General features: G+C 36.0%; 14 protein-coding genes and 4 non-coding genes across 18 annotated transcripts in view; 12 read left to right on the top strand and 6 right to left on the bottom strand.

Moving 5' to 3' along the window:
- The window catches only part of FLN1 (fructokinase-like 1), a 2,050-nt gene extending 1,558 nt beyond the window's left edge, over positions 1-492 (bottom strand). Inside the window, exon 1 of the mRNA XM_059571843.2 lies at positions 1-492. This exon is cut by the window's left edge and continues 391 nt beyond it. Within this exon, the coding sequence (XP_059427826.2) occupies positions 1-392 (392 nt within the window). The 5' untranslated portion in view covers positions 393-492.
- Positions 493-668: 176 nt separating this feature from the next.
- LOC148583491 (Yos1-like protein) lies at positions 669-2,633 on the top strand. Its single transcript, XM_088511319.1, has 2 exons — positions 669-806; positions 2,218-2,633. The coding sequence occupies exon 2, from the start codon at positions 2,221-2,223 to the stop codon at positions 2,452-2,454; it is 234 nt and encodes a 77-aa protein (XP_088367445.1). The 5' UTR covers positions 669-806; positions 2,218-2,220; the 3' UTR covers positions 2,455-2,633.
- Positions 2,634-4,429: 1,796 nt separating this feature from the next.
- SOUL-1 (SOUL heme-binding family protein) lies at positions 4,430-5,407 on the bottom strand. Its single transcript, XM_059607335.2, has one exon. The coding sequence runs from the start codon at positions 5,200-5,202 to the stop codon at positions 4,585-4,587; it is 618 nt and encodes a 205-aa protein (XP_059463318.2). The 5' UTR covers positions 5,203-5,407; the 3' UTR covers positions 4,430-4,584.
- Positions 5,408-6,468: 1,061 nt separating this feature from the next.
- LOC132162664 (small nucleolar RNA snoR26) lies at positions 6,469-6,559 on the top strand. The gene has a single exon (XR_009438244.1). It is a non-coding gene; the product is annotated as a small nucleolar RNA snoR26 (small nucleolar RNA).
- Positions 6,560-6,667: 108 nt separating this feature from the next.
- Positions 6,668-6,762, top strand: LOC132162666 (small nucleolar RNA snoR27). Its single transcript, XR_009438246.1, has one exon. It is a non-coding gene; the product is annotated as a small nucleolar RNA snoR27 (small nucleolar RNA).
- A 799-nt stretch (positions 6,763-7,561) lies between these two features.
- LOC132162665 (small nucleolar RNA snoR27) lies at positions 7,562-7,652 on the top strand. Its single transcript, XR_009438245.1, has one exon. It is a non-coding gene; the product is annotated as a small nucleolar RNA snoR27 (small nucleolar RNA).
- Positions 7,653-10,015: 2,363 nt separating this feature from the next.
- On the top strand, positions 10,016-11,916 carry LOC132162031 (tubulin beta-6 chain). The gene is made up of 3 exons (XM_059572277.2): positions 10,016-10,503; positions 10,594-10,863; positions 11,152-11,916. Exons 1-3 carry the CDS (start codon positions 10,110-10,112, stop codon positions 11,826-11,828), a joined length of 1,341 nt encoding a protein of 446 aa, XP_059428260.1. The 5' UTR covers positions 10,016-10,109; the 3' UTR covers positions 11,829-11,916.
- Positions 11,917-14,360: 2,444 nt separating this feature from the next.
- On the bottom strand, positions 14,361-15,821 carry LOC132191778 (L-type lectin-domain containing receptor kinase VIII.1). The gene has a single exon (XM_059606874.2). It carries the CDS (start codon positions 15,600-15,602, stop codon positions 14,550-14,552), a length of 1,053 nt encoding a protein of 350 aa, XP_059462857.2. The 5' UTR covers positions 15,603-15,821; the 3' UTR covers positions 14,361-14,549.
- A 6,656-nt stretch (positions 15,822-22,477) lies between these two features.
- On the bottom strand, positions 22,478-25,369 carry PTAC13 (plastid transcriptionally active 13). Its single transcript, XM_059607536.2, has 4 exons — positions 24,953-25,369; positions 23,957-24,135; positions 22,948-23,308; positions 22,478-22,764 (listed from the first exon to the last, which is right to left on the bottom strand). The coding sequence occupies exons 1-4, from the start codon at positions 25,364-25,366 to the stop codon at positions 22,684-22,686; spliced, it is 1,035 nt and encodes a 344-aa protein (XP_059463519.2). The 5' UTR covers positions 25,367-25,369; the 3' UTR covers positions 22,478-22,683.
- Positions 25,370-27,009: 1,640 nt separating this feature from the next.
- LOC132161732 (uncharacterized) lies at positions 27,010-29,989 on the top strand. Its single transcript, XM_059571915.2, has 7 exons — positions 27,010-27,327; positions 27,443-27,707; positions 28,322-28,519; positions 28,613-29,294; positions 29,387-29,496; positions 29,580-29,639; positions 29,733-29,989. The coding sequence occupies exons 1-7, from the start codon at positions 27,154-27,156 to the stop codon at positions 29,795-29,797; spliced, it is 1,554 nt and encodes a 517-aa protein (XP_059427898.2). The 5' UTR covers positions 27,010-27,153; the 3' UTR covers positions 29,798-29,989.
- A 94-nt stretch (positions 29,990-30,083) lies between these two features.
- On the bottom strand, positions 30,084-32,648 carry LOC132161733 (fructose-1,6-bisphosphatase, chloroplastic-like). Its single transcript, XM_088510968.1, has 4 exons — positions 32,161-32,648; positions 31,097-31,321; positions 30,524-31,030; positions 30,084-30,287 (listed from the first exon to the last, which is right to left on the bottom strand). The coding sequence occupies exons 1-4, from the start codon at positions 32,581-32,583 to the stop codon at positions 30,216-30,218; spliced, it is 1,227 nt and encodes a 408-aa protein (XP_088367094.1). The 5' UTR covers positions 32,584-32,648; the 3' UTR covers positions 30,084-30,215.
- A 1,451-nt stretch (positions 32,649-34,099) lies between these two features.
- Positions 34,100-36,181, bottom strand: HCEF1 (high cyclic electron flow 1). Its single transcript, XM_059606959.2, has 4 exons — positions 35,607-36,181; positions 34,995-35,219; positions 34,377-34,883; positions 34,100-34,266 (listed from the first exon to the last, which is right to left on the bottom strand). The coding sequence occupies exons 1-4, from the start codon at positions 36,144-36,146 to the stop codon at positions 34,195-34,197; spliced, it is 1,344 nt and encodes a 447-aa protein (XP_059462942.2). The 5' UTR covers positions 36,147-36,181; the 3' UTR covers positions 34,100-34,194.
- On the top strand, positions 35,309-35,381 carry TRNAE-CUC (transfer RNA glutamic acid (anticodon CUC)). Its single transcript has one exon. It is a non-coding gene; the product is annotated as a tRNA-Glu (tRNA).
- Positions 36,182-41,162: 4,981 nt separating the features above from the next.
- Positions 41,163-42,578, top strand: LOC132161806 (uncharacterized). The gene is made up of 3 exons (XM_059572002.2): positions 41,163-41,372; positions 41,472-41,798; positions 42,202-42,578. The coding sequence occupies exons 1-3, from the start codon at positions 41,225-41,227 to the stop codon at positions 42,342-42,344; spliced, it is 618 nt and encodes a 205-aa protein (XP_059427985.2). The 5' UTR covers positions 41,163-41,224; the 3' UTR covers positions 42,345-42,578.
- A 5,308-nt stretch (positions 42,579-47,886) lies between these two features.
- LOC132162522 (uncharacterized) lies at positions 47,887-48,779 on the top strand. The gene is made up of 3 exons (XM_059572755.2): positions 47,887-47,976; positions 48,095-48,421; positions 48,505-48,779. Exons 1-3 carry the CDS (start codon positions 47,907-47,909, stop codon positions 48,645-48,647), a joined length of 540 nt encoding a protein of 179 aa, XP_059428738.2. The 5' UTR covers positions 47,887-47,906; the 3' UTR covers positions 48,648-48,779.
- A 4,318-nt stretch (positions 48,780-53,097) lies between these two features.
- Positions 53,098-54,264, top strand: LOC132162457 (uncharacterized). Its single transcript, XM_088511438.1, has 2 exons — positions 53,098-53,842; positions 53,984-54,264. The coding sequence occupies exons 1-2, from the start codon at positions 53,098-53,100 to the stop codon at positions 54,262-54,264; spliced, it is 1,026 nt and encodes a 341-aa protein (XP_088367564.1).
- Positions 54,265-54,321: 57 nt separating this feature from the next.
- On the top strand, positions 54,322-55,554 carry LOC148583490 (uncharacterized). The gene has a single exon (XM_088511437.1). The coding sequence runs from the start codon at positions 54,322-54,324 to the stop codon at positions 55,552-55,554; it is 1,233 nt and encodes a 410-aa protein (XP_088367563.1).
- A 2,537-nt stretch (positions 55,555-58,091) lies between these two features.
- On the top strand, positions 58,092-59,080 carry LOC132162166 (uncharacterized). The gene is made up of 3 exons (XM_059572429.2): positions 58,092-58,181; positions 58,294-58,620; positions 58,716-59,080. The coding sequence occupies exons 1-3, from the start codon at positions 58,112-58,114 to the stop codon at positions 58,877-58,879; spliced, it is 561 nt and encodes a 186-aa protein (XP_059428412.2). The 5' UTR covers positions 58,092-58,111; the 3' UTR covers positions 58,880-59,080.
- The last annotated feature ends 7,837 nt before the right edge of the window (positions 59,081-66,917 follow it).

The raw sequence follows: 66,917 nt of genomic DNA, 5'->3' as shown, positions 1-66,917 counted from the left end.
CGTGCGGAGCCGAAGCAGCAGATCAGTGGTGGGTCGTCGTACGGGAAGTCGATTCCGTCGTCGTAGTCGTCGAATTCTGGGTCTAGCTTCTCTGATTCGTTGGCTCCGACTGTGCCGTTCTCGGCTTCAGTTTTTCTAGAACCCTTTGTTTTCTTAGGGGGAGAGGTGGCTGAGGACGAAATGGGTCCCTTTTTCCTGCCTCGGCGAGCGGGTTTCGGCGGTTCGACAGCTCCATTTGTGTCGCCGTTGATGGAAGCTCGAGCTACGCTCCGCTTTAGCTTAGAAATTTGCGCGAGTGTATGAGGCTCTGAAGCTCTGTTACCTCTTGGAAGTTTACAGTTCAGAAGGAGTGGAAGCGAAAGAGAAGGTGGGATTAGCTGAAGTGACGACATGGTTAATTGATTGAATGCTACCAAGACTTAAGAGGGTTTATCCATGTTTGACAACTCGGCTATCTTGAAACCGGGTCGCGACAATCCGGGTCGGCCCGGTCATACGGGTGATTGGATAATGAATAGCAAGTATGGGTTAAATCCAACGGATCTTAGCTTCCGCTTACGCCAGCGAGACGTTCCTAGCCGTTGGATGTGAAAAAGTGCGACAGTGATGAACACGCGGAGCTTTCGAAGTTAGAGACTTCCAAGAAGGGCAAGCAATTCCTTCTTACATACTCGTTCCTCTTCGGTTTTCCTGTTTTCTGTTGTTGTAGAAATCAGCACAAGGGGTCAAGCCTCAGCGCCTTTGCCGGAGAGAGTTGTCGTTTTCTGGGTCCAATATATTCATTCGCTGGTTGCTTCTTGTCACCGGTGAGACTTCCTATGATTTTGTGTTCGGAAAGTAACTTATATCTGTATGTTCAAATTTAAGTTGAACCAACACAGCAATATTAGATATGTTTTGATCGGATTTGTTTGCCTGATTAACTGGAGATTCATAATTTTTTTCTGTGATAAGCACCAATTTGTTTGTTAAAAAAGTTGCACATCTGGGGTTCTTGAGCTTTGATGCATTCTGGCTTTTATTTGGTACTAATGGGGTGTACTAGTTTCATGTCGAAACTGAGGTTTGTCATGGATGAATTAGCTGATTTCTGACAAAGTAAAACATGGGGTTGTTTTATATGTAGAGGGTGTTAAGGAATTTGCACAAAAATGGTGGCCTCAACATATTTTTCCATAATGTTTTTTCATGGCTATCGTCTCCACCATAATGATCATAATACATATAGCTATTTCGTTGGTCAGAGTATCATTTTTCTCAAATGGACGGGCATGACATTAATAGGGTGTAAATATTGCTGATCTTAGTTTTGTAAGGCTACAAATTTGGTGCCATAAATGTAGTCTAATCTGAAATTAGTATGCCATTTGGGATTGTTTAAGTATGTTTGATAGAACTTTATCATATGTTTTCAGGAAAAATTGTTAGTAGCGTAGTGTTATGTGTTAGTCTAATGGTTGATAGTTGCAGATGGTGAGAATGAAAAGGTGTTCCTGAGGGATGTGTCTCTGTGAGGTTTGTTTCTATCTGTTGAGGATCTTTTACAAATATCTCTAATTGAGAATTAGAGTTCATTCGTTCACGGGGTTCGGGTTCTTTACCTTGATGCCTACCTAGCTCTGACGGCAGCTTTGATTGGCCAACTTAGATAGTTCTCCATATAGGTTATCAAAACGACTACAAACAGCAAGTTAGAGAGAATGAGGGGGAGTAGCACCCCCATTTGAGTTGGTTGTTTATGTATAGATTCTTTGCATTGAAGCAGACTGCATTTGCCATTTAGCCTACCTGCCTCTGTCAGGTTACCAGCCAGCCACCATTGGTGAACTTGCAATGTCCAGTAGGTCTTTCAAAATGTCTATGCTGCTCCTTTTCTTTCCTTCGTTGCTAGGCGAGATAATAATCTAACACTTCCCAGCCCCATCTCAACACTTCTCTACTTGAGCAAAGGTTAGAGTCTTGTAGAACTCTCAAACTATCACGATAAAGAGAAGTTTGGAAGTATGTTGTTTTTGTGGTATATATATGATGCTTTTCCCTTTTCAATCAAATATGCTTGACTCTTATGGAGTGAAGAAAACCCATATAACCACCCTTTTCCATCCGTTATTTTGTACTACACTTCTTTGCTAACATCTAGATTCTTTATGTATGAGTGAAAAGTATCCTTGAAGTGTTTTATCCTGAAAATGAAATGTTGATTCCTTCCTCATGTAGAAAATGGGTTTCTGGACTTTGCTTGAAGCTTTTCTGCTTTTTGCAAACTCATTTGCAATACTGAACGAGGATCGGTTCCTTGCTCCAAGAGGATGGACCTTGCTAGAGATTCAAAGAGGTGGGAGGAATTCGCTTAAAGGGCAGATCATAGGGCTCATACACGCATTCCACTTCTTGAGACTACCCCTCATAATTTTGAATATCATTACCATTGTTGTAAAGCTCTTCAGTGGGTAAGGTTGATAAGTTTGTGACATGTATAAATATCTCTGTACATTGTGAATTATTGCCTACTCTGGGGGTGTGTTTTGGATATATTGGTCAGAGGCTCCAAAACAAAGTTAAGTCATATCTCTGTAGATTGATGAAATAGAGACAGGCTGACAGGTGTTCTAAATATCATTCTCAATATCTTATGTTTCCCTTTGTTCCTTCTTTTTTGGTTTACTTGACAATTTAGGTTGTCATGAATAATTTCATGGGACTTTTTTGGGGCTAATTGAGCTTTGAGGAAACTAATTTTATACTGATCAAGTGTGACTACAATGGGATAAATTGCAGGCTACAATTGAACAATCAAGATGAACGAAAGCATATCATAAAAATTTGCTTGGTGTTATGGCGAGAACTGGTCATGATAATAATGAAATAATACTTCGAATTTTGCAAACAAAAATTTGCTCTTATTGCCACCTCCTTTTCTCATCTTGCTTCTTCAGGTTCTCAACTTCCCTATCGGCACCAATATTAATTTATGAAGGATTTGGCTTAGGTGCTCTAAAAGAAACTAGGGCACATCTCCGAAAGGTTTTTGTCACGGATTCATTTGGATTTCGTCTAGTTTTAGTTAAAATTAGACCAATTGGAATTGAGTTATATATTCCATAATCGATCACAAGGGATACGTGTTGGACCTCACACGTCCACAGCCAGGCAAGTAAGCATTAGGTCATTGGGGTATGTTAAAAGTCTTTTTTATGTCTTTCTTGCATCTTTTTAAAATTGATGTGACTTTTAAAATCATTATTATATCAAAATTTAATAATTATTTATCACAAATTCAATAATAATTTAAAAGTCAAATCAATTTTAAAGAGACAAAGAGAGAACATAAAGAAACATGGGCAAACAAGCTGAGCCCAAACCGTAGCTATATGGGTCCGAAACATGAGTACGTTCCACTAATACACTTTCCAAACACGCCCCTAGGGTTTTAACTTCAAACCCCTATAAAATACACTTGCTTGGTTTCTCGTTTCTCCTCCTCCTCCTTTTCCTCTGAAAGAATCTCTACTTCTTTGAAATTATGTCTGTCCCACGTTGAAGGAAAAACCAGAGGTATGAATCGTTGAATGTTTTCTGGAGGTAGATGCTCTTCTTCCATGAACTGAAAATAAAAAATAAAAAAAAATTCTCTTTTTCGTTTCTTGTTACAGTTTGTTTGGATTTTGCATAATATGGTTGTTGCACTGGTACTGAGGCTTCCGTGCGAGTATTAATTTGCCGGTTTGCCTACTATTACTGTGCTAAAACAATTGTTGGGATCCGCTTTGCAGCTTAAACCTTGAAACAACATGCTTCTGCTGCCTGTAATGCCCTCACAATGTTTACAGCTTTTTACTTCATCATGAAATTTTTTGCTTTTTCTCATGGCTTTTTTGGCTCAGGGCCCTCAGGGGGTAGAGGATGAAGGGGTAGGACTTTTATTTTTCGATAAAGTTTTCTTGGCTGGAGGAATTCTGTTTAGACCATTTCATGATTAGCAGCACAGAATGTGACATCTCTGAGTCTTAAATGCACATGAAAAAACCTCCCTCTTTGAAGCAAGTCCCACATCGATTACATTTGTGGAAAAACTCCCTCTTGGAGTAAAGAGGAATCATCTTATGATCTATATTAGATTTTAAAGCTTAGTACCAATCATCTTATGATCTAGACAGAATGCAGAAAAACTAGAGCTAAGAAGTTGCCAGACTAGAGTTTATACTTTAGAGAATGCAATTTGTATAAATGGTCAGTGTTTTACTTCAAATTGTGGGGCCAAAAAAACTTCTTTAATTCAATTAATTAAACTTGTATCTGTGTAGTGGGCATAATTTTGACAAAATTAGAATTAACAGAATATGGATGAAGAAAATTCCTCCAATTGATACATGTTCTTCATAGCAATTAGCACATGATTTCAGTGGAATTTACAGAACATGTGAAGTGATTGCACTTTAAACTTTACCCTTTATTCAAAATCCCATAACAGAGACTTGCTTGAACTACACATTTAAGTATCAGCACCTAAAATGGCAGTCTTTGGACACTGATAAACACTAAAGAAAAGAAACAGAAAAGAGTAATAGCTAGAGGCTTCAAAACTCACTCAATCGGGATCATAACCTCATTGGTCCTGAATGGAGGCAAAGTCCATGGTGGGTTATACCTTGCCAGCAAGAACTCCCCTGTTATCTTATACCCATCGCTCTCCAAGCTCTTCTTCAGCTTCTCCACCTTCTCCTCCACCACCGCCTCCGTCGCCACTCCCCCAAACTTAACCACCCCATACTTCCTCTCCCCCTGCTCTCTAATCACCACCCTCTCATCCACCGGCTTAGGCGCCTCCTCCGCCTTCTGATACTTATCCGGCAACAAGAATTGCATAATCACCATGTTCTTCTTCCCCTCTTCCCCGCCAGCCTTTGTCACAACCGGAGCTGTCATGGCAATCTTTTCACCAGGGCTCTCTTGGGTCTTTGTTATTACTGGTGCCGTCATTGCAATCTTCTCCGGCTTGCTGTTCTGTGGGTTGCCTAAGGCGCCAATGTAATTGGCCAACACGGTAAAGCCGCCATCTTTGTTGCCTTTGAATTGTGACGGATCATAGGCGACTTCAGCTATCACCGACGGCGGATATTTGCGGATTTCGTAGTCGGCCAAGGATTTAATCACTTGGTATTTCGGGGTTTCCACGCAGATCTTTCCCAATATCATACCCATCTTGAAGAGTTTGCTTTGGACAAAAGTAATTGCTTTGAGGACTGAATGAATTTGTTGGTGTCTTTTATTAGTTTAGAGAAGAGGGAGTCGAGAATTTTCTCTGGATTGTTCTGGATGTAGGTTGTCGTACTGATCATTACTTGGAGAGGGGGTTTAGATCTTTTGAATTTTGTTATAAACTAGTGGCGAGGAATTTGGTGCAATCTGTGGACTATATTCTTCCACAACTTCAAACGTTGAATTTGGCCCCAAATAAGATAAAATCAAAAAATGATTTTGAATTATAGCTAGTAAAAGGAAGGGATAGAGGTAGGAGAATTTGTGTTCACTTTTATTGAGCTTAAATTGTGTTAATGCACTTTAATATAAGATTAAATAAGTTAATTTTAATTCGACTTATTTAATTAAATGGGCCATACTTCTCAATTTTAACGGTTTATTTTTATATTAAATTTGTGTCAGGTTTGTGTGTCTTGTTAAAAATTTACAGTCATTATGTCATGTATCAGGTTGAAATAGTGTTGAGGCATGATTATAAGGCAATTTTAATATGACTCATTTAATTAATTAAATAGGTTAGATTCCTCAATTCTAACATTTTAATTTTATATTAAGTTTCATTAACTCTAACCCTTTAATTTTATGTTAAGTTTTTTTTTTTTTTTGACATGTCCATACAAGGAAAGATAATTGAAACTAATAATCTCTGCTTCATGAGGCGTGATTCACATCTGATTAAACTACTATTTGGAAACAATTTTATGTTAAATTCATATCATATTTGTAAATTGTGTCAAAAATTACCGGTTGCAAATATCAGTCTGTTTTGGAGGGTTTTTCTTTCTCTTTCTTTAAATTAGGTAAGAGTAAACTTTTTTTGGTGCTTTCCGTGGATAGGATCTAGGGACCCACGTCATATGAGACGAAACGACTTGTAGTAAAAGCTCTCTTCAGCAAACTTGTTGTGACGTGTTGGATATCCTTAGCCAATGACTAGGTTCCATTAAGACACTTTCCAAACACTCCCTAGGGTTAACCCAATCCCGCCGCTAACAAATTTTGAGAAAAAGCTTGGAATACACCATTTTGCAGCTAACAATGTGTTTTCTTCTCTAAACCCCTTTTTGACATTATGTCTGTCTGGGTTGAAGAACAAAATTTCAGGTATATTATGCAATCTGTCTTTCGATTTTCAAGGTTTTTGTTTGCACGTGTTAATGATAATGAACTTGTTGGAGATTTTTTGTTTTTGCACAATAGGACCTATGAGCATCAGTGATGAATAGAATCCATTGTTATCCTTGCACTATGATTGTTTGTGAAGAAACTCATGGGGAAAGTTCTTTCTGAGATGCTCTTCTTTCGTAAACTGAAAGATTTCTTCTTCTTTTTTCTTCCAATTTTATATTTTTCTATGTGCTTATTATCTCAGTTTTTGTGGGCTTTGCATATTATGCTTATCTTTAATGGATCAGTGATGCTCATTTATACAATACTGCGTTATCTTTCTGAAAAATCCTCTAAGGACTTGAAGATAACTGTAATTTACTGAGATCCCCCCTATTTATGAATTGAATGGATTTGGGTCACACAGTTTTATCCATTTAGTGTTTGAATTTGCATCAAATTTGTAAAATTTGTGTAACCCTCTGAAGTTTTCTCACGTTAATCTGTTATATTATTCCTACTGAGTTGCATGTTATTTAGTTGGCATTTCACTGATCGTATGGAGTTATGTTTATTGTGTGTAAGTGTGTTTAACTGATCTTATGAATTTTACCAAGGTATGTTCAAAACCTGCCTGACAAGTCCATAGTGTCTAATTTATTGATTATGAGATTAAACAGATAACTGGAATTGTCTGTGGTTTATCATATATGTTGGTATTGTTCTTATAATAGCAGTAAGAGGATAGTTGTGTTTCCCAGTTTTCCCTATTTTGGTAAAATTATTGAGTGCAACTCCCTCTGTGTTAATTTAATAATGCATTTAGGAGAATGCCTATACTTTTAATTAGTGGAAGTTTCATTCCTCTCTCTTGTTGAACTCTGTTTTCCAGGCTTCATCTTTTTATCCATGATCTACATGAATAGGGATGAAGCCTATTAGTCTTGAACTCTTGATTGCCTTTGGTCCCATCATATATTTCCCTAAAAGATATCTTGCAGTTTCACTAAACTTTTCTCAGTTGCAGCTAATGTTTGTTGGATTGAATGACACATAATCATCTCAAGAATCGTTGCTTGTAAATTTAATCAATGGCTTGGATTTTGAAAGAAGTTTTTGTTGAGAGTGAGGATAGATCCTTAAGTTGACTACCTTTATTTTTGTCGTATATAATCATTTGTCAAGTTTCTCTAATGGATCGATGATGTTTTTTTGAAACTGCGTTATCTATCTGTAACTTCCTAAATGGAATTGAAGATAATGATAAAATTCTGAGATCCAATATTCTGCAAATATCATCTGTTTCAATACTCCTTTTTGTTTTTTTTTTCTTTTTCTTCCTGCAAATTCTGGTTTGGATTGATGTTACAGTTGGAAAGGCACTTGTTAGTTGTCATATGTTGTTAGGGTCGAAATATATCATAATGGAACACGATATCAGTTTAAGCATTTTAACAAATTTAGTGGCTTTTATATGTGTTCCGTACTTGGTGTGAAGTACACAGATCCTTATCACTTATTATAGATTTGGCTTTTGAAGATCCTTCTTTCACTTTTTTATGTGTTCCATACTTGGTGTGAAGTACACAGATCCTTATCACTTATAGATTTGGCTTTTGAAGATCTTTCTTTCTTTCTTTCTTTCTTTCTTTTTTATTAGTGTTTGTAAATTTTCTCTCATTAACTTCTGCTAATGTCAATCTGCTATGGAGGGGGAGAGCCAAGAGCTTAGTTGTTATCTACTGTTGTTGCCTAGTCTGCTTGAGAAACCTTTATTCACTGCATGCACAAGCATGTCCCTTGCGTTGCTCAAGTATTCTTGACTACTGTCTTTTGTTTAGATCATCTATTTTCCTTATTTTTTCCGAATATCATGTGATTCTGGGACAACCTGGAAAGATGAATCGGTTGTATTATTTCCGTTTCTGGTTCCATATTCTGCAGTGTTCCACATGGCTCTGTTGGGGCTGGTGTCACATACTTTACAAAGAGTTCGATGTTGATGTTGGTTTTATCATACTGGCTTTTCCAGGCTGTTCGATGTTGATGTTGTATTTTACTGTTGTACATGTGCCTTATCACATGCAAGCCCATTGTTTATGTTATTCCACGTGCAAGCTCATTTTAATTAATAATAAGAAGAAAAAAAATTCAAATTTAGTCTTTCATGTAAGTTTAATTTAGTATTTAGGTTTTTAATTTCAACAATTCGATCCTTCAAGATTTTATTTGATTTTTTATATATAGATTCTTTTTTAATGTGTCAGATGGCGTAGTTAGGTTAAATTAAAAATGAAATTTATAATTATTTTACTTATGGTCAATTTGTAATTTTAGAGTAACTTGCCAGTAGTTACATGATATGTCAAATGAGATTTTGATGAAAAGAGGGTCCTATTTTAAATTAAGGAAAACTAAGTTGGTTTAATTGTCGAAATTAAAAAGTTAAAAAGAGTATGGTTGTATAATTATTGACATTAACGGACCTCGACATTAACCAAATGCTTTAATGAGTTTTCACCACGTACACAAAAGTGTTTCACTCTTTTAGTTCTTTTCTTTTTTCTTTTTCTATTTTTTCACTTTTTAAAATTATTATTAAATTTGTGTGGTACGCATGGGCCTAACAAATTAAATGGTAATTTTAAAAAGTAAGAAATTTGAAGAAGAATGAAAGAAAGATGTGTGCGTAGAACTTATCTCAAGTAATGGGTATAAAATTAGAGAAGTGCTAAATAGTCAAATAAATGAATTCAAAATTTTTTTTCATACTAATGTGGTAATGGTTTTTAAATTTAAATTTAAATTAAAAAAAAAAAAAAAAATTCTCTTTCTTGTTTATTACTCACGGTCTGTCACATCAGTTTAAATTTTTTTTGAATAAAATTTGACCATAGAAAATTATACTATTTCTTCCGTTGAATATCCTAGCACGTGTCATAAAATTATACTATTTCTTGCATTGAATAACCGTAGACAAATTTTGAGCCAAACATTATCTTTGGATTTATTAAAAAATTAGTGTACTGTTCCCGTAAAGTGTTACATTTTTAATAGGTAATATTTGTTAAGCCACATGCTTTAAAAAAAAAAAGAAAGAAAGGAAAAGTGCTTGAATGTACATAATTTTAAAATGTAGGGATCTTAATCCCATTTGAAGCCATGTACGTGTAGCGACTTGTTTTGTTTTTTGTTGTCTAGTACTAACAATCGTACTAGAATTTTATATTATTGGGTGAAAGTTTTGAATTTCAAAATTCAAAATTCAAAAATTTGAAAGTAGAGTGTGGCTAATTATGGCAGGCTACTCTATCAGATGCCTATTATTGTTATGAGGCTGAGGCTCCTCCCCACTGTCATTTTTACCAAATTTAAAAAAAGCCATTAATGAAGGGGGAGGGGGGGGCTTTTGTTTGTTGGTACCCCAAAAGTCAAAAAAGAAATTAAAAAAAAGAAACAGCTCTGCTCAATCCCGAACGTTACTTTTGTTTTGTGTTTACACCTCATTTCCACTCAATTCAAACCAAACATCCCCAGCTCCCTCCCGCTTCTCATTCAAATACCCTAATTTTAATTTTCATTTTAATTATATTCACCCGTTCCTTCACACTACTCGCTTTCTATAAAAGCAGCCTTCCTCTGTCCCCACATTTTCCCATTCATCATCTCTCTCCTTCTCTCTCTCTCTCTCCCTCTCTCGAAACCACCCTCCGTTCTCGAAACCCTCCGATCTGAGAAAAATGCGTGAGATCCTTCACATCCAGGGGGGGCAATGTGGGAACCAGATCGGGAGCAAGTTCTGGGAGGTGGTGTGCGCGGAGCACGGTATAGACCCAACGGGGATGTACCAGGGTGGATCTGAGCTTCAGCTCGAGAGGATTGATGTATACTACAATGAGGCAAACGGTGGGAGGTACGTGCCTCGCGCTGTTCTCATGGATCTTGAGCCCGGTACCATGGACAGCGTCAGGACCGGACCCTACGGCCAAATCTTCAGGCCGGACAACTTTGTTTTCGGCCAATCTGGCGCCGGGAACAACTGGGCTAAAGGCCATTACACCGAGGGTGCAGAGCTCATCGATTCCGTGCTCGATGTGGTCCGTAAGGAGGCAGAGAATTGCGATTGCTTGCAAGGTGTTTGTTCTTTTTAATTCTTCTATGTCTGCTATTTCTCTGATTTTAGATTTGTTGGCTTACGATTCGTTGTGCTTTTGGGTCTTTCAGGATTTCAGGTGTGTCATTCGTTGGGTGGAGGAACTGGATCTGGGATGGGGACCCTTTTGATTTCGAAGATCAGGGAGGAATACCCAGATCGAATGATGCTCACTTTCTCCGTCTTCCCTTCCCCGAAGGTCTCCGATACCGTCGTTGAGCCGTACAATGCAACCTTGTCGGTCCACCAACTCGTTGAGAATGCCGACGAGTGCATGGTTCTTGATAATGAAGCTCTTTACGACATATGCTTCCGCACCCTCAAGCTCACAACCCCAAGCTGTAAGATCTTCGCCCCACTTATTATAAATAGCCTTTTCCCCTATGCGGTATTGTATGTGTGATCTTTGCAATCTGGATTAAAGTTATATCTCACCGTCTGTTTGGATTTGCGATATTGAAATTTGAGATCTAAAAATAGCGAGCATCTGATGAAATTGTAGTTTGATGCGTATCAGATCTAAAAAACACAAATTATTCAATGTTTTTAAATAGCAATTTAATTTAGAATCGCATTTTTGTCTACAAATTCAATATCCCCCAATATTGATTGGCCTTATGTTGGTGCAGTTGGGGATCTGAACCATTTGATTTCTGCAACAATGTCTGGGGTCACATGCTGTTTGAGGTTCCCTGGCCAGCTTAACTCTGATCTTAGAAAGCTCGCTGTTAATCTAATCCCCTTCCCTAGGCTCCACTTTTTCATGGTGGGTTTCGCTCCTTTGACATCCCGTGGTTCCCAGCAGTACAGAGCCCTGAGCGTGCCAGAGCTCACCCAGCAAATGTGGGATTCAAAGAACATGATGTGCGCAGCCGACCCACGACACGGCCGATATCTCACGGCCTCAGCTATGTTCCGTGGGAAAATGAGCACCAAGGAAGTGGATGAGCAAATGATCAATGTCCAGAACAAGAATTCTTCCTACTTCGTAGAATGGATTCCTAACAACGTGAAGTCCACCGTCTGTGATATTGCACCAACAGGGTTGAAAATGGCATCCACTTTCATCGGTAACTCCACTTCTATCCAGGAGATGTTCCGTCGTGTGAGCGAGCAGTTCACGGCAATGTTCAGGAGAAAGGCCTTCTTGCATTGGTACACAGGGGAAGGTATGGACGAAATGGAGTTCACGGAGGCGGAGAGCAACATGAACGACCTGGTCTCGGAGTATCAACAGTACCAAGATGCGACAGCCGATGAGGATGAGTACGAGGAGGAAGAGGAGGAAGAGATGAATGACATGTGATGTTTGTGAGTGATGTATGGGTGTAAAATGCCGCAACTCCCGGTTGCCGGTCTCTGGCAAAGGGGGTGGAGTATTCCGGTGAGCTGCAGGCCACATATTACTGTCAATTTTATGTTTTGTTTCTGGTTTTGGGTTCTTCCTTGTGAAACAAGTGCCATCATGTATGTTCATATGAGATTTCAAGTGGACGACTTGATTTGTTTTGCTCTTATGTTGTTCAATCTCCAATTAACTGGAAATTTTTTCTTTATTTTAGAAGCACCTATACCCTAATTTCTATTTTAAATGTTTGCTTTTACTATTTCATTTAAGTATTTTTTTTAAAGAATTTATTTATTCTTTTTGTATTTTTAAAATTTTATATTTTCTTAACCGTAATATATTTTTTTAAATGTCTGATTATACTTTTAGAAATTCATGAAGAGGGTATGCTTTAAAGGAGAGCAACATAAAGAAGAAGAAAAAAATAATAATTTGAGAGAAGACAAAAAATAATAGAAATTGAAAAAATTGGGAGGGGGAGCCTGGTGGGTGGGCCTATTATAATGGGCCAATTCTAATATGATCGTGTAATTGACGGTGCCACTTAATCCTTCATCATTTAAAGCAAGAACACATGAATCACCAGCATAAGTAATGTGGCTGTCAACTGAAGACAATTTTGAGGAGGGATTGGGTTTGCTGCGCTAGTTCAAAACTGCACCGTTTTGTGTGATAAAAAGCAGATTAATAGGTGTCCATTCTATGCAGCGGTAGTGCAAACTCCTTCTGTCCTGTGCATCGCTCTTTTCTCTGTTATCATTTAGGTGTGATAAAAAGCAGATAATGTGATTATTTGCTCACCAAAATTAAAAAAAAAAATCTACTCTCATTGTAAAGAACAAATATAGACAGATTTAAAGTTGAAGTAATTGGCAAATATAAAACTTCAAGATCGAGTTTGCAGTAGCCAAAGCAGAAGCCAAGAGTCGCTTTTGCAGTTCTTTAATTCGATTAGAGAACTTATTTGTCATTCTCTTAGAGTATTCTCAGTAGACTCCTTATAAGAGAGTCTGTTCCCTATGTATAAGAAATATGTTCAAAAAATCACAAAAAACATCGCACAGTAAACCCAAAGTGTATTATAGTTCCACTATTACAATCCTTATGATTATTAAAAAAAAAAAAAAAAAAATTCTCTTATCTACTCTCTCCTCTCACGATTCTCTTTCCTCTCATATATATAATATAATTAAAAAAAAAAAAACAAATATTTTATTGATATATGGAATGAGGGAAGCTATTTAAGTGTATTTTGACATAAGAAAGCAAAAAGTAGTTTGAATCTTTAAATGTAAGAAAAATGACGAGAAAGCTGCTGAAAATGTTCTTATACAATTCTTTTAAAAAAATAATAATTAGATCTGTATGACTCACATCTTCACTTATGTAGGTCAGTAGGTCCTATAGATTCAACGTCAGGTTTTAAAAAAGTTGTATGAAAGAAAAATAGGAACAACCATTTAGACATTTTCTTATTTAGATGTAGGATTTACAAAAAATGATTTTCTCCATTTCAAATCTCATCTATTTCCTCCATTTAGTGCATTTTGAAGGGTAGTGTTGTTCAAAAGTTTTAATACACTATCCTCCAAAATGCACTAAATAGAAGAAATTTGAAATGGAGAAGAAATTTTTCCAGGATCTTCGCCTTCACCCAAATGAGTCCTATAAATGCAACTGCAAATTTTTTAAAAAGTTATATGAGAGAAGGCCAGAAGAAAGAAGTTCTGACTTTTCTTATTTTAGTTAGAGAACTGCTGTTTGATAGAAAACGAAAATATACCTAAAGAGATGCGAAATTGAAGCAGTAAAACAAGGTTTTTACAGGCAGCTAGTGCCTCTGTTGGAACTTATTTCTCAAATCTATGCAAACTACGCAGAAAAGCAAGAGATGCACGATCTTGAGAAGAGAACAAATTGGTACAGATTGTAAAGATGTCAAAATAGTATTGACAACGGTTTCAAAGGCTTGCAAACAAAACCCCGTGTCTGAAGAAATCATATGCTTCAACAGCAGGACCTAAATATGGAGAAAACCAACCAAGACCCATCCGTTAATCACACTAGTATTGTCATGAACATGAGCATTAACAATCAAAAGGGTTGGAAGAATGTAGTGCAAGAAATCAGCATAGGGAAGTTTGAGCCATGAAACAGAGGAGTGATGCAAGAGAAAGACCCATGTCTGGCTTTCTTGTGTCTAAATTGATGTGACTCTTAAAATTATCATTGAATTTGTGATAGATTGCTATTGAAATTTGATTCAATGATAATTTTAAAAGTCACAAAGAGGATGTGAGAATGTCATTTAGCATTACTCAAAACAGAGAAAGGTTTTCTAAATAAATCCGGTCACTAATCAGTCTAATATAACACAAGACAAGCTAGTGCAGTGAAGTTTATCACCAGCCATAAAAGCCAAGGTAGTAAAGTAGCTATTCAATCAGGTGTTAAAACAATGCATGCATCTCACAGTATAACAGCAAAGGGTTAAACATGCAATATTTCATTTTATAAGTCCAAAATTAAATCAGTGCTCCCCAGATTGGACAGAATGTTAGAAAAACTACATTTTGACAATTGATCACCAAATTACAGCAATACAACAAAACGTGAAGATACAAACAGACGAGACACTGATTTACAACACAGCATCCAACAGAAAACATCAAACACCTACTACTTCTTGCCATCTTCGATGGCTTTATCTACAACTATTTTAACTTTTTTGTACTCGCAATCCATGGGCTGCATGGAAAACTCCTCCGGCGCCACCGGACGCCTATTACCAAAGATTGTCCACAAATACAACACAGTAAATGCTGCCAATGCTCCACAGGCAGCACCGAAAATCATTGCAGCGAGCACTCTCGAGAGGCAATCACTTCTCTTTGGAACTGCCAAAGTTTTGGTGCTTTTAGCAAAGGCATTAGGATCCAATGGCTCAGAATGCATCCAATTCGGAACATATCTAATCTTGAAACTCCACGAATGCAGAAAACAAGTCTTAGAAGAATTCCCAGCCGAAGATCGAAAGCTCACAAACATTTCCTCTTCCTCCAAGGCTTTGGACAAGTCAATCAGGTACGAGAGCAACGGACTAGAGGGCCTCGAACCACCATGTTCACTCAACCTAATCTCTAACCCTTTTGAAGCAGCTTCATAATCTATCCAAACATGGATTTTTTCACTACGAGGACCCAAATTATAAGCAGAAGCATTGCTCAATCCTGCTGATAAAACATTACCCACACCAATTCCTACATGATTCTTAACCAAACCATCATCACTATCCATTAATGTATTAAATCTAACAGCAACAAACTCAATTTTACTTTTCCCAGATTCTAGAGAAAGCCCAAATGGACTAGTATCATTGAAACCACTTGGAACCATAAGGAAATCTAAACCATCACTATTACCGGTAGTCATTGCGAAGGAGAAGTATGTCGAAAAAGAAACCAAATTTCTAGACTTACCTTCGACAAGTTTAATGGGGTTCTTGTACTTGACTAGCCCAGCAATTGAACTCTCCGGACCAGTTAGTTGAACCGCATACCCGCCATTAACAACCTTTGCATCCCCATACACACCGATCTTGGACTCAATTTTTGGATCGTTGCCGAAACGTGTGAATGAGAAAGAAGAATCCGGGTCTGCAGCTAAGGATTTAAAGAAGAAAACGAAGAAAGTTACGGCAGCGAAGCGCCTGGAAATGGATAATGCGGCCATTGGATGAAGTGGGTATTTGCTGAATCTTTGGTTTTGTGCGGACTTGTTGGTTTCTAGGGTTTGTGGGGTGAACCCATTTGCATCTGAAGGTGAATTTTTCTAGGGTTTGAGAAAGCGGAGGAAGAAAGTAAAGAATATAGTGGGAGTTGGGTTGGAGGTTGTGAAAATTAAATACGTTTACTCGTTTCTGCGACTCTCTGACTCACTTTCACTGAGTGGTTGCTGACTGAGGGAATATCATAAAGGAGATTTTGCACATGTGCACTCAAACTTTATGAAATTTACAAGTGTTAGTCCCTGAGCTTTTGTGTATTCACATCTCCTCCCCCACACCATTGAAATACAAAGACTCGTGCTGGTACCATGATGGCATGATGTTTTTTTTTACTGGCCTTTTTGTTCATGAATAATTGAATATGACCCCTATCAACCTTTACAAAAGATCAACATGATGGAAGATCTTTGAAAGATGAGATGATTTTAGAAGCCTCAAGAAAGTTTTCCTCAAGATTCTTTTCAAAGAGAGTTTTAAATACCCATTATGGTACTGAAAATTAACCATTACATTATCAAATTGTATGACAATTATATAACAATTTACTACTTAAAAATATAAAAAGAAAGATATAGGGTGGTCAGTATTAAAGTAATGATTAAGAAATTCAAATTTATATCTTATTTTGAGCTTAAACTTTTAAGACAAATAATAATTTAACGTAGTATTATAACCAAAGGTCCTCTAATTAAGGGAGTTTGAACCTACACATGAAAGAGAATATTAAAGTAATAATTAAATAATTAAATTTACCTCTTTTTATAAACTTAAACTTTTAAAATAAATAGTAATTTAACAGCCGGTTGAGTTGTTCGGCCACAAAACACTCACTTTTTTTTTATTTTTTTTTATTTGTTGTTACCAATTAAAATGAACTATTCAAACAAAAAGTATTGCATACAGGGGCAATAAAATTGTGACTGTATGGTAGGCTTTTTTGCATGCCTTGCAAAACTCATGGTCTCCATTAAACTGAAAGAAAAGAGACAGGAAGATAAATACAAATAAACAAAAATCACAAGTGAAAAGTGGAAAACCTAGTCAAAATTTTACAGAGTTATCCAAACAAAGCGCATGGTCCAATCCTAAATCAAAGGGAGACACTTAAACAGGTGTGCAGAGACACGCCCTTGAGAGTTGAGAATGACCTTACAAATGGGACAGCTGTAGAATTCAGGCCGCGAGTCTCCGGTCCCTAGGCGAGTCCCCCACCCTCACCCCCGCCCTGTTTTTTTTTTTTTTTTTCTTCTAATATTCTTGTTGCCCAATTGAAAAAAAAGGTGTTGTGGAGAAGGGATTCCCTAGGAGGGAGCCAGGGAGGGACCATTATGTAAAGCTTGTGCAGCAAGCGTTGACACACCCACGACCCAAGAGAAGAGAGACGCACACTAGTGTTGGGGGGTGGTTGTGTAGCGTGCCAACTTTTTCTGTTAGAAAACAAAAACAAATGTGGGCGTGCTTTTGTCTTCGTAAAACACAACTAGGTTGGTCTCTTTTAATGAAATTAATTTCTCCGTCTTTTCCCCCAAATAATTGAAGACACTTGGCAGCCACCAAACACAAGCGGTCGGTTTGGCCAATCTCCTCCTAGATTTGGCACTTTGGCTATTCCTAGTTATTTTTAAGGAGTTTTTTCAACCTCATTTATCACATATATTTCATACCCATTAACGTAGAGTAATTTTAGGTGGCTTATTTATGTCTTACTTGTGTTCTATTAAAAATAATGCAGCTATTAAAATTATTTTTTGTTCAAAATTTAATAATGATCAATTGCAAAACCAATGATGATTTTAATAGTCACATCATTCTTAGTAGGACACAAATAAGACACAAGTAAACCACATAGAATTACTCCATTAACATGACGTGTTTTTAAGTGATTTTTTATTTCAGATACTTAAACAAACATAAAAAATTACTTAAAACATATCATGTCAATCGGTATAAAATGAGTCTGTAAAGTAGCATTATTGTATTTTTGATTGATATGAATATGGTTTTGATTTGGCTTACATTTGAGTTTGAACTTGGGCTTGTAATTTTTGAAATAGCTTGCAAACTCAACATAAAATTAGTGTGTTAGTGTTGAGGGGTCTTGATTTGTTTAATTTAATGAGTCAAGTTAGGAATATTTATATGGTCTTATAATCATATATCGACACAACCTGAATTCAAAATGCGATATTTATAACTAACAAACTCGTGAACTCAACACAAAATTAGTGAATTATAGTTAAAAAAAAAAAAAAAAAAAAAAAAAATTGAATGGTTTAGTTAAATAGATCAAGTTATAAAAAACCTATATAATTTTATACTTATATCTCAACATGCAAATACGAATTATCGCATTTAACTAGAATTAGGTTTTTGGAATTTAACAAAAACCCTTTTTCTATGTGTTTTTATTTTTATTTTTACTTTTTTCATTTTTCTAAGGCCTTGTTTGGTAAAAGGGTTAGAGTTGGCCTAAATACTATTCATCACCATTTTTCAAAAAAATTAATATCTAAACATTTTCACTTTTTCACTTTTTATATCACATCATTCCCTTTTTATTATTATTCAAATAAAAAAATTACTAAAAAACAAAACTTTTTAACTTTTTTATATAAAATATTTTTATTTTTTTTTACATTAATCTACATCAACTACAGTGTCTAGGCCAACCCATTTACCAAACACCACCTAAGTGCTTGGTGCCATGCATGTGTTATGTGTACGTGTCCACGAGGAACATTTAAACCTCGATGTTGACGTGAGCGTAAGAAAAAAGGAAACATGGACGGCTGATAAATGCCACTGAAGGATGGGTCAAATACTCAATGAAATCACCATTTTGTTCTGAAGCGGGGGCCCATCTCTGAATTTCGATCCAGCCCGTCTGTTTCGCATTGATCAATCATTTATCAACGTGGCAGCACTGATCAATCACTCTGATGCCGCGTGATTCGATGTGGTCCCTGTTTCATCCTTCTTTGGTTTTTAATTTATTCCGACATTTTTATTCTTTTCGCAACATTGATAATTTATCTCAAAAGTTTAAATTCATCACATTCTTCCTTATGTGTGTGGGCTTGATGAATGAAAAATATGAGAATCGAATTAAGATTTTTGTTCTAATAATTAAACTATCACTTATTTAAAAAATTTAAGCTCATAAAAAATTGTTAATCTAATTATTTAATGAATATTTGAACACCAATAACTTGGGCCACGAGAGAAGGAGGGGAGATTGGTATTGGCCATGGCCTCTCTAATTCCTAACAACAAAATTTTAAGGTAAAAACAAACAAAAATTCGGCCAACCGGCTCTTAGCAGCAAATTTTTTTGACTCTTGGCCTCTACCCATAATAGTTTCTAGATCCGTCCCCGCCGGTCGTGATCTTTTTATTTTTATTTTTTATTTCTCTCTCTCTTCACATTATAATCTTCGTTTCGATAAGATCTGAATCTCCAACTATTATTACCTATCTGCATAAAAAATATAAGAGAACTTTTATAGAGTTTACCTAATCAAACTGTTCAAGTATATGGACTTCATAAAAACTCTCACATTTATTATCCGAATAGATAGTAATCCGAAGAGCAGAATTTTTGAGATCTCAACCATCCCAATAAGCTTATTTATGGTTGGAATATTAATGCTATTGGAAGTTGCAAAGTGCACGAGAAAAGCACAAATTGGATCCCCAAAACATGTAATGGCATTTACACAAAAATGAGAACAGGGACTTGGGCAGTGGTACTTGTTTGAGCATTTAAGTTGACACATGGACCACTAACCTTTTGAGCTGTTATAGGCATGTCTTTAACGAACTCTGTGAGTAACTTTTTGAACCCCCAACACCACCATGTGACCAAAAGAAGAAGAAATGTGGAAGAAAGAAAAATCTCCATCACTTCACCAGTTCAGCACATGGGAAGGGGGGTGGGTAAGCGTTTGACCTAGCCTATAAACTTGAAGAAAGGTCCAATTATCAAATAGACTAAGCCACTTTTATAGATAATTGTGGAAGCATGCGTACATACATGGAACAAAGTCACAAACCTTCTATTAAATTGAAGTCTGGGTTATAAAAAATATATGTGATAATCATATATATACAGATATCACATGTTATCTTACTAAAAATGCACATAAGAATTACATATTTTGGAGAGAAAATATCTCACCATAGAGCCCCACCTACTTACACTTATTTACAATATGCCATCACCCACTCACCATATAACGTGTCAACCATATTTTTTGCACCTAATAATAAAAGGAGAAGGGGATACCTTTTTTGGCTCTCTCTTCCTCCTCTCACGCGAGCCCTTCCTAGGGGCTCCAAAAGACCTCTCCATCCCACGTCCCCCTCTCTCCCGGAGACTCATCTCTCTCTATCTCTCTCTCCTCATAAATCTCAGACACATCTCTCACCATTCACACACTGATTTATATATAAATAAAGATGCTGACTTAAGTATTAGAGAGTCTTCAGCCCCAACCGAAGACTTTGACCTTGTCCTTATTTTGCAGGAACACCATAGCCGTACATGAAGTCCTCTCATAACTCAACCATGAAGAAAATTCGCTGGCTAGCAAATCTTCGGACCAAAAAAAGCACTAACATATTCTAAGGACAAATAACATAACATATCTACCTTGTATTTATAAAATTGTGTTTATATTATTGTCATTAGCCTTTGTAGTTAAATATTAAAAAGTTGTGTATGTATGGAAGCAAGATATCATATCTACCTGGTATGCATTATCAGACAAGGGATCTTATCCAGAATATGCTTCTTCCAATCAGAGATAGCTATCACACCAAAGCATCCCTTGAGAGTGGAAATAATATTGACATAACTTAGTGGACCATAAAATCTGATGATAGGTAAGACCAGGCACTTAAAGGAGCAGACCTAGCAAGAAATGAGCACCCTTGAATTTCAATTAACATGATAATAATGCCCTTGAGAGCTATGCTCTATCATCATAAACAAACAAAAACATGAATAAATAAATGTCCAGCAGAACTTTTTTGCCTATTGGCTTCAATTATCTTTTTGTGATTAAAAGATGTCATCAGCTTTGCTGCCATAGTGGGAAAGATTGTTCAGAGTTTTTCTGTATAGTTCACAGACCTTTAAGAAATGTGCCGGCAAACTTATTGGTCGGTACCCTAAAGATTTTAATAAGTGAAGCATGTTAAGACCACCCCAAGGGGCAACCAATTCCAAGTAGGGGGAAGAAAGAAAAAAAAAGGTTGACTGTATTACTAGTGAAAGAACTCATAAGTATAGGAGAGAAAGAACATAGTATAAACATTTTTCATAGGTGGTCCACTAATTACTTAACTATTGGCGAGTCTTTTTGTACGTGTTGTTTTGTTCGGAAAGGAGAGAGGAGGACTCAATGATTATTCATTTGCCAGAACTAAAGGTCAAAATTTTGGCCAATAGGGATCCCGTAAAAACTTCTTTCGAGAAATGGGCTAAACTTGGTCATTTTTTAAGAACAATAGCTAAAGAGCTTGATGCTACTACTTGGATTTGAACCCACAATGATGGGCCTAAAAACAACAATTTGATAGTTATCTCTCAAAGAGTATTTAGTGCCGATTTTGGCCAACTCTCCATCATCTTTCTTTGGCAGAGTGGCATTAGTATGGCTATCAAAATTGCGAACATCTGCGTGTAAGTTCTAAATCCAAGTGGTAGTATCAAGCCCTTTAGATATTGTCCTTGAGAAATGACCGGGTCTACAAAGATTCTCTCGGCAAAAACCAAATCTTTGTGTGTTTCCGGTGTGTTTTTTTTTTTTTTTTTTTGAGAAAAAAAAATGTTCTGATATGATATAGATGTAAAAACTGTTTGTATTTTGAATTGTTTTTTAATTTTTTTTTTAAGAACAAAAAAAAAAAAAAAAAAAAAAAAAACAACAGATTTTAATAAACATAGCATGTTTTCTAGCTTGCTGGACTCGTGCTCCATCAAAATCACAAAATCCAACCTCCAGCACCTATTTAGTTTAGAGATAATAGTCCTGTGAGCTGCATACTTGCTCAATGTCAGTACCTTTCTATTTTAGTCTCCAAGTTGGAAAGGTGACTTCCTATGGTCGAGTCTCTTTTCCAACCTGAGAGTTTTCTGTTTTGCATTTTAAGTCTCAGGTATGTCCATGTGCTTTTGTACAGTTCTGTTTTTGTTTGTAATACAAATACTTAATTATCCAAAACAGAGCTGCATCCTTAGCTCAATGTCTGGCTAGAGCATAGAAAGCCAAAAATAGTCACAACAGACCTTGGTCCATTTGGTAAAAAAATTTAAAAAGCACTTCTTTTTTTGTTGCTCTAAAAAGTTCAAAACTGCAATTTTCTGGAATAGCAAAAAATGAACTGTAATGTGAGTCAAACATAGTAAGGAAGAATAAGAAATCATGTTCACAGCAACTAATGTGGATGACAACTCAATGAAATGACTCTTCAGAATTGTAGATAACTCAACAGCACATGCACTTAGAAAGGTATATGAAACATGAACAATATGGATGGATCGGTTGTACCATTTGTGGCCATTAATCCAGGAAATTTCTTAAAGCCAGTGCTCTGCAAAAAAATGTTTTGACCACCTCAAGCAGCATGTAATGAGACCTAGTGAGAAGCAGAATAATCTGACAAATCATCTCTATTATTTGTCAAATGAGTAAGTGTTTGAAGACTATAAGATAATTCGGAATTGACCATTGATTAACCTTAACAATAATTTAACATCTTTTTGTAATCCTTATTCCTGACCTAATGAAGCACGGTATTGTAAGCAACTCAAGGATGTTGTCATAATGAAACTCAATATATAAGCCATGACTCAGCTCATATCCCGCACCTCATATTGAAACAAGCATATTTTACTTTCACATAATGACAGGGCACCACATTCTCCATACAGATAAGTGAGAAACATCTGTAAAGGAAGGAAATATATCACATGGTTGATAAATTTACCCATGATGATCATATGGAAAGACATTATTTACATTAGTTAGTCTCTGTAATAATATCATTGACATCTAGATCTACCAAACTTTCCTTCCCAAATAGCATGAACCCCACAGTTGCCTGCAAGAAGAGAATTTTTCTAAAAGAATTATTTCTGGATTCTGAAGTAGATTAGTAGAAAATGACCTTTTGTATAATGTAAAGCATCAATTGGACCTTTAAAGTTCTCTAGAACAGCATGCAGGCACATTTTCTCTCATTTACCTCTTTAAATCAAATAATCTATGATAAAGAATGGCATACCTTTCCAGTTTTGCGATTCATCTTCTTAAGGTTGCCTACGAATTCTGCAAGAGTTCCAGATACAACCCGAACAGTTGAACCTGGGACAAGGAGCTTATAATCCTTCGCTGTAGATGAACCATCTGTGAGAGGATCAGAAGCTTTTCTGGATTTCCTTTTTGGCTTCAAATCCATCTCAGATTTTGTTTCATCATTGGGATCTAAATGAGAGTCAACAATGGCCATCTCAGAGTTGAGGCTTTCCTTTTGCTGGTCTTCCTCAAAAGCTCGGTCAGTTTTTTCTTGTTCCTCTTTTGCCTGTCTAAAGATCGCTTCCATATCAACAACAGATACTGGCCTAGGTTTGTTGATCTGTTTTTTCCTGCATGGAAAGAACAGCTTCTTAATTGACATACTGGAAAGTACACAATGGAGGTAGTATGCCAAGAGAACATCTATTGAACATGATTTTAAGATTTGGAATCAACAGGAATGAGAGATGGCTCTTTGGGGACTCATAAGACCAGCAAACCAGAAAACTTAACCCAAAAAGTTAAATGTCCTCCTCTTTGGATAGAGCATAAACCCATATCCCAGCTCATATATTGACAAGAAACTCCTTCAGAAGGTATCTAAGTGTCCTAGATTCCTTCTTTTCAGGCTTAGGTAAAGCCTGCAGTCATTAAATGGATTGAAAATCTTCACATATTTCTCATACAAGTCCACCATGACATGAAACCTGGCGACCCAAATGAGACCTACACAGAATTTACTTGATAATTACATGGAGTAGTTGACAATCTTTCTTAGTATTTTCAGAATTCCTTCTTTGCATTAAAGCCCAATGCTATATGCTGTTCATTATGATGTCCACACTTTCTGTAATGCAGTGCTTCCCATGATCCCATCCACCAAAATTTCTACATTAGGCAATATGAATTTTGAATTACATATTATTTTGTCTAAAAAATGCAAACAAGTGGTTCGAACAAATCTTTCGAGTACAACAAAAACAAAAATCAATACTCACGTATTTCCGACTCTGGAACCAACAAAGCCCCCAACTCCATCGCACTCTCTTATGAAGTCATGTATCTCTTTATTCAATACAAATCTTAAGAAAACACACCCACGAAACAGGGGCTTTGGTGTGACTGAGTAGGAACCATTCTTCAATTTCCTCTTCACATGGATGGCTGGAGCATAGACCTGAAAATCAAACACTACGGGGTTGTAAAAGCTATATAATTTCACTTTCCCAACCATCCACTGTTTACTATCTTGCAGCCGAACTTCCAACTTCTAAATAATAGTATCAAACAGAAAAAAGTGTAAATAATTTTAACATGTAGCCATGCAAACTGTGAAAAGATGAAATATAACATACTTGGTCTGTACTCTACCATGGTGTTATTGAAGAAGAAGTTGGCAAACAGAACCTCATCAATCATTCATCGTTATCAGATTCAAATTTAAGCTTCCCAGTTGAAGTTATTATGGTTTTACAGATATGCATATAAAATCATGACACACAAGAATGAGTGCTAGCTGCATATGACATACTACATGCATTGCCATTATGTACCACTAATATTAGGTGCCAAGTTTATCCTACCTAGGTGTCTAAACAAGCCCTTAACCGCTTTTGTGTTAGCGTCAATATGCACCACTCAGCAAGTTCTTATCAGAATATTCCTGAATTTCGCGTTATTTTTACGAGATTTCCAAGTTTACCAAGCAAGCCTCCTCAGGAAGCATATCGGACATCATACATAGTGATAGCACCATAACAAGGCAGAGTACATGAATTATAGTTGAATTCCAGTTCACTTTCCATATGAACCACACACTATTTGTTTCCAATTCAGGCCTTTGAATGCTTTGAACGCGTTGCATTCATTCAAAAAATCCATCCTAGACAGTCCAATTAGCTCGTAGCTAAAAACACGAGCATTCCCGTGCAAGTAACAACCGTAAAGACCCAGTAATTCATACTTGGAATCAAAACGATCAACATTAAAATTACCTTGAAATCCATGTCCGGGAAGTTCTTTGCCAGTGAGCGAGCGAGGACTTCGGCGGCATCCTGGACCTTGATCCGGGAAACCCGAATAACCCACCACTGGGGACCCAACTTAGCGAGGTTATCGAGGTTGAGCTCATCGGTCCAAGAGGCGTACCTCTTCTTGGGCTTCTTGATGAGCCTCTCCTCCACTTGCTCTCTCCAGTTGGTGGCGCCTTTGCTCTCTCTCCTCTCGTTCCTGAGCCTCCTCCTCTCCCTCGCCGTGAGCTCCTCCTGGGTGTTGGCGGAGATGAGTAGGATGGGGTGTTTGGTTGTGGGGCTTGGAAAGGGAAGGGAAGGTAGCGAGAGAGAGTGTTGGGAAGGACTCCTCCATAGCAGAAGTCCTAGCTTCATCTTCTTCTGACAGAGGAGGGCCATTTGGTTGAGATGATAAGTGGACGTTATTGTCCTCCTGGTATTGGATATGGACCTCATTACCAATGGGCCTGTGTTAATTCAAAGTCCAGTTCAATAAAAAAAAATTGAGAGTATCATTCCCAAACAAAAAATCCTATCATTTTATTTTTAGAGAAATTATCCTTCCCACAGGAACTATCATGCGATGATAATTTTCCTCATTAATTACTAATTTTACATTACGACCTCATCAAACTACCATTTCGTTACCAAAATTTTCCTTCCATCAGTCAAGGTCGTTAAGTCAGACGGTCAACCCTGTTAACAGTACAGTTAATCGTCCGACTGAACGGTCTTAACTGACGGAATAAAGGTTTTGGTAATGAAATAGTAATTTGATGGGGTCGTAATGTAAAGTTGGTAATTAATGGAGGAAATGGTTATCACGTGGTAGTTCATGGGAAGAAAGAATAATTTTTCCCCCACTTTTTTTCCAGAAACCTTATGTTTTTAATTTTAATAATAAACTCCTTAGGTTTTACCCAAGTTTTATCGTCAAAGTTAATGTTTTTCATTTGCTATGTGTGTCTTGACTCTCGTTTGACACACCAAGGACAATGTCAACATTTAATATCAATGTCAACTTAAAAGTTAAGTATTTTGTTTTGATTTTTTACTTGACGCTTAATGATATAACATTGATATTAAGTGTTAATGGAAGTTCACATGTTAATTGAAATACACAATCAATTTTGACAAAAAAGTGACTAATGGATCTAGAGGTATACAATTGGTTATGGTAGCAGTTATTTTCTCATAATCGCAACCAGTTTAGACGGTTATTCCATTTTAAATAACTGTGACTAGCAGTTATTAAGTATTGTTATAAACTGGTTTTCATAAATAATTTCATAATTTTTTTTTTCTTTAATATAAAACTTCAAATTTGTTAATTCAAAGGAGAAACAGTGTTCATATTTTATAATATATTGTTAATTCAAACTACTAAAGTATTAATACTACTATTTATTTGTGATTTATCTCATATCTCAAATGTGATCCGAGAATTATGTATGTTAATTCATAATTCAAAACAATTACAAATCAAAAATCAATATAAAATTAGTTTCCTCTACAAGCTTCCATAAAAAAAATTACAAATCCGAAACATAAAACAACATTACAAATTCAAAAGTGGATGCCGATGACAATAGATCTACGATTACGGACCTACAATTTTAAAGTAATTTCATATATTTATAAAATAAAATAAAAATTCCGGTTACCTAGTTAATAATAGGTATTGCAAATTGCAATCGGCCTAGGCGGTTAGCGATTTTAAGCAATTATTTAACAATTAGTGGTTAATAATTGCGCCACTTGTACACCCCTAGATGAACCTATTTAAAATTTAGGTAAAACCTAATGACCATATTATTGAAAATAGAAACTCAAAAATTAAATTCAAATAGATAAATAAATTAAAGGGTTAAATATGATTTTCCTGTGTTTTGTTGAGAAAATGCTAGGTAATCACTTTCCACGTGTCCCTTTCTAAATGTCCAAAGGGAGGGAGAGCCCAGCCCCAAAACCAAAAATTAACCGCTAAAGCTTCTACATCCCTCTCTTCCTCCAAAAATTTCAAAAAACTCCCGCGTCTTTCACTCCCTCGTCCCCTCCCTTTTTCTCTTTCACTCGCCAGTCGCCATATTTTATCTCCGATCTGAAACTCTATTTGTCTATTTGTTCTTCCTCCACGACTTTCTCTAAAGCCACATCCACTTCTTCTTTTTTCTTTCCCTGAGGAAATGAGGAATAGATCCAGAGCTAAAAAGCCAGAGGCTTTCGGAAAGGGGAAGGTGACTCCGATCCAAGTCGCATTCATCGTGGACCGCTATCTCTTAGACAACAACTTCTCCGAAACCCGATCCGTTTTCAGAACCGAAGCTTCTTCTCTCATCTCAAATTCTCCCGTTCGAGAGGTACCCATTTTGCATTTTGTCAAACACTTGGTTTTATTTTATTTTTCTACGAACTGGGTTTTGGGTTTTTGTTAGGAAATCTGAGAATTCATGTGGGTTTCTTGCTTTTTGACAGGCACCCAAGAGCCTGTTGAGTTTGGGGGATATGTTGGACGAGTATATCTGTTTGAAGGAGCAGAAGGTGATGGTGGATCAGGAAAGGGTCCGATTGGAGCAAGAGAAATGCCGGGTCCAGACCCTCTTGCAGGGAATGCAAGCTGTCATGAACACTTACAATTCCAGCGGAGGCTTCCCGTCGCAGATGAATATCTCCAGCGGCGCTACCAGATCGGCGGTTGTGGCGGTTTCACAACCATTCCTACCAAATAGTTCTCCTTCAGGTACAATCCTAAGCCTAATTTGTTAGCTCTGTTCGATGTGCATACTTCGAAAATATTATCGACAAAACTTAGATAGTTTCATATGGTATCTCTGAGCTAGATGCAATGGCTGGGTTTATAGATCTATTTCGAGCTTTTATTGTTTGTTTTTTTTTTTTTTTTTTTCATAGATTGGTAGAAGGTACTGCTGGCGAGTCATTAGGGTTTATACTAAGTCGGCCTCGATATATTTGATTCTAAGTGGATTGGGTAAAACAGGCGAATTAGTTAGGATTTTTCCAATTTTGGGAGATATCAAAGGAACTACTTATGATGATAAAGATCTAGTTTTGATTTATGTGTGGTATCCCAGATAGCATTTTAATTGGACCATGAATGTCAAAAACTTGGTTGTGAGATTATGAATTGTGCTTGGAGATTAGTTTTAGATTCTACATTTTACTTGTTTTTGTTAGGGTCAACTTATTATACGAAGAATGATTATCAATTATTCTCCAAATTATGAACCTTATTCTGTATGTCCTTCCTACTGAACATGAAGACAACCTATGGATAGGTTCCTGAAAAGTGGCTGTCGTTTATTGACTTTGTTTGTCTTGGTGCCCACCGATTAGGTTGCCCAGTAAACAATACACCAACTGTGAATCCAGTGTCCACGCCAATCAACACCATTATGAAGCCTGGAAGTTTACCCTCACCAATCACAGACCCCTCTGTGAAAAAGAGAAAGGACTGTAAAGTTTCTATAGATGCGGCTCAAGCTGCAAAGAGATCTCGCAGTAAGGTACCCGCCAGGAACTTCACAAACAGAGGTAATTTTTATTCAGGTTTATGCATCTGGGTTGTGACTCTTATGCTTCTTATTTCCAGTCCCCAAATGAATTTGATGTCCATTCTTCTGGCAGGTGTGAATACACTTCCGCAATCGGATAATGCACTTGATTGCCAGGAAATTGCTCAGCCCTCTTGTGCAATTCGATCATCACCTGATAACTGTCTTCCTGATGAGCCATTGGTTCAAGGATCCAGTGTTGCTAAATGTTTGTTCAACCAGCCTTTGCTCTCTATTCCAAGCAATTCATCTGACCCCAAGACACCTGTGAAACCAAACTCCTCCCCAAGTGATAAATCCACATCTCCTCTGGAGATCTCTTCCAGTGCAAATTGCAGTAACAGAAATACTTCTCAAGCAGTCACCCCTACCCGTTGCACTGTAATCTCTTCCAAGAGAGTTACGGTGAGCCCAAACAGTCAAATACTGTATTCCATGGAGAGAAGCCATTGCATTTCTGCTTCATCGCCAATCAAGACAAACTTGAAGAGGCATAGTAGGAGGGATCATGTAAAAGGAAGACTAGATTTTGATGTTTCCGATGTAGCAACAAATTCAGACAAACCAATCGTTGGTGAAATTTCTACAGCTGAGTCTGGAAAGGAAGAGGACATTTTTGACATTGATTTTCCTAACTTAGACGCACTTGGAGATTTCTCCTTCTCCGAAATGTTAGGAGATCTTGATCTAGGCTTGGAAGGTGTTGACTATACTTGCCATCCTACCCTGGGTTCTTCTGTTGATACGATTTCGGGGTATTGTTTCTCTTCGAGTATACTGTATTTCTTATTTACTTCTGTGGATCCGATTCCTTTATCTGACAATCTATTCTACATTTTGAATGAAGCTCATCATCTCCTGAATCGGTGGATGTTAATATGAGGGCCAATCAACTTATGTCAGAATATTCATCAACTGTGACAGAAGTATTGTCTGGGAAAGGCATGAATATCAATGGTGATAAAATTGTTCTTCAGCCTTATTACAATTTTAATGCAATCCATATATTGTAAATTTATTGAGTTGATTCACTTCTGCAGGCCCAGATTCTCTGACTGCAGTGAAGTCCATAACACAATGCATAACAATTTTAAGCCCTGGTTAGCTCATTTTTTATATTCTTCTTTTGCCATGTTTACTCTCATTTTTGTTTGCAGACTTAAGAGTCATTAACATGTTCTTTGAAATTGCAGCAAAAAGTCGTAGTTCTCTGGTTCAAGATTATCGCTCAGAAGAAATTGACTGTTTAAAGGAATGATTCTTAGGCTGACACGGTAACTTTGTTTACTGCAAAAGATGTTTAACTGTGTGAATGTTTTGAACAACAATTAACAGAAGCTGTCTCTGTTTTGGTACAGCATTAAGACTACTAATTCATTCCCTAGAATTAGATGTTCTAGTTGACATCCTATCTTTAGTTAGGTCTGGGAAACTATAGCAGTAGTATGTCTTTGTTGGATTTACAATCTCTCCGTTTACTGAGTGTTGTATTTCTTGACAATGGATTGTACATTTTTATGGAGGTTGCTGTTGGAAAATTGATATGGAAGAATTGAATTCCTTTAATAGAACTTTTGATCACATGTACTTATTTTCCCCTTTCTCTGTTCAAGTGTGACGAAAGGCTCAAACATATTCATAGGAATAAATAGAAAAGAAAATATGAGCAACAAGGATCAACCCAAGTAAGTTTGCAGTTTCTCTACTTCATCTGGACTTCCAATGAAAATTGGTGTACGCTGGTGAACCTGTCAAAGAAAAACAAAGTAAATGCCAACTGTTTATGTTTTCCATCTAGTAAAAGAAATTTCTTTAGTTTAAAGAAGCTCTATGTATTTATGTGTTTAGTCCCTGTTGTAGCACATCTGATGCACAAATTTCGTATGTCCTGTGTATTTCTGTTATATAAATTAATAGCAGAAGTGCTATGTTGATTGTGCAAAAAGTTATTGACAATGAGAGGCTTTTGCAACTATATCATTACCTCCGCTGGTTTGATGTCAAGTATCCTCTGGTGACCATCTGTTGCTATTCCTCCTGCTTGCTCTACCAAATAGCTCATTGGTGCGCACTCATACAGGAGCCTCAAGTTCCCATTTTTGCTGTTCTTGTTCTTGGGGTTCCCATATATGCCACCATATAGCAACATCCTATGAATTTCCCCCACAAGGCATCCTATGTAGCGGCCAGAATAGGGCTTGCCATTGTTGCCTGGCTGCCTGAGGTGGGTGAGGTATTTCTTCAGATTTTCATCCCATAGGTCATAGTTACCTTCATTGAATGAATAGATTTTTCCTGATTTTGGTATCTTTATATTTTCATGTGTTAAAACAAATTCCCCATATGAGGGGTCCAAGGTGAATGCAAACACCCCTTTCCCTAATGAGAGTGTAAAGACAATTGAGCTTGAATACAGGCAATAGCCAGCGGCCAGTAGGTTGCTGCCTGACTGGCAAACATCGATGATGCATTTCTGCTTTGCTTGATCTAGCTGTGTTGTTGCAGAGGTGAACAATTAGACAGAAGAATAGGAATGGAGACGGTATGAGAGGATTACCGTGGAGTCATCATCAATGTCAAGGAGACATTGCTTGTCAGGGCCATATATGCCAAAGATGGAGCCAGTAGTTAAGGCAGTGTCAATGTTGGCAGATCCATCAATAGGGTCAAACACGACAATATAGTTTCCTGAGTAGGTTTCCTCAACTGCAACAGGTACATCTTCCTCCTCCGATGCTATAATCCCTGTGCGACCGCTAGACCTTAGGCAGTTGCAGAACAACTGCAAATTAACAACCTCTGAGTAACTGTTTTCATCAAGCTTAAAATGTTGTGTTGTGTGGTGTGGATAATGCATCCTGTGAAAAAATTGCATTGGGATTATGTGAGTATTGAAGTCTAGAGTCGAACATTAGTTACAATAGTGTATGGTTGTAGAATAGGATTCGGATCTTCTGTTATTCTCAGTACAAATAAAAGAGACAAGTGGTAATAATAGGACCCCGAGAGCATTGAGAGGGGCTTCTCTAGAAATAAAGCTTCCAGGTAAATTTTTTTTTTTTTAACAAAAGCTTTATTTTTAAGCTTTTGCTAAAAGTGAGTTTTGACTATTTTTGGATTTTTTTAAAACCGCTTTCAATTTTTTTCCTAATCGGTTACTTTTTTTTGAAACCAACTTTTTAAGTTAAGAAATTTACTTTTAAGTCTTTTAAATGCACACCTAAACAGACCTTTTGGGAGGGGAGCTCTTCCCAAAGAGGAGGATTCCCAATTGTAGACATATCTAAATAAGGATACTGTAATTGGCTACCCAAATTTCACGTAATTCAAACTGTCTCTACAAAACTGGGCACAAGCAGAATCTACTTATTCGATTGTCATAAAATTGGAATGACATGATAATGAAAATTCGTTATTAATTTTTGTTTTTTTCGACTCCTTGCTAATCCAAGGTTGATGTTTCCTCACGTTTTAAGTGTATAACAATCTATTAAATAGCGTTACTCCCTTTGACAGCGTTTTTGGAGCAACCAGGCAGACATATTTACCTGGGCACAAACTATGGTAAAAAATGTTTATGTATGGTTTGAAAATAATTGAGAACGTGAGAGTAAAAGGAACCTCGTTGGAGATAACGTCAAGTTTCTTCTGATCTTCGCCTTGGATATTGATTGTGCCATGAGCGCCGGTGAGATTGATAATGCTTGACCTCTGAAGCAGCGAAGCAATCTGCTTGCAAGCCAAGGAGATGCTTGAAAGCACGATAGTGAGCTCGGCGTCTATGTCGCCGGCTTGTTCTTGCTTTAACAGCCATGTCGTTAGGTTCTCGATTTGGAACTCCTTGTCCTTCTTTTGGGCTTTGGTCTCTGCGACAGTCACTGTGGATCCCACTACTGCTTTGCATGGGATCTTGGACGTGGTATTGCTTGTGACTGTCTGAATCAGCTTGCCGCCGAGATAGAGAGGAGAGACGCGAAGATTTGAAGAAGAGAGAGAGGTGGAGAAGAGGGCGTGGGAAGACGAAGCTGCCGTCGCATGAACCATTCTCTCCCTCTTTTTCTCTGGGTTACAGCCTACAGGGCCGTGCTTATCCGACAATTGTGTGATTGTGATTCGTTAGGGTGAGATAAAAAGTGACAGGCGCGTGATTTGGACCCAAAAATAGAAGCAAAAAAACAGCTGCAAGTGGCTCGGGTTGGACAATAATTGAATAAGAATAATGGTATATACATATAGTAAGCTTACTAAGCTATACTATTCTCTATATATTGTCGTATAATTTGATTAGAGAGCCCCTGCTATTATGTCCAGGTGTAAATCAATCATTTTACAACATCTAATTACTATGTGACACATCATCAATTTAAGAAAAATGCGAAAGATAAAAGTTAGAACAACCATTCCAGATCAAAAAGAGAAAGAGAAAGAGAAAAAAAAAAAAAAAACCCTAGCCAACGAGACCCAGTTGTGGGTCATCCTTTCCGGCCACTTTTCTGCTAAATCCAACTTCAAATTTCGTTTCTAATGTTTCAAAACTCGTTTCTAATACTTCAAAATTAGTTTTTAGATTCAAAACTAAAACCTAGAAGGCAAGGTTAACCCTTTAGAGATTCTATCACCCTAAAGGGATTTGCCGGAGAGGGCTGCCCCTGTCGTGACCAAGCCGTGGATGTGGTGGGTGAGTGGTGGGAGAGAGAAAAGAGGAAATAAAATTTTCGGTGAAGATGAAATAATGAACCAAAGAAGAAGAGAGTGGGAGAGAAAGAAAAAATCTAATATTTTTGTTTCTATTCTATCAAGTGTAACTAGCTGATGTGTACACACCTTCTATTGGATGTTGCAAAACATCACTTTTGCAGATGGACATGATAGAAGGTTTATCCATTTGATTATGTGTTAGTAAAAATTAATTTTTACATCAATATTTGTAAAAATAAAAATAAAGATTAATTTTTATTAACACATCATTTTAATTGTATGGCAATTTACTAAATAGTTACTCATTGAATAATGCTATTTTTTATACACATTTATTTCATTTATGTCACTTACATGACGTGTTTTAAATTGTTTATAATATGAGAAATGTTAAATGTTCTTTTGGTCTTAAGTGGATATTATTTTTTAAAAACTGTGTGAAAAAAATAAGAGCCATTTTTTTTTTTAAAAAAAAATAATAATACATAGGATAAGAAAACACATAGAATTTCCCTTATAATATTAACTATTTGAAAAAAAAAGAAAAAAAAAAAGAAAAAGAAAAAGCGTAAACCACTTAAAATAATGGACACCCTAATTACATTTGATTGACACTATCTAGGCAGAAAATTTTCTTATAAAATTGCGTGAAATTAATTAAACTACTAATTTCATGATGCACTTCAACATCTGTTAAGTGTCTTTCTTTCACTGCTTTCATCTTGTGCACTAAAAGCAATCCGATCTTTCGAAGTTCGGTTTGAATATTCATATATATATTGCTGAAATCCTATATACCCATGAGATCTAAGCAATATAACTTGTCAATTTCTTCACAAGCTTGATGTAAAATATGCTTAAAATCTATTTTTTTTTTTGCACCACCCTTTGTTAATGTTCCAACAAAAGTATTCATGGGATGAAACAAAATTACTTTCTCTTCAATCTTCATATTAATCAAGCTAAATACTTCTCCAGTTTCTCCACTTCCTCCAAGCTTCCAATGTAAAGTGGAACACGTTGATGGATCTGTCCAACAAAAGGGCACAAAAAACACAATCCTAGTTATTAAATTTTCCAAGAAATTAGTGTCATTTTACACTTATAACAATCAAATAACAGTTTACGAAATAGCTCACCTCATTTGGCATAATGTCAAGAACTCTACGATGGCCGTCGGATCCTTTCCCGCCGGCTTGTTCCACTATAAAGCTCATCGGTGCACATTCATAGAGAAGCCTCAGCTTCCCGTTCTTGCTCTTCTTGTCTCTAGGGTACCCATAAATGCCACCGTACAGCAGCGTACGGTGGAAGTCGCCGACCAAGCTACCGATGTACCTAGCAGAATAAGGCTTGCCGGTAGGGCCGGGGTCCTTGAGATCATCAATGTACTTCTTCAACTTGTCATCCCAAAGCTGATAATTCCCTTCATTGAATGAGTAGATTTTTCCGGCTTTGGGTATCTGGATATTCTCCTGAGTCAACACGAATTCCCCGTACATTGGGTCCAAGGAGAAGGCAAATACACCGGTTCCGATCGTTAGCACGAAGATGACGGAGCTCGAATACATGCAGTAGCCGGCAGCAAGAAGGTTGCTTCCTGGTTGGCACACGCTTACAACGCACTTCTGTTCCACGTTGTCAAGCTGCCAATTAAATGCAAAACAACGTTAATTAAATGATTATGTTTATTTATTTGTTTAAATTGTTGACAGATAAATGGTGATTTAACGGGAGAGAGACGGAGGTGGGCCTACAGTGTCATCGTCACCGTGATCTGCCAGGCACTCATCATTTGGGCTGTAAATTCCAAAGATGGAACCAGTGGACACAGCTGCGTCAATGTTAGATGAGCCATCAAGAGGGTCAAATACAACGATGTAGTTGCCGGAGTAGCTCTCTTCCACTGCTACGGGCACATCCTCTTCCTCTGATGCTATGATCCCCGTTCGTCCACTTGATCTCAAGCAATTCGAGAATACCTGTTATCAATGCTAAATAATTGAACTTGTGCATATATGAGACCAAACAAACAACTATGGGTCAAAATTTGGGTTTCCATAAACACCAATCCGTTGTAGTCTAGTTGGTCAGGATACTCGGCTCTCACCCGAGAGACCCGGGTTCAAGTCCCGGCAACGGAATTTTATTTTATTTTATTGTTATTTTTCCTGAAGATCAGGCATCAGGCCTATCAGCAATGTTCCAAATCCTTCCTAGCAATGTTAATTTTCAGACAATCAACTACAATAACAAATCAATTTACATTTTCTAGTGTTTATTGTAAAAATTATCATTAAATAAAATAAATAATGAATTAACATGAGATATTTTTATAATTACCCTTAATGGCAATACAATTTACAAACCTCATTTGAGACGACGTCAAGTTTCTTCTGGTCCTCCCCTTGAATGTTAACAGCACCCTGTACACCAGTGAGGTTGGAAATGCTAGCTCTCTGCACCAGCGAAGCAATCTGCTTGCACGCCATGGAGATGCTCGACAGCACAATCGTGAGCTCCGCATCAATCGCGCCCGCCTGTTCTTGCTTCAACAACCAGTTGGTCAGCGTTTGAATCTCAAACGCGCCCTTCTTCTTCTTCGCGCCGGCCGCCTGATCTGCTGTTCCCACAGCCATGCATCGAACCCCGGCTGCGACATGTTTCTTCTTCCCATTGCTGCTGTTGTTGTTGGGACACGTCACAAGTGTCTTGGATTCAAAAACGCATTGTTGGAAAGGTGAGAGGGAACGAGAGCTTGAGAATAGGAGATGTGATGGTCTCGTTGCTGCTGCTACTGAAACCATGGCTTCTTCTTCTTCTTCTTCTTCGTGTTCTTGTGCTTGATTTTTTACTCTAAGAAACAGAGATTGCGCATTGAAGGAGTGGATTGTGAGGTGGGTAACCATTTCTGATACGTCCGGACCCACTTATCCTTGCTTTGGCATTCCTTCATTTTGTGATCATGATTTCGTTTAGGACTACAAGAAAACAAGTGGGGGTAGCTCCAAGTTGGGAGGGTTGGATTGGGCTTGGGCTGAGAGTCCAATTCAAGCCCAATAAATCGTTTATGAACAATGGGAAGTCCAAATCCAGTGTAAAATAGCCATGACATCCTCTTGTAGGTAATCCAACACCAATATTACTCTAATGGGCCTTCCAAGCCCATAACTCAAACGGGTCAAAGATCCATTATCATTGCAAGCCTAAACGTCATAAGTGGGTGACAACAAAAAAAGGAACTATATTATTAATCAGTTGGTTCAATGAATGAAAATGTTTGATTTTTGTGGTTTTATTGTTAGAATATATTATGAGATTTGATTTCAAGCAATTTAATATTGATCGTAATCTCTAGCAATCAGATATAATGATTGAGTTGATTGTAATCAGATTTAATGGTAATCAAATCAATCCATTACGATACAAGTCTTCTATTTTGTAATATTATCAAGCGAATAGGAGTAAAATGTAGTCGCATGGCTTTTTCGGTTGACGTAAATCAACATAAATTCTTGTGTGCTTATTTTCTTTATTCCGCATTTTTCTTTTAATTTATTTTATGAATAAAATTTCTTGAGTCATGATACAACTTACGCCGGCGTGCTTCAACAGTGAAGCACGCCAGGCTAAAATTTTTTTTTTTTTTTTTTCAAAAAAATTAAAAAAATAAAATAATAATAAAAAAAAAAATCACGGCCGGCGTGCTTCACTGTTGAAGCACGCCGGTCGTGCTCAATATCTTTACCCAAATTTCTTTCATTTTTTTACCTCACTGCCATAGATGCCAGGTGGTGTCTCATTCGCCACTATATAATTACCTACCTTTTAGTCTCTCCAAGTCGATTACCTTTTAGCCTCTCCACATTATATTGACCAAAAGAGAGAGAAATATATATATATATATATATATATATATATATATATATAAAAACCTATGACCAAGATAATACAAGGAGAGTACCTAACATTCTCCGGTTCAAAATGTATGCGATTCAATTTTTATAAAGGTAAGTGAGCTAGAATCATATGCTTTGTTAAAAATGCATTTTTAGACACATATCAATTTAAAAGTCTGGATTTAAAGAAATTATTCTTACCCAAGTTGGAAGAAAAGTACTTTGTCCGAAAACTTATATTAATTGAAAGGATTTGTCTCTTACTAAGAACAACCACTAAATACATTTCCAAATAAAACTACAACACAGTATCTTGGTCCAAACTCATGTCCGATTACAATATGAATTTTTCACTTTCATATATAAAACAACGAAGATTAAAAAAAAAAAAAAAAACAAAACAAAGAAGCTTAATCTGTCTTCATGATAAATCCAAAAACATGCACACATACGTGAAACAAACATCGATATTATATAAACCATCAATGTTATAAAAATTGATATACACCGTTGAGAATATATATTTTATTTCTCTCTACTTTAAATTATAAAATATTAAAAACAAAAACAAGAAAAAGAAAAAGAAAAAGAAATATTTCTCTCTTGAACAAAGTTTTTCTTTAAATTGAATTAGATAAATTTTTTCCAATTCAGCTTATTAAATTGACATTTATAATAGCAGATGAGATTTGTAGTGTCTCGCAGGTTTTGTTTAAATTCCTGAAATTGGACGACTTATATACCCAAAAAGACAAAAAGACGAATCGCAAAGGATCGACATGAAGCATCATGGAACAAGACAAGTTGAACAACAGGCCTAAAAGATGTCTTCTATTAAGATTGAATATATTCATAGATTTCAGAATTTCTATTCAAATTCCAGAAGATGAAGAAACGAATCAAATGAAAATAAATAATAATAGATTCATTCATAAAATGAAATTTAAAATATCAAAGCATTTATTATTATTATATTTACGCAAAAGGATTAATTTAATTAATATATATTTTTTACACCGTCAAAACTCGAAACTAGTCGAAAGGTTACTTACTGTTCTAAAATAACGACGTATCGACTTACTATACCTTTGATCAAGACGGCAAATTAAAGCCCCAATAACGTGTCTCCAAGAGGTAGTTCAATCGGCTGGGACCGCGTCTAATGAAGCGGAGATCACTAGTTCGAATTTCCCTCCTCCCTTCTTGTGCGGACATGTAAAAATAAAAAAAAAAAAAAAGCTGCAATAACGTGGTCGCCGGCGACCAAGACTTCAAACTATTTGATAGATTAAATATGTACGAGGTCCCACTTCTTTTGTACTTACGTAGAAATTTCAGATCAAGACTTTTGACCCCCTTTTATTTGGAGCTAGACTTATGACCAAAAAAAAAAAAAAAAAAAAAAAGCTGCAATAACGTGGTCGCCGGCGATCAAGACTTAAAACTATTTGATAGATTAAATATGTACGAGGTCCCACTTCTTTTGTACTTACGTAGAAATTTCAGATCAAGACTTTTGACTCCCTTTTATTTGGAGCTAGACTTATGACCATTTGGCATGCATCACCAATTTATTGAAACATATAAAATGAATTTGAGAGAATAATTAACAATGGTTCAATATTTTATATCAGAATTAATGTATGCAATAACTAGGACATAGTACACGGTTCAAATTTAATCAACGAATCAAAACATGACAACACATAAAAGAAAGAAAGAAAATGTGACTTGTAGGAATTATGATTATTTTCAGTCAATTTGTCGATTTGAACTGGAGAATATCTAGTTAGTTATAGTGGATGGGTATTTTGGTCAATTTAAAAAAGCAAAAAAAAAAAAAAAAAAAAATTCCATCAAGTATAACTAATTGAATATTCTCTGGAGAAGATTTTGTTCCGACTTGTAGAGTTTACAAGCCAAGTTGGAGGCTCCAACCAAGCCATTGGTCGGGGTGGCGAACCACTCTTTTGATCATAGGAGTAGTTCAACCATCTCTAACTCTATTATAGCCAAACTGGATTTAGATCTCCTCATATGTTTTAAAATATGAGATTCTCATATTTTAAAATTTGAATCATTTATTTTATTTAACAGTTTAAACAAATGCAGAAGTTTATGTTGTTGAGGCAAGTGGATTTGACATATTAAAAACTAAAATTAATTACTTTGGTAACACACACACTTTTTTATTTGTTTAAACTGTTAGATAAAATTGAAGGCTCAAATTTTAAAATATGAGAATTTTTTTTTTTTTTTTAATTTAATTAATTAATTAATTATTTTTTGTTTATGTATTAAAGTTGTTAGATCCCGCACAATACCTAGGATATTGCATCGAATTTCAATCATAATTTTTTATATCAATCCTCTTTTTTTTTTTTTTATTATATTGGTTAGTTGCAAATATTATTATCTTATTTTGACAAGAGATGGATCAAAAGTCAAGCATGTCCCTCCGAATGGGCCATTTGACAATATCAATGAACGCAATTTCAACATGTGATTTAATTCGTGAGACTGGTATTTGGTCTTTTTGCGTGTGATACACTCCACGGCTTCAAACTGCATGGAAGTTTCTTGCTTTCAAAGAAGAATGCCGCCTTCCCACACCTCCACCAATCCATGACCTTGACTTTTACTTCAGCCTCTCTTACCATCGTGATTTCGACGCGTGAAACTTTCACCTGTTCTTCGATGTGAACGAGGAACCTAACGGCAGCTGAAAGATCGAGGTTTCTAGAATTTAAAGCCGTTGGATAAATTGACTCATTAAATGTCTAAGTCTCCCATTTGGCTTCTGTCCTGCTTCCGGCATGGCTTGTGGTGTGATACCATTACATACAAGTCACGCCAAATCTGACCCATTACATTAAAAAAGAAAAAAAGAAAAGTCAATTCCTTTATTTACTAACAAAAACCACATTTTAACCCTAGCTAACACATTATTAATGGTGGAGTGGTGTTAGAAAGCACCATTTTTTCCCGGAATTCACCCGGCAAAAGTGGTTCTCCATGGCACACTTCATGGAGCACCACTTCTGCCGGATGACTTTCGAAAATTTTGGAGCTTCTGAGCATTAGCCTAATTGGTTTGAATGCGAAAATGGTCTACATACAACGAATTGAAGGCAAATAATTATATTCGGCACCCTTTATACTTTCTGCTATCTTGGTAGTTGGTATCTTTTGTGCTTTTTCTTTTTGATCTAATTAAGGATGTCTAAATATATAAGTGAAGCCAACAAGATTCATTTAACGGTTAAAATTTTAATTACTCTGTTTACTATTCATAAAAAAAAAAAATTATAATTCTTAATATTCTTATTTTTTAAATTATTATTTTTTTTTCCACATTAATAAAAAAAACCTCAAGGCTCTTGCCAATTGGAGCCCATAATACTATATCATTTATATTTTATATATAGCTAATAAATATGTAAAATTTAATTCAAACTATTACATAAAAGACAATCCTAATCATTTATTAATTAATGCTTTGTGTGGAACCCCTGGGCGGCCGAAAGGATGGAAAGGACAATTGGAAACTTCGACATGAACACGTCAAGTCTTTACTAGGCGTCAAAAATGAAGCACCTACGCCTCAGACAAGTAACCCATTTCATTTATTTTTTACTTCTAAAAATTTTCTTTTATTAAAAATAAAAATAAATAAATGTAAAAACATGTCAGTTTAATGCACTGAATTAAAAGAGTTTTCTCGCTGCCCAATTTAGAAAAAGAATCAGTAATTAAGAAACCAAACAAGAATCACGAATCAAAAAATGGTTAAAAATAGAACATCACGAGTAAAAAGAAGACACGTATGAGTATATTTCCGAGAGACCAAGGACAGGTTTTCCAAAAATGAGTTTGTAGTTACAATAAAATTTAACTTAAATAGAGACGCGTTAAATTTAGCGGAGCAATAAGAAAATTAAAGAATAGGAGCCTTCAATGGTGCCGGTGAGTTTGCTATAAATAGGACAGAGATTCCGTTTCTGTGTATTCCTCACACACCTTGATTTCACCTATATATACACCCCCTCCAACATCACAAGTCTCTCACAGAACAAAGCTACCCCTGCATGTGTTTTGTCTTTGATATCCTCAAAACACAACGTTTCAATTTAGAAATCTCAAAGCAAAACACATTAATTCCAACCATGGCAGCTTTCATGTCAAAATTGTCTTTGGCTCTGTTCCTCTCTTCTCTCTTCCTGCATGCAGCGTTAGGTACGTATGTGAATATTATATAATTTCATATCTTTAATTTTGAAGTTGTTTTGATATTTGAATGATTTGTTAATATATTTGGATATATTTGGGGTGCAGCTGAGCTTATATGCGAGGATCTGCCAAAGAGTGTTTGCGCGTTTTCGGTAGCGTCTTCGGGGAAAAGGTGTTTGTTGGAGACGTCGGTGGCCGGCGATGGAAGCGTGTCGTACCAGTGCAGGTCATCGGAGGTGTTGGTTCAGAGGATTTCTGAGTACATTGAGACCGACCAATGCGTTCAAGCTTGTGGAGTTGACCGGAACATGATTGGTATTTCATCTGATGCCCTTCTTGAGCCACAATTCACCGCCAAGCTTTGCTCCCCGGCTTGCTACCATGAGTGCCCCAACATTGTTGACCTTTACTTCAACTTGGCTGCCGGTGAAGGTAAGAATTTTCCCATACTTCTATTTGTCTGTCCACCATAATAGATTCTTGCTTCCAAACATGACCCAGATGAGATGACCATAAAGCAACCTAAAAATGTGCCTAATTAATGTCCTTAGCTTTCTTGTACCACGACTCCTGGTCTTGTTATCTTGTCGCCTTCCCACTTTACTCATGAAAGCTTCATGATAATATTTCACCTAATTTGATGCTTTTTTAAAAAAAAATAAAAAATAAAAAACAATACTTTTTGCTTCTCCTTGAATCAAAGAATTGAATGGTTATATAATAATAATAATACTTCGTCTTTAATTAAAGGTCTTGACTCGATTTTTGATCGTGTGATATATATATATATATGGTATTTTGTAACATGCTAATAATGTATTTTTATCACATGCAGGAGTATTTTTGCCAAATCTCTGTGAGAGTCAGCGCAGCAACCCTCATCGTGCCATGAGCGAGCTTTTGAGCTCTGGTGTTGCCAATGGCCCCATTCCTGCTGCCTATCCACCAGCAACTGCGGCCTCCGCCCCATCTGCGTAAAATCGTGGCGTGATTTCTTCAAGACCAAGTTTCTCTGAAATTTGTGTATCTGGAATGTGGGGAATATTGGCAAAGTAGGGAGACAGAAGAGTGATTGCGGGTTCACTTTTCTAGTGAAGATCGTCTGTTGAGAATTATATGCTATTTGATTGAAAAAGTATCATGTAGGACTATTACTCAATTTCGTAAAGAGAGATAATTATTAATGATTACCATATAAATATTTCTCTCCAATTGTTCTTTTCTAATGCATTCATCCCGAAATAAAGATCGATGACATTTAAATTAAATTTGCATTCCAAAAAATAGTTCATTGCGAACTACTGTATGAATATTGATCTTTGTACCGATATTACTCGATCGTCTGACTATTTTTATTGTGAATGGATATCATAATTCATATTAATCATCTGCAGTGCAACTCTCAATTAATAAACTGGTCACAATTCAATTATTATTTTCTTTCTAATGCCACTACCATATATGATTAATAGAAGAATTTTTTTTTACCAATTAACTGATCAGTTAGAGGATCTATTAAGCTGACATTAATTAGCACACAATTGTTACATGTATATGTTAATCCTACAAAAATCAAATGCTAAAAAAATGTCAGTTCGATAGATTTGGATAAATTTTCTCTAATCCAATTTAAATGAAAAATTTGTTCTTAAAATTAATGACTATTTAAAAATATTCATTTATGTATAGACCAATTATCGGGGCACATTTAGCCCCAAAAGAAGAAAGAATGGACAAGAAAAAAAGTACAAATACAGTATTAAAAAAAGGAAAAAATTCACTTAATTATCTCGATTCTCATCCATGATCTTTCATCACTTTTAATTTCGATCATAAAAACTTTAAAAGTGTCAATTTGGTGTACCAATCTTTCATTTTTTTATTTTATTTTATTTTTATATCTTGGCAAAATTCTCAAAATACTACTGTTTTTTTCTTAAAAAATTTTCTTAAATTTTTTTCAAAGATTCAGGTGTGACTATTTTTGCAAATTCCGTTAAATCCTAACCAACGCCAAAATACTCGAAAGTTTTATTTATTTATTTATTTTTTAATTTCACTAAAAAAATGAGAGGTGTTTTGGAAATTTTGACACCTCTCCATTGGGATTTAACATTAAATCCTAACGAAGGGGTGAAACTGAAGAAAAAAGAAAAAAGAAAAAAAAAAAAAAAAGATATACTAAATTGACACTTTTTAAAGTTTAATGGTGAAGTTTTTCCAATAAAAAGTGATTAAGATTATTTCATCCATAGAAGCAAATTTATTGGCAAGAATTGAGCAATTAGCAATGATCATCACCTGAGGTGATTCACCTCCATTATAAATTTGGTTACAAATAATGGCTCATATTCATAATGAGTGATTTATGCTATGTTTTAAAGGAAGGAGTCCCAAGGGACAAGTACTAGTGGGGCGCCCCTTGTGGCTTGTAGCATGGTAGAAGTATATTTGAAATTTTCCATGCACGTTTTGAGCTAGGGTTGTAAATATTGGTGATTGGAGATATAAGTTGTAACTTATAACCCCATTTTATTTTAGGAAAAAATATAATTTAGCCTTCCAAATTATTAGCTATTTGCGATTTAATCCCCTAATGTTCAAAAAGTAATAAAGTAGCTTCCAAAATTACCAACTAGTTGCAATTTGACCACTCCGTTAGTCATTACCGTCAAATAAGATGAAAAATTCAATACGACATCATTTTGGCAAGATTAAGTTACTGAGATTCCGTCTTGAAAAAAAAAAATCAATTTTAAAAAGGGTTTAGGAAACTACGTCGCAACAGCTTCGTTTCTTCGTTTTCTTTTCTTCTCCATACAACCATACAAACGAAGAAGAAGAGGAATCTACACCTATGTACAAATTTTACCGAAAGAGTTTTACGAGCTGAGGTGGAACACACGTGGCTGAACTGTAGCATAAAAAACTAAAGTTTTTTTGTCAGTTTCGTCTTCTTTCTCTCTCCCTCTTTTTCTTTCTCTGGTTCATCTTCCCTGAAACATACATCAAAATTTTTTTTTCCTCTTCTTCTCTTTCTCTCCCACGCATCTTCTTCCACCGGACCACCATGCATAAAATCACACCCCAAAATTGCCAAAATACTTCAGCAGGTTGCCGGACTCTCCTACGACATCCAAATCAGTGGGCACCGACCAGCGGTCTTGCCACCGAATCCATAGTATTCACCATCGGCTCAAGCTCGCCGAATCTTGCCACAGGTCGACAGGCCTCGCTCCCTAAGGTTCGCCGAAGGCCATTTTTCTCTTTCTTTTGCAAAAGAATGAAGAAAGGATGCTGGAAGCCAGGCACAGTTGCGCAGATTGGTGCGAACTTGGGGACCGGCGGTCTCCCCGGTGAAACTTCAGTCCCGCCAGCAAACTTGCAGTTTTGCCAGCACCCATGGTCTCAGCTTAAGTTCGCCGAACCTCGCTTCCTAAGGTTCGCCAATTCACGTCTCAAGATTGCCGACCCCGCCGCAGGTTCGCCAAGCACTCTCCAGCAGAGACCTGCTTCTTCCGTGATCGCCAATCCACGCCATCGCCAATCTGCGATGTGGTTCGCTCTCGGTGATCGCCAACCATGTTTTCTCTTCTTCCGTTTCCCCTCTCTCACTCTCGCTCACCACCATAGAACCAGGGTAAGGATTTGGGGGTGATTTTTTTTCAGATGGGTGTCGATTTTGTTCTTCTGCATTTTTGGGGTTTTGCACTCAGTTTGTACTTCATGTTTCTTTCTCTTTGTTTGCGGTGAATGCAGAAGAACAAAAATTTCTTTAGTAAATAAGCTAAATACTGTGAATTCGGTGGCGGGACCGCTGGAGGAGGAAGATGAGTGGTAGAGAAAAAGAAGAAGGGGAAAAAAAAAATTTGATGTGTGTTTCGGGGGAGATTGAACCAGAGAAAGAAAAAGAGGGAGAGAGAAAGAAGACAAAACTGAGAATTGTTTTTTAGTTTTTTATGCTACAGTTCAGCCCATTCTTTTGGTAAAACCTTTATGTAGGTGTAGCATTCCTCAACGAAGAAACGAAGCAGATGAGCCCAGCGATTGCTCTGAATTCTGATCACTAGGCGTAAAGAAGCACCAACCAGATGGAGGCAGACCATCACTGAACGGGCTTAAAGGGCTTTTCGGAGATGCTGGCGGCTCAGGAGTCTTCCCATAGATGGACTTAGAAACAAAAGGATGGTTCAGAAGTATCTCGGCCGTCCACCTCTCACAGGGGTCAATTACAAAACACTTCTCAGAAAGTCCTTCCCATCCTCAAAGAGCCCTTAAGGTATTACCAGCGACTGTTGGTCAATCGCAAGCCAGAGTTTCAGCCATGGTTCAACCAAGAACACCGTGCCATACGTTCCCTTGCCAAGAACCCGCCGCCTTCGCCACATCACCATGAAATCCGAACAACCATGGAAACACAGAATGAAAACGAAGAAACGAAGCTGCTGCGTGTATAGGGACTAGAGTGAAAACGACGTCGTTTCCTAAACCCCTTTTTAAAACTGATTTTTTTTAAACGGCATTTTAGTAACCTAATCTTACTAAAACGGCGTCGTATTAAATTTGTCATCCTATTTGACGGTGATGATTGACGGAGTGGCCAAATTGCAACTATTTGGTAGTTTGAAGAGCTAGTTTATTACTTTTTGAACATTGGTAGACTAAATCGCAAATGACTAGTAGTTTGTGGGGCTAAATTATATTTTCCCCTTTATTTTATGAATATTGATGGGTTTTTAGTATTTACAAATTTGCCAAAGCTAATTCACTACAAAAATTAAGTAAAATAGGGACATTTGCAAGGAGACATTTTTCACTCAAAAAATGTCTATTTAAGTAGGGATGTTTGAACAGTAACATTTTGCAAATGTCCACATATATAATGATTAGAATAAAAATTATGAACGTTTGAACAGTAAAAATGTTCATACAAGGTGAAATTTTTGCAAAAATGTCCCCTTTTGGAAGGGGACGTGGCAATAGTGTGCACGTCACATTTTTGAAAGGTAACGTTTTGCACTATTTTAGTCTTGTTTAAATGTCTCTACTCTTTAAAAAATAAAAATAAAATAAAATAAAACATTTTTTTTTTAAATAAAACAATTTCAAATTAATTTTACTTTTTAAATAAAATAAATTCAAATAATTTCTTTTTTCTTTTTTCTTTTTTAAAAAATAGAGTGGTGGCTGCCGGTTTGGCAGCAAACACACATCCACCCAGCCTTTTTTTTTTTTGTAAAAAAAAATTAGTGTTATGTACATGTGTGAGTGAAACAGGAAAAAATTGAAGTTTTTAAGCATTGATGGTTGTTATAAACACAAACTTGAAATGCCAATATTTTTAAAATTAGGGACGTTCGAACAGTAACATGCTATTTACACGTGAATAGAGACGTGTAAACAGTAAAATGCCTCAAATTAGTAACGTTTTCCGAAAATGTCCCATATTCCAAACATTACTAATTAGGCTTTTTGTTGTAGTGATTGTTGTAAGCATTAGATTTAAGGTTGAGCCGGAATGAAATTACGGCTGAAGAAACATTGAAATTGAAGTTTGGAGTCGCTCGGTTGAGGCCTCGGTTAATGACCAAGTTTAATGTGGATGAAGCACCTAATATTTTTTGAGAATCCCTATTCTTGGATCTAAGTTTAACAATTTTTTTTTTTTTTTGGGGACTAATGACGTAAACAATACTTGAATTTTCAATGTAAATGCTACATAGTTGGTTCCAACTGACACGTGGGAAGGAATCAATATTGGCCTTATTGAATCCTTAGCAATTCATGGGAGAAACTAAGGTGAATCATCCATCGCAAAGTGATTCTGATGAGGAAGTCTAATGTGGTCTATAATAAGCTTTTTAAACAATGTGGACATAAGTTTGTATGTGCTGAGAACTTCTTTCTCTTTTATTTCACCATATTTGCGAAGCTAGCTACAACAAATTAATTTGATTCCAACAAAAACTGTAAATTAAAATTTAAAAATCAAAATACAGAAAAGAATGAGAAGATATTATAAGTACGTAGAACAATTTCTTAGCATTGTAAAAATTAAATTAACCTGGAATATTATTTGCTGTGAATCTGATCAAGGCCGAAAAATGAGCAGAATATGGAATCTGGATTATTGGAACATTCTTAAGGAAGCAAATATATATGAGCAGAATCCGGAAGCAAATAGAACATCAGGAATGAAAGAAAGACACGTATGAGTATATTTCCGAGAGACCAAGGACAAGTTTTCCAAAAATGAGTTTATAGTTACTATAAATTTAACTTAAATAGAGACGCGTTAAATTTAGCGGAGCAATAAGAAAAGAGTAGGAGCCTTCAATGGCGGTGAGTTTCCTAAAAATAGGACACAGATTCCTCTTCTGTTGTGTTCCTCACACCTTGATTTCACCTATATATACACCCCTCCAACATCACAAGTCTCTCACAGAACAAAGCTACCCCTGCATGTGTTTTGTCTTTGATATCCTCAAAACACAACGTTTCAATTTAGAAATCTCAAAGCAAAACACATTAATTCCAACCATGGCAGCTTTCATGTCAAAATTATCTTTGGTTCTGTTCCTCTCTTCTCTCTTCCTAAATGCAGCGTTAGGTATATATATATATATATATATATATATATATGTGAAGAATTTCATATCCTTAAATTTTGCAATTGTTTTGATATTTGAATGATTTGTTAATATATTTGGATATTTGGGCCGGTGCAGCTGAGCTTGCATGCGAGGATCTGCCAAAGAGTGTCTGTGCGTTTTCGGTAGCGTCTTTGGGTAAAAGGTGTTTGTTGGAGACGTCGGTGGCCGGCAATGGACGCGTGGCGTACCAGTGCAGGTCATCGGAGGTGTTGGTTGAGAAGATTTCTGAGTACATAGAGACCGACCAATGCGTTCAAGCATGTGGGGTTGACAGGAACATGATTGGTATTTCATCTGATGCCCTTCTTGAGCCACAATTCACCGCCAAGCTTTGCTCCCCAGCTTGCTACCATGAGTGCCCCAACATTGTTGACCTTTACTTCAACTTGGCCGCCGGCGAAGGTAAGAATTTTTCCAAACTCAGTGAAAAAATTAATTTGGTCATGATTGGTTTTCTGATTTGTGATATTATATGGTACATGCAGGAGTATTTTTGCCAAATCTCTGTGTGCGTCAGCGCAGCAACCCTCACCGTGCCATGGGCGAGCTTTTGAGCTCTGGCGTTGCCAATGGCCCCATTCCTGCCGCCTATCCACCAGCAACTGCTGCCTCCGCCCCATCTGCGTAAATGCGCGGCGTGATTTCTTCAAGACCATGTTCCTCTGAAATATGTGCATCTGGATGAGGAATATTGGCGAAGTAGGGAGACAGAAGAGTGAAATTGTTCTGTTCTTGAATAAAGGTGGCATTTAAATTAAATTTGCATTCCAAAAAATAGTTCATTGCGAACTACTGTATGAATATTGATCTTTGTACCGATATTACTCGATCGTCTGACTATTTTTATTGTGAATGGATATTATAATTCATATTAATCATCTGCAGTGCAACTCTCAATTAATAAACTAGTCACAATTCAATTATTATTTTCTTTCTAATGCCACTACCATATATGCATGATTGTGTTAGAGGATCTATTAAACTAACATTAATTAGCACATAATTGTTACATGTATTTCTAAAAATGCTCATGCTGTTAAACCGATTAAAATTTCACGCTAAAAAAATTTCAGTTCAATCGATTTGCAGAAATGTTCTCTAATATAATTTAAATGAAAACTTTATTCTTAAAAAAAGAAAAAACTTCACTTATCATTTCTGATATTTTTTTCACTTTTGAAAGTCTACCCTTAAATTTTAAAAAGTGTCAATTTAGTTTATCAATCTTTCAATCTTTTTTCAATTTCACAAATCTGCTATGATTTTTCGTTAAATCCATTAAACTTTTCAAAATAGCATTATTTAAAAAAAAATAAATAAATAAAGATTCAGATGTTGGTATTTTTGCAAATTCTATTAAATTCTGACCAACTCCTAAATCCTTACATTTTTTTTTATACAAATAATTATGGGTATTTTGAAAATTTGACACCCCTTTATTAGAATTTAACAAAAAATCCTCACGCATATTTATAACAAGTGATTGACGCTATGTTTTAGGTCTAAAGGAAACGGGACCTAAAGGAGTCCTCATGGGACGTCTCTTGTGGTATGGTAGAAGTATATTTGAAATTTTCCACATATTCATGAGCTAGCTAGAGTTGTAATTGGTGATTGGAGATATAAGTTGTAACCCCATTTTACTTTATGAATATTGACAGGTTTTTAGTATTGACAAATTTAATGTCAAACCTAATTGTTGTAAGTATTAGCTAGGTTTAAGGTTGAGTTGGAATCAAATTGTGGTTGAAGAAACATCAAAATTGAAGTTTGGAGTAGCTCGATTGGTTAATGAAAGTTTACTATGGATAACACACTTATATTTTTTTTGAGAATCCTCAGTTTTACTAAGAATCTCTATTCTCGGATCGAATTATAACAAATTTTTCAGACTAATGATGTATACAATACTTGAAATCGTGACGTAGATGCTACGTACGTAGTTGGTTCCAACTGACACAGCTCAAGGAATCGATATTGGCCTTATTGAATCCTTAGCAATTCATGGGAGAAATTAAGGTGAATCATCGATCTCAAAGTGATTCTGATGAGGCAGTCTAATGTGGTCTATAATAAGGTTTTTAAACAATGTGGACGTAAGTTTGTATGTGCCGAGAACTTCTTTCTCTTTTATTTCACCATATTTGCAAAGCTACAACAAATTAATTTGATTCCAACAAAAACTGTAAAATTTAAAAATCAAAATACAGAAAAGAATGAGAAGACATAAGTACGTAGAACAATTTTAAGTACGTAGAACAATTTCATAGCATTGTAAAAAATAAATTTTATATATATATATATATATATATATATATATATATATATATATATATATATATATATTGTAGCTAGGTGCATGTAGGATATATAGAATCTAATGCCTAATTGGTTTAGCTTATCGATGTCCTTGAGTCCATTGAGGATAAAGAGTAGGCACCTTTCTTTCGCGCTAAAGCAAGAGAATTAGGAGTTCGTCTCTATCAACCTTCACAATGTGTCATTTTGATGTAGGAGAAATTTGAGAAAATTGTTATTTTAATTATGCATATGTGTTTTAATTTTCCTTCTTCAATAAGGATTGGGGTTTTATTTTCCTATTAGGATTTGTTTTCCTTTTCCAATTAAGTTTGCTTTTCATTTTCCTTGTTAATTTAAGAGGTGCCTAGCCTATATAAAGGTATATAGTCTTTGTTATTTTTCAACTTCAGTTTATATTATCAATTAAATTTAAGTCTTTCAGAGTTATTTCTCTGTTGGCTTATTTGGGGTAATTTGGGACTTTCTCTTCCTTATTTGTTATTTTCTCTCTTCCTGAATTCCCTTTTTAATCTTCAATTCTTAGTTTCTGCTGCTATTATACGCTATCAGAACAATCTTAGTTCTGCCCGACGTCAGTTGATATCAAAGCTTAGTGTCTTCTTGGGATGAATTTTTTCATTAGTTTTTCATGACTAGTGATCGTGGTCAACGTGGACAGGTTTCGAAGGAGGAAGTCCCTTACCGTGAGCGCAGTATACAAGATGTGATGATTGAAGCAGGGGCGGAACGACGTGTTCGTCCCCCCAAATTTTTTGATATTTTTCTTTAAATATGTATATTTTATAAATTTGTCTCTTAAATTAAAAAATTTGTCCCCCTAAATTTATAAATTCGTCCCCCCAAAATAATATTTTTATCCTCTTTAATTTTTTTTTTTTTTTTTTTTTAATTTCACCCCAACTAAAATTAAATCTTTCTATTTGCCATAAACGATATAGTCTTTCTCTGGTTCCTTTTTCTCTGGTTCGTTTCTAACTAGTAGAACTAAAATTAATTTGGAGTTTTAAGCTTTTTTGTTGCATCATCTGCTGGCAGCCTGGCATCAGAACAAAAAGCACAAAATCGACCTTTCCCCTTGAAAACAAAAGCTTCTCAGAGAAGCCTTCTCAGTTCTCTCATCTCTCTTCACCTTTCAAAACCACTCTACTGTCTCTAGAATGTAAGTGTGCACTGTGTGAGTCTGTGAGTTTGTGACTGAGCCGCGAATCTCTCTTACAATCTTAGATCCATCATCCATTTGACGAAAAATTAAAGCTTGGAAGTTGGAAGTTGGAAGATTGAAGATGCTTGTAAGTTGTAAGCTTTTTTTTTTTTTTTTTTTGCCAATGTATATCTGCATTTTGCAAGACTGCAACTCAGCAACTCTTTATCTCTACTCAAAAAATCAGATTCTGATTTTTTGGTAAACTAAAGCGGTGAACTGGTGAAGGCGTGAAGGCTGTGAAGCGGTGAAGCCCAAAGGCCAAAGTCGTGTGACTCGTGTGTCGGTGTGTGATGACTGGCTGACTGCCGACTGGAGTCTGGTGAGCGGCGTGAGTGCGTGTGCGTGACCTTCTGGCTTCTGCAAAACTCTTATTTTCTCTCTCGGTCTCAAGCATTTGAAAAGGCTTAAACTTTAAAGCATAAGCAAAAGTGAAACTGCAAGAGACAAAAAAGTCTGCCTCGCCATTGTCGCCAGCACGAGGTCAGTGCAGTTTTTTTATTTGAATACTGAATAGTCTGAATAGGATTATAGGAAGTTTCAAGAAGTTTGTCTTTTTTGCTAATTGTTGCCTTTTGTTGGTGAATGGTGATTGGTGAGTGACTTGCCACTTGCCCACTTTGACTTTGTTAATTGTTGTTTGGTAATAGTGAGTGCCTAAGAGTGATCACGTGAAATTGCTTTTTTTTTTTTTTTTTTTTTTTTTTGGGTTTGTACGTGTTGTTTTTATTTTTATTCTTTAATTTTGTTATAGGTGAGTTAGTGCCTTTATTTCCCTTAGATTTTTGTCAAATTTTGTGAATTTTGGTAGCAACTCAAAAGATAGTCAACTTGGAAAATGCAAATCATTATTACATTCAGACTCCAGTAAAGAATGTGATCTTAAAAATAAAATAAATAAAATAAAATGGACTTGTTGTGTGAGGATGTGAGCTTAAAAAATTTCCATTGTTTGAGGCTCTAAGCTTAGCCTTCAATTGGAATTTTCAGCTTACATGTTTTATAATAAAGTGTAAATTGTAATTATCTAATGATCTTATAATATTCAATTGGTAGCTAAGAGTGGAGTTGAGTCACATGACTATGGTCCATGGATGAGAATGAGATGCCAAAAGTATGTGATATGTGATCAGGTTTTAATAATTTTTTTTTGATAAATAGGTTTTGACAAATTTAGGTCGCATCATGGTAAGACACAACCAGTTTTGGGAAGGCAAGAACGAGGTATCACGCTGAAAGGTACGTTTTTTTTTGGACCCTAGAGATTATGATTAGTTTATTTTGCTAGTAGTTTGTACTATATTTATGATGCCATGAGATTTCGAATCGAATGAGTATTTTGATATAGAAAAATTATACAATTTTTTTATTTTAGTTTTCATTGTTAGATTTTGTGGGTTAATTTGATAGGATTGAATTTATTAATTTATTTGGCATTTCTTCACTTGTTAGTGATAATAAGAAATATAATGAAATTCTAAACAAAAATCTTATACTTTTAGATATTTTTCAGGTTAATTCTTGATCCATAATTTTTCTTAAAGTTAAGAGAAATATGGGAAAGCCAAAAACACTTGATTCATTCTTTAAGAAAAAAGATGCGAGTCAATCAGAAGTTAGTACTTGTACACATTTAGAGAGACCTTTAGCAACGGATCTCGAGGCTTTAGTGACTAATGAGCTTCCCTCCAAATGTCCAAGAATTCAACTTGAAGAAATGAATGCTACCTTTTTGCAACGTGATCCAGGATTACGTCCACAAATATGGGAATTCCCTGTTAACTTACAAGATAACATTCGACGTGCTTATATTAAAGCCAAACCATGTCAACCCAAGCTTTCGGAATATCCATATTCAGGAATGGGTAATAATCGTCGCCGATTTCAAGCCTCTTGGTTTGAGACATATTCAACTTGGTTGGAGTACTCAAAATCAAAGGATGCTATATTTTGTCTTCCATGCTATGTTTTTGCTAAGAAACCAACAGGTCGTCCAGGATCAGATGCATTTATAGGGAAAGGTTTTAACAATTTAAAAAAGGCAAGCGATGGGATGAATAGTTCTTTAATGAGACATGTGGGGAAAGATCCAAATTCACCACATAATATTGCCGTGAAATGTTGTGAGGATCTAATGAATCAGTCAGGGCATATTGACAAGATAGTTGAAAAGCAAACATTACAAGAAACAAAGAATAATCAGTTGCGGCTCAAAACCTCTATAGATAGTGTTCAATGGCTTACATTCCAAGCATGTCCCTTTAGAGGTCACGATGAAAGCTCTGGCTCGAAAAATCAAGGTAACTTCATTGAATTGGTAAAGCTCCTAGCAAGCTATAATGACGATGTTGCTGGACTTGTCTTGGAAAATGCTCCAAAAAATGCCAAATATACATCACCCAAAATTTAAAAGGAAATCCTACATATCATTGCAAATAAAGTGCGGGATGCGATTGGAAAAGAAATTGGGGATGCCAAATTTTGCATTCTCGTTGATGAAGCTCGGGATGAAACAAAAAGGGAGCAAATGGCTATTATTTTGAGGTTTGTTGATAAAGATGGTTTTATTAGGGAGCGATTCTTTCATATTGTGCATGTTAAAGATACTTCTGCATCAACTTTGAAAAAAGAGATATGTGCTGTTCTTTCTCGTTACAATCTCCAAATTGAAAATATTCGAGGCCAAGAATATGATGGAGCTAGTAATATGCGTAGTGAATGAAATGGGTTACAAGCTTTATTTGTTAGGGATTGTCCTTATGCATATTATGTGCATTGCATGGCTCATAAACTACAATTAGCTTTAGTTGCAGCATCTAGAGAAGCCAAGCGCATTCATCAATTCTTTATCCAGTTGACTTCAATTATTAATATTGTTGGGGGTTCTTCTAAACGTTATGATGACTTGCAATCTATTTATGCTGTTGAAATTGAAAATTTGGTTGCTTCTAATGCAATTGAGACTGGAAGGGGGATAAACCAAATTGGCACTTTGCAACGACCTGGAGATACTCGATGGTCATCTCATTATCAATCTGTTTGTAGCATGATAAGAATGTATGGTGCAACTTGTTCAGTTATCAACAAGATCTCAAATGAGGGAGCTAATTATTCTCAACGTGGTGATGCTGAAGCGGCTTACATGATATTAACATCATTTGAATTTATTTTGATATTGCATTTGATGAAAGAAATTATGGGACTCACAAATATGCTTTGCCAATCTTTGCAACAAAAGTCACTAGACATTTTAAATGCCATGAGTCAAGTTTCAACTACACAATCACTCATTCAAAAGATGAGAGATGATGGGTGGGAGCCTTTGCTTACTACTGTTAAATCATTTTGTGAAGAAAATGATATTGATATTCCTGATATGAATGCTCATTACACTAGAGCTCGAGGTAGATCTTGTCGTCAAGATGAAGGGTCTCCAACAACAATGGAGCATCATTTTAGAGTTGATATATTTACTGCTGCAATAGATTTCCAGTTACAAGAATTGAAAAATAGATTTAATGAGCAAGTTGTGGAACTCCTCATTCTTAGCGTCGCTTTAAGCCCTAAAGATGCATACAAATCATTTAAGATTGATGATATATGTAAGTTAGCTGAGAAATTTTATTTTCGAGATTTCACCGAGCAAGAAAAAATTTGTTTGAAATTTCAGTTGCAGCATTATAAGCTTGATGTGCCAAAGCATCAAGATTTTCAGAATATGTCTACATTATCTGAGTTATGCAGAGGATTGGCAGTTTCAGAAAAATCAAAGATCTATCCTTTGATTGACAGATTGATTCGTCTAGTGTTGACTCTCCCTGTTTTTACTGCGACTACAGAGCGAGCTTTTTCTGCCATGAAACTTGTAAAGACTAGATTACGTACTAGAATGGAAGATAAGTTTCTTGCAGACCATTTGGTAGTTTATATTGAGAAAGAAATTGCTAAGAATTTCACTTCAGAGATGATAATGGATGAATTTTATTCCATTAGAGATCGTCGTCGAGCATAATTTGAAGGAGAAACTATGTTCTTTTTTTTTGATCTTTTTTGTACATGTCTATAGTAAAAGAAAGCTCTCTTGATCTTTTCTCTGATGATTCTATAGACATGCAACTTTTGTAATGTCGTACAATTTAATATGAAATTAAATTTAAGAGTTCTCAGTTTTTATTTAGCATAAATACACACCTATAAAGAAAGACTATATATATCTATATATTTATGTATTCTATAAGTCCGTCCCCCCAATCCTAAAATCCTAGTTCCGCCCCTAGATTGAAGATTTGCAGAGGCAGGTTGCTGAGTTAATCCAGCGTCTAGCGGCGCAAAACTTGGAGATGTATTGCGATATTGACGGTCGCAATTCAAACTTCAATTTCGAGAACCCGTATCACAAGCCTATTCTGGTTCGGGAACAATGTGTTCAGGATGAGTGGCATGAAGACTTAGGCTTTAGAGTTGAGTTTTCAAAAATTTATGGTACTCTCACATCCTTAACTATTGTTAACAAGTCTCAAGCCCATCTACCAAATCCATCTCATGTGGAGAAGGAAGATAAATTTATTAAGCAAGATTTTTCTGTAGAATAGGTCTCTCCACCGATCTATGACATCTATCCTGACGAATAGGATTTATTGAAGGAGGTAAGTTTTGTGGTTAATACTGAAAATTTTATTGAAGAAAATAATAACTATGACGTGTTTGATTAAAGCCCTAAATTTGAAGGGTTTAATTTGGAGGTTGAAGAAATCTGTTTAGTGGATTTTCTTGGGATAGACAATATTTTATCAAATTTTCTTGATGATGGTGGTTTTGATCAATTTTACTTGGTAGATGAGAATATTATGTTTAAAACAGAAGAGATCGTTGATCCCTTTTGGGAGATTTTCATAGCACGTGAAGGGGAGAAAATAAGTAAAGTGCGTGTAGAGATTGCATTATCTCAACTTGTTGGAAAGAATTTTCAAAACGATACTCACATTCTTGTGATAATTAAGGGAGTGTTATTTATATCGAGATGTTACATTATTTTACTTTTGAAGAGAGGGATTGAAGGGATTGATTAGTCATCCGAAGAATTGAGGCAAGAACCATCATACGGATTATCTCAAACCCGGCAAAGATGACTTGAATTTGATGATGAATTCTTTTCCAACTCGGGGAGACTGATGCAGGAAAAATTTGAGAAAATTATTATTTTAATTATGCATGTGTATTTTAGTTTTCCTTCTTCAATAAGGATTGGAGTTTTTTTTCCTATTAGGATTTATTTTCATTTTCCTATTAGGATTTGTTTTCCTTTTCCAATTAGATTTGCTTTTCATTTTTCTTGTTAATTTAGGAGGTGCCTATCCTATATAAATGTATCTAGTCTTTGTTATTTTTTAACTTCAGTTTATATTATCAATTAAATTTAAGTCTTTCAGAGTTATTTCTCTGTTTGCTTATTTGGGGCAATTAGAGACTTTCTCTTCCCTATTTCTTTTTTTCTCTCTTCCTGAATTCTCTTTTCAATCTTCAATTCTTAGTTTCTGCTGCTATTATATGCTATCAGAACAAGCTTTGATCTGAAGCACCCCTTTTCACAGTGGCTTTTCCAAAATGAATTATTATCGCTTAGCGCTTGTGCTAAGGAAGAGATCGGATAATCGGTTGCTAATGCTAATATGTAAGTAGCTCAAAGGTGCTGATCCAATCCTATCCAAGATGAGGAACCGAGTTCTTCTATTTAGTTTAGCTTGGGCAATTAATGTTGGACTTCTTAGTTTTGTGTGGGGTCAGCTTGACTCACGATTGAAAACGCTCCGAGTCGACCGTAGAATGAGATCGGAACTCTCATCCTTTTGAAAAAAGGGGATTTGGCTGAAATCGATTTTCCACTAGAAAACCTGCCACAACACTTTTGTTTTGGTTCGACCGGTTACCCTCAAGCCCTCAAACCTCCTTCTTATTATAGCATTTCCCTTGTGCTTGGTTTGACCCTAATTTCTTTCATTTGAAGCCCCGTCTGCTACTCTAATCTCAAACAACAGAACTACTTGCATCTGGGGTGAAATATATATATATATATATTGTAAAAATTAAATTAACCTGGAATATTATTTGCTGTGAATCTGATCAAGGCCGAAAAATGAGCAGAATATGGAATCTGGATTATTGGAACATTCTTAAGGAAGCAAATATATATGAGCAGAATCCGGAAGCAAATAGAACATCAGGAATGAAAGAAAGACACGTATGAGTATATTTCCGAGAGACCAAGGACAAGTTTTCCAAAAATGAGTTTATAGTTACTATAAATTTAACTTAAATAGAGACCGGTTAAATTTAGCGGAGCAATAAGAAAAGAGTAGGAGCCTTCAATGGCGGTGAGTTTCCTAAAAATAGGACACAGATTCCTCTTCTGTTGTGTTCCTCACACCTTGATTTCACCTATATATACACCCCTCCAACATCACAAGTCTCTCACAGAACAAAGCTACCCCTGCATGTGTTTTGTCTTTGATATCCTCAAAACACAACGTTTCAATTTAGAAATCTCAAAGCAAAACACATTAATTCCAACCATGGCAGCTTTCATGTCAAAATTATCTTTGGTTCTGTTCCTCTCTTCTCTCTTCCTAAATGCAGCGTTAGGTATATATATATATATATATATATATGTGAAGAATTTCATATCCTTAAATTTTGCAATTGTTTTGATATTTGAATGATTTGTTAATATATTTGGATATTTGGGCCGGTGCAGCTGAGCTTGCATGCGAGGATCTGCCAAAGAGTGTCTGTGCGTTTTCGGTAGCGTCTTTGGGTAAAAGGTGTTTGTTGGAGACCTCGGTGGCCAGCAATGGACGCGTGGCGTACCAATGCAGGTCATCGGAGGTGTTGGTTGAGAAAATTTCTGAGTACATAGAGACCGACCAATGCGTTCAAGCATGTGGGGTTGACAGGAACATGATTGGTATTTCATCTGATGCCCTTCTTGAGCCACAATTCACCGCCAAGCTTTGCTCCCCAGCTTGCTACCATGAGTGCCCCAACATTGTTGACCTTTACTTCAACTTGGCCGCCGGCGAAGGTAAGAATTTTTCCAAACTCAGTGAAAAACTTAATTTGGTCATGATTGGTTTTCTGATTTGTGATATTATATGGTACGTATTTTGTCACATGCAGGAGTATTTTTGCCAAATCTCTGTGTGCGTCAGCGCAGCAACCCTCACCGTGCAATGGGCGAGCTTTTGAGCTCTGGCGTTGCCAATGGCCCCATTCCTGCTGCCTATGGCCCCATTCCTGCTGCCTATCCACCAGCAACTGCTGCCTCCGCCCCATATGCGTAAATGCGCGGCGTGAGTTCTTCAAGACCATGTTCCTCTGAAATATGTGTATCTGGATGAGAAATATTGGCGAAGTAGGGAGACAGAAGAGTGAAATTTGTTCTGTTCTTGAATAAAGATGGGATTTAAATTAAATTTGCATTCCAAAAAATAGTTCATTACGAACTACTGTGTGAATATTGATCTTTGTACCGATATTACTCGTCTGACTATTTTTATTGTGAATGGATATTATAATTCATATTAATCATCTGCAGTGCAACTCTCAATTAATAAACTAGTCACAATTCAATTATTATTTTCTTTCTAATGCCACTACCATATATGCATGATTGAGTTAGAGGATCTATTAAACTAACATTAATTAGCACATAATTGTTACATGTATTTCTAAAAATGCTCATGCGGTTAATCCGATTAAAATTTCATGCTAAAAAAATGTCGGTTCGATAGATTTACAGAAATGTTCTCTAATCCAATTTAAATGAAAACTTTATTCTTAAAAATATTGACTATTTCATATATTCATTAATGTATAGACGGTAGACCAATTTACCAGGCCCATTTAGCTCCAAAAGAAGAAAGAATGGTCAAGAAAAAAAGTACAACTACATTATTAAAAAAAGAAAAAACTTCACTTATCATTTATGATATTTTCTCACTTTTGAACGTATACCCTTAAATTTTTAAAAGTGTCAATTTAGTATATCAATCTTTCAATCTTTTTTCAATTTCACAAATCTGCTATGATTTTTCGTTAAATCTCATTAAACTTTTCAAAATGGCATTATTTAAAAAAATAAAAATAAATAAATAAAGATTCAGATGTTGGTATTTTTGCAAATTTTATTAAATTCTGACCAACTCCTAAATCCTTAGATTTTTTTTTTTTTTTTTTTTTTTACAAATAATTATGGGTATTTTGAAAATTTGACACCCCTTTATTAGAATTTAACGAAAAATCCTCACGTCTATTTATAACGAGTGATTTACGCTATGTTTTAGGTCTAAAGGAAAAGGGACCTAAAGTAGTCCTCATGGGCCGCCTCTTGTGGCTTGTAGCATGGTAGAAGTATATTTGAAATTTTCCACATATTGAGCTAGCTAGAGTTGTAATTGGTGATTGGAGATATAAGTTGTAACCCCATTTTATTTTATGAATATTGACAGGTATGGATAACACACTTATATTTTTTTGAGAATCCTTAGTTTTACTATGAATCTCTATTCTCGGATCGAATTATAACAAATTTTTCAGACTAATGATGTATACAATACTTGAATTCTTGACGTAGATGCTACGTACGTAGTTGGTTCCAATTGACACGGCTCAAGGAATCGATATTGGCCTTATTGAATCCTTAGCAATTCGTGGGAGAAATTAAGGTGAATCATCGATCTCAAAGTGATTCTGATGAGGCAGTCTAATGTGGTCTATAATAAGGTTTTTAAACAATGTGGACATAAGTTTGTATGTGCCGAGAACTTCTTTCTCTTTTATTTCACCATATTTGCAAAGCTACAACAAATTAATTTGATTCCAACAAAAACTGTACAATTTAAAAATCAAAATACAGAAAAGAATGAGAAGATATAAGTACGTAGAACAATTTGTTAGCATTGTAAAAAATAAATTTTATATATATATATATATATATATATATATATATATATATATATATATATATATATATTGTAGCTAGGCGCATGTAGGATAGATAGAATCTACTGCCTAATTGGTTTAGCTTATCGATGTCCTTGAGTCCAATGAGGATAAAGAGTGGGCAATGATCTAAGAATTAGGAGTTCGTCTCTATCAACCTTCACAATGTGCCATTTTGATGTAGGAGAAATTTGAGAAAATTGTTATTTTAATTATGCATGTGTGTTTTAGTTTTCCTTCTTCAATAAGGATTGGAGTTTTCTTTTCCTATTAGGATTTGTTTTCCTTTTCCTATTAGGATTTGTTTTCCTTTTCCAATTAGGTTTGCTTTTCATTTTCCTTGTTAATTTAAGAGGTGCCTAGCCTATATAAATGTATCTAGTCTTTGTTACTTTTCAACTTCAGTTTTGAAAATTCTAAAACGACTCTAAACGACACTTATCCAAATGTCTAGGTGTTTCACAAAGATTATGCAGAAATAGATCTAACCTACCAGTTAAAATTCAACCAAATACAGATATGAAATAAGCAATCAAGAACACAGATATTTGGTTACGAAGAGGAAACCATTTAGAGAACTCTCTAAATGTAAAACTTCTCCGGGATAGCCAAACCCAGGAAATCAATCTACCATAAGAAGAATAAGGAATACAAGAAGAATTACAAAACCTTTGACTCTTCCTTGCACACGACAAGTTACCCACTTGACTTCTACCTCAGTAACCATTTCCAGAACATTTGGCACAATTCTTCTAAAAGATTTCCTTTCACCAGAACTCCGATTGGCTTCACGTATTTTCTCTTCACCAATAAAACTTAGAACAATATCACTCTTTTTAAGCTCTCTGATTTTGCCCTCTGAAATACGTACCTTTCTATGTAGCAAAATCATGTTTAAATAGAGATTGAAATAACAAACTAGCAGCCATGTCCGAACATGGATAAGTTGGAGTCCGGACATGGCTAGGGTTACCTATGCGTAACCTAGTAATGTCCGGACATCCAACTCTTGTGTCCGGACATCCCAGTTAAAACGAGCTTGCTGGAAATGGGGTCTGGACCCAGCTTTTGGCGGTCCGGACCTCCACATCAAACTGACGTTTCTGAAAATGGGGTCTGGACCCAACTTCTGGCGGTCCGAACCTCCCCATAAAATTGAAGGTTCTGAAAATGGGGTCAGGACCTAGCTTCTGGCGGTCCGGACCTCTTCATAAAATTGAAGGTTCTGAAAATGGGGTTCGGACCCAGCTTCTGGCGGTCCGGACCTCTTCATAAAATTGAAGGTTCTGGAAATGGGGTTCGGACCCTGCTTCTGGCGGTCCGGACCTCCCCTTCTAGAATCATATTTTTGGACATGTTAAGATGCTTCATTTTCACCAACTTTACACACCAACCGAATGAGCCAAATCATAACCCAACAAACTCCTCCTTTTGGCCATTCGGGGACAAAAACAATTAATGTGTACATGAAAATGATGCATCAAATCAACTCCCCCTTTTTGTCTCGGAAGGACAAACGGAAATATACAAAAATGAAATTCTAGAGTTTTAAACAAACAAACCAACAACCCATGAAATCTTAAATAAGTAGAACCAGACACAAAAAATATTCTTGCCAGAAAGAAATAAGCAAAAACAACAAATCACAAATAGGAGAAAGACTTATTCATGCCAAAGTCTGTCCTTGATAGACTTCACATCTTTTTCCAAAGTCGTCATGCGGGTGTGTAGAGCTTCGATGCTTCGGCCTTGAGTTTGAAGTAAGTTAATGTTTGTATTGAATTGACTGGATGCTTCGGATGATCCGGAGGAAGATGCAGCTGTAGGATCTTGAATAATTGGAGGCGCATGATCAGCTGGAGCTTGAAGCCTAAGTTGAGCATTTGACTTCATCACAGTGGCTTTGCCAAAATAACCTTCAGGAGCTTCCATATGTTCATTGGCAGCTATTTTTGGCAAAGTGGCGTGCAAGGTCTTGGTGATGAGACCGCCATACGGTAAGGCAATGGAATGATCTTATCATTGTCAACACTCTATGAGTGCATAAACAAAACGTAACACGGTTAATGATGCCATAAATCATCATTGCTCTTTCGATAGTCACATGACTATTTCGAGATATTGGCCAAATATTCTGCAGCACAATCCGTGTTAACAGCCTCTTTGGAGCTCGTACATAGCCTATAGTGTCCCAGAATTTTCAAAGCTATTTAAATAGATTATTTTGATAATGATGTTATTTTAATATCCATTGTAGCTAAGGATTTTAATTCTTGGGAAATTTATGAGAATGGTAATTAGAGAATGGTAATTGGTGAAATAATAGGATAGTAAATGGTAGGTATAAGGATGGTAGAATAAAAAGGTAGAATAGTATAGGTAGAATAGTATAGGGTTGGTAGAATAGTATAGGGTTGGTAGAATAGTATAGGGTTGGTGAAATAGTATAGGGTTGGTGAAATAGTATAGGGTTGGTGAAATAGTATTTGATTTTCTCCTATAAATAGAGCTCTTCTCCTTCACAATTTTCACCACTCATCTCTTCTCCCATCTCTTGCATATATTCTTCCTTCTTCCGCTTTTTACTCGGTCTTTCTTCTTTCTAAGAGTGTTTACTCAGAACAGAGAGAGAAAGGGCGAGACCAAGCGCTACAAGAAAGAAAGAACACAAGAGATAGCGGACTTTAGAAATTAGTTTCAAAAGATATACTAGTGGTGTTAGTCATATTGGAGCAACTAGATTCCTTCATACCACTTTTAGCTTCAGTCTAGAGGTAAGTAAATTCACTACCCCTTCTAAAATTACTTCATGTCATGCTATTTATTCATTCTTTAGTAAATTGTAAATGATTATTTTATTTACGTATTATGTAGTTATGTTGCATGCATGAAGGATTTCTAAATGAATTATCTAGAAAGTTTCTATTTCTTTAAACGCTTTCTAAGTACAACAAGTTTATATTTGAAAAGGTTTCCATTTTGAGAAAAGAAAGTTGAGAAATGATGATGTTTATAAGAAAGAAAAATGATGATAAACCCTCCTACATGTTGCCCTAAGATGCATCAAAAGAAGTACAAAGAAAAGTACAAGAGATGAGATAAATGTTTATGAAATGAGGGCACATGTATGGAGGAGAGTATTTTTGGCCCCAAGATAAGTAAAGATGAGAGTTCGGTACCGATACTCGGATGGAGGCGAAACCACTGAAAGAGGCTATGCCAGAAGGTGGTATTCCATCAACTAGACCGTTGAGTGCACCAAGAGAAAGAGTTAATTGACGGTCGGGCATGGCTGAGGCCACAGTTCAGTGCCATGGTCACAAGGACCCGCAACCCTCGTGCACAGGGGTAATAGTGTACATGGGCCTTATTATGAGAAAATGATACTATATTTTCAACGAAGATATGCTAAGATGATTTACAAAGATTATTTATAATGATGCATTATGATGATGATTTATAAAGATGATTTACAACGATGATTTATTACTAGATGTAATAGTATGTATATGTTACGGGAGATGCAACCGTACGTACATATATTATTATGGCTGGATGTATATTTATTTGTGAAAACGATTTTTAAAACTGAGAACAAGGAGTAAAACTATTTATGGTTATGGATTTTACTTGCTGGGCCCCCTTTGGGCTCATTCAGTTTTATTTCTTGTTTTCAGGTAGAAAGGATGCTGGAATAGGAGGCCGGAATGGGGTGGGAATAATTATTAATTTTCAAAGTCTTTTCATATAAGTTATTGTAATGATATGATATTCCGCAACTAAAATCTAATGTTTTCTAATTCCGCTTGTAATAAAATCTCTTGAAAAAAATGTTTTACGCATTTATTGTATCTTTTAAAATCAAGTACTCTGATAGACCTTATAGATCTTTGCAAGAATTTTTGTTGAAAAAAAAAAGAAAAGTGGCAAACTCAGCCTTAACGGGCTGGGGATGTTACAATTTTGGTATCAGAGCAAAGGTTATAAGGTTCTGGCAGACTTTTCAAAAAAAAAAATAATAAAAAAAAAAAAAAAAAAAAATTTGGGGGGTTAATGAGAAGCCACATTCCGGCCAAGTAGAGTGTGCATTGTTGTGTGGTCTCTAATAAATGATGCATGAGCATTTTTCTAATGGTTAATTTTTTTTTGTTAAAAAAAAAAAAAAAAAAAAATCATCTTAGTGTGATTAATTTGGAGGATTTTATTATTGTGATCATGTTAATGACGGAGATGAATTTTTTATTTTATAGATAGGTTGTGATCTATAGTATCTGCCTATTTGGATTTGCGGCAGTTTTCTAGAGTATCGATTGATAAGGGTATATTTTAAGGTGTCTCGAGGATTTAGAAAAGATTATTGATCATGATTTAAAAATCGTATGATGATTTTATAGATTTAGGTTGCGAGCTAATTTGTGAAATTAATTTGGTGACAAAATGGTTTTATTGATTTAGGTTGTGAGACAAATGGTGTAAGTGACTTAGTAACGAATGGTCTTATGGATGTCGGTTGTGAAATGATTCTTGAACTGAATTAATGATATAAGAGTTTATATGAGTTTTTGGTAATGGCTAAGGTTTGGTCGATGACAATAATGATACTATGATTGATGTTATAATATATGGATTGATGAATAAGGATTACGTATTGGCATGAAGTGAATGCCTAAGTATTGCAGGGATAAATGCAGGGATAAATGCAAATAAGGTATTTCAGATTTTTCCTATTCAGCTTGTTCAATTTATCACATTCCACAAACAAGTTATTATAAGCAGTTTGTAAATCCACCTCATCATCGATTCAATTTCAGATTCGTTTATCATATGAGGTGAGTTAACAGTCTTATAATAATTATCATAAGAAGCAGTAAAAGCTAAATAATTCACTCCTCCTTCAACTTCTTCTTCGGATTTTTCATCATCCGATTCATCACTCTGAGTGACATTGAAAGCTTTACCTTTGGATTTTTTCAGATTAGCACATTCAATTCGAATATGACCCCGACCCCCACATTCATGACATTTTCGTCCACTAGTGAACTTATCTTTCTGATCAGTCTCTAAGTTCTCACGTGGATTACTTCTAAATTCACCTCTAGGTTTCACAGGAATTTTTGAGTCACGATTTTTAAACCTTCCATTCACGGGTCTAAAAAATTTTCTAAATTTTTTAGCAAACAGGGCAAATGCTTCATCATCCCCAGAATCCTCATCAGACGACCCACAAGAATTGACTTTAACATTTTTTGCTTTGAGAGCAATGTTTTTAGTTTTCTTGAGTTTGGGTAGAATTAGCTCAAAGGTCTGAAGGGAACCTACAAGTTCTTCTACTCTCATAGTATCTAAGTCTTTGCTCTGTTGTATAGCAGCAATTTGGGGAATAAACCTCTCAGGCAAAGATCTTAAGATTTTTTTCACCACTTTAGCATCATCCATTTTCTTTCCCAAATTAATGGAAGAGTTTCTAATGGCACTAAGCTTTGAATAGAATTCATCAAAAGTTTCATCTTCCTGCATTCTAATCTCCTCAAACTGAGAAACCAACATTTGAATTTTTGAAGTTCTAACAACCTTAGTTCCTTCATGTGTGATTTCTAAAGTTTCCCAAGCTTCCTTAGCTATTTCACATCTAGAAATTCTAGAAAATTTCTCATTTGAAACAGAGATGTAAATAGCATTTATAGCTTTGTCATTCGCAGTAGCATTATTCTTTTCTTCCGTTGTTCATTCAGCTATTGCTTTGTCTGGACGTGTCCATCCAGATTCAACAATATGCCAAACATTAATGGATTTAAAATAAGCTCTTATACGAATTTTTCAAAGCATATAATTTGTTCCGTCAAAGACGGAAAGAGAATTAGGAGCAACCGTAAAAGACATTTGATATGGAGTCTTGGATCACACTCAGGAAAAAATTTCTTCACTGAGTGAACCTGCTCTGATACCAATTGAAAATTCTAAAACGACTCCAAACGACACCTATCCAAATGTCTAGGTGTTTCACAAAGATTATGCAAAAATAGATATAACCTAGCAGTTAAAATTCAACCAAATACAGATATGAAATAAGCAATCAAGAACACAGATATTTGGTTACGAAGAGGAAACCATTTAGAGAACTCTCTAAATGTAAAACCTCTCTGGGGCAGCCAAACCTAGGAAATCAATCCACTATAAGAAGAATAAGGAATACAAGAAGAATTACAAAACCTTTGACTCTTCCTTGCACACGACAAGTGACCCACTTGACTTCTACCTCAGTAACCCTTTCCAGAACATCTGGCACAATTCTTCTGAAAGATTTCCTTTCACCGGAACTCTGATTGGCTTTACGTATTTTCTCTTCACCAATAAAACTTAGAACAATATGTAACATCC

The sequence above is a fragment of the Corylus avellana genome, chromosome 10, assembly GCF_965113065.1.
Source record: "Corylus avellana chromosome 10, dhCorAvel1.hap1.2, whole genome shotgun sequence".
In the NCBI taxonomy this organism is placed as follows: Eukaryota; Viridiplantae; Streptophyta; class Magnoliopsida; order Fagales; family Betulaceae; genus Corylus; species Corylus avellana.
The sequence above is the reverse complement of the archived record's forward strand: the minus strand, read 5'-3'. Positions and strand labels throughout refer to the sequence as shown.

Excerpts from the sequence above, each read along its gene's own strand:
- LOC148583491 (XM_088511319.1), top strand. The coding sequence starts at position 2,221 with ATGGGTTTCTGGACTTTGCTTGAAGCTTTTCTGCTTTTTGCAAACTCA.
- SOUL-1 (XM_059607335.2), bottom strand. The coding sequence starts at position 5,202 with ATGGGTATGATATTGGGAAAGATCTGCGTGGAAACCCCGAAATACCAA.
- LOC132162031 (XM_059572277.2), top strand. The coding sequence starts at position 10,110 with ATGCGTGAGATCCTTCACATCCAGGGGGGGCAATGTGGGAACCAGATC. Across the intron at positions 10,504-10,593 it reads GAATTGCGATTGCTTGCAAG|GATTTCAGGTGTGTCATTCG; the intron begins GTGTTTGTTCTT and ends TGGGTCTTTCAG. Across the intron at positions 10,864-11,151 it reads CAAGCTCACAACCCCAAGCT|TTGGGGATCTGAACCATTTG; the intron begins GTAAGATCTTCG and ends ATGTTGGTGCAG.
- LOC132191778 (XM_059606874.2), bottom strand. The coding sequence starts at position 15,602 with ATGGCCGCATTATCCATTTCCAGGCGCTTCGCTGCCGTAACTTTCTTC.
- PTAC13 (XM_059607536.2), bottom strand. The coding sequence starts at position 25,366 with ATGGCCCTCCTCTGTCAGAAGAAGATGAAGCTAGGACTTCTGCTATGG. Across the intron at positions 23,309-23,956 it reads GGTTCCAGAGTCGGAAATAC|GAAAAAACAGATCAACAAAC; the intron begins GTGAGTATTGAT and ends CTTTCCATGCAG. Across the intron at positions 22,765-22,947 it reads TGAATCGCAAAACTGGAAAG|GCAACTGTGGGGTTCATGCT; the intron begins GTATGCCATTCT and ends CTCTTCTTGCAG.
- LOC132161732 (XM_059571915.2), top strand. The coding sequence starts at position 27,154 with ATGAGGAATAGATCCAGAGCTAAAAAGCCAGAGGCTTTCGGAAAGGGG. Across the intron at positions 27,328-27,442 it reads CAAATTCTCCCGTTCGAGAG|GCACCCAAGAGCCTGTTGAG; the intron begins GTACCCATTTTG and ends GCTTTTTGACAG. Across the intron at positions 29,640-29,732 it reads CATAACAATTTTAAGCCCTG|CAAAAAGTCGTAGTTCTCTG; the intron begins GTTAGCTCATTT and ends TTGAAATTGCAG.
- LOC132161733 (XM_088510968.1), bottom strand. The coding sequence starts at position 32,583 with ATGGTTCATGCGACGGCAGCTTCGTCTTCCCACGCCCTCTTCTCCACC. Across the intron at positions 31,322-32,160 it reads TTGACGTTATCTCCAACGAG|TTGTTCTGCAACTGCCTAAG; the intron begins GTTCCTTTTACT and ends GTTAATTTGCAG. Across the intron at positions 31,031-31,096 it reads ACATTGATGATGACTCCACG|CTAGATCAAGCAAAGCAGAA; the intron begins GTAATCCTCTCA and ends GCAACAACACAG.
- HCEF1 (XM_059606959.2), bottom strand. The coding sequence starts at position 36,146 with ATGGTTACCCACCTCACAATCCACTCCTTCAATGCGCAATCTCTGTTT. Across the intron at positions 35,220-35,606 it reads TTGACGTCGTCTCAAATGAG|GTATTCTCGAATTGCTTGAG; the intron begins GTTTGTAAATTG and ends CATTGATAACAG. Across the intron at positions 34,884-34,994 it reads ATCACGGTGACGATGACACT|CTTGACAACGTGGAACAGAA; the intron begins GTAGGCCCACCT and ends TTTAATTGGCAG.
- LOC132161806 (XM_059572002.2), top strand. The coding sequence starts at position 41,225 with ATGTGTTTTGTCTTTGATATCCTCAAAACACAACGTTTCAATTTAGAA. Across the intron at positions 41,373-41,471 it reads CTTCCTGCATGCAGCGTTAG|CTGAGCTTATATGCGAGGAT; the intron begins GTACGTATGTGA and ends TTTGGGGTGCAG. Across the intron at positions 41,799-42,201 it reads CAACTTGGCTGCCGGTGAAG|GAGTATTTTTGCCAAATCTC; the intron begins GTAAGAATTTTC and ends TATCACATGCAG.
- LOC132162522 (XM_059572755.2), top strand. The coding sequence starts at position 47,907 with ATGGCAGCTTTCATGTCAAAATTATCTTTGGTTCTGTTCCTCTCTTCT. Across the intron at positions 47,977-48,094 it reads CTTCCTAAATGCAGCGTTAG|CTGAGCTTGCATGCGAGGAT; the intron begins GTATATATATAT and ends GGGCCGGTGCAG. Across the intron at positions 48,422-48,504 it reads CAACTTGGCCGCCGGCGAAG|GAGTATTTTTGCCAAATCTC; the intron begins GTAAGAATTTTT and ends TGGTACATGCAG.
- LOC132162457 (XM_088511438.1), top strand. The coding sequence starts at position 53,098 with ATGGGAAAGCCAAAAACACTTGATTCATTCTTTAAGAAAAAAGATGCG. Across the intron at positions 53,843-53,983 it reads CTCTGGCTCGAAAAATCAAG|TGCGGGATGCGATTGGAAAA; the intron begins GTAACTTCATTG and ends TTGCAAATAAAG.
- LOC148583490 (XM_088511437.1), top strand. The coding sequence starts at position 54,322 with ATGGCTCATAAACTACAATTAGCTTTAGTTGCAGCATCTAGAGAAGCC.
- LOC132162166 (XM_059572429.2), top strand. The coding sequence starts at position 58,112 with ATGGCAGCTTTCATGTCAAAATTATCTTTGGTTCTGTTCCTCTCTTCT. Across the intron at positions 58,182-58,293 it reads CTTCCTAAATGCAGCGTTAG|CTGAGCTTGCATGCGAGGAT; the intron begins GTATATATATAT and ends GGGCCGGTGCAG. Across the intron at positions 58,621-58,715 it reads CAACTTGGCCGCCGGCGAAG|GAGTATTTTTGCCAAATCTC; the intron begins GTAAGAATTTTT and ends TGTCACATGCAG.